The 72,089-nt window shown below is 34.0% G+C and overlaps 1 protein-coding gene, 2 long non-coding RNA genes, 1 other non-coding gene and 1 pseudogene across 4 annotated transcripts in view; 3 read left to right on the top strand and 2 right to left on the bottom strand.

The window, feature by feature from the left end:
• Positions 1 to 2,321, bottom strand: part of LOC146915671 (uncharacterized) — a 7,527-nt gene extending 5,206 nt beyond the window's left edge. Inside the window, exon 1 of the long non-coding RNA XR_015013403.1 lies at positions 1,766 to 2,321. This is a non-coding gene — a long non-coding RNA (uncharacterized LOC146915671). The remainder of the gene's footprint in view (positions 1 to 1,765) is intronic.
• A 34,215-nt stretch (positions 2,322 to 36,536) lies between these two features.
• On the top strand, positions 36,537 to 40,135 carry LOC146915670 (uncharacterized). The gene is made up of 6 exons (XR_015014713.1): positions 36,537 to 37,587; positions 37,968 to 38,042; positions 38,678 to 38,726; positions 39,491 to 39,557; positions 39,651 to 39,728; positions 39,850 to 40,135. It is a non-coding gene; the product is annotated as an uncharacterized LOC146915670 (long non-coding RNA).
• Positions 40,136 to 57,803: 17,668 nt separating this feature from the next.
• Positions 57,804 to 59,758, top strand: LOC146915669 (uncharacterized). The gene is made up of 2 exons (XM_085718033.1): positions 57,804 to 57,891; positions 58,980 to 59,758. Exon 2 carries the CDS (start codon positions 58,980 to 58,982, stop codon positions 59,448 to 59,450), a length of 471 nt encoding a protein of 156 aa, XP_085574159.1. The 5' UTR covers positions 57,804 to 57,891; the 3' UTR covers positions 59,451 to 59,758.
• Positions 59,759 to 61,389: 1,631 nt separating this feature from the next.
• LOC146915667 (uncharacterized) lies at positions 61,390 to 62,420 on the bottom strand (annotated as a pseudogene).
• LOC146915668 (small nucleolar RNA R71) lies at positions 61,955 to 62,061 on the top strand. Its single transcript, XR_015017100.1, has one exon. It is a non-coding gene; the product is annotated as a small nucleolar RNA R71 (small nucleolar RNA).
• Positions 62,421 to 72,089: the final 9,669 nt, after the last annotated feature.

The raw sequence follows: 72,089 nt of genomic DNA, 5'->3' as shown, positions 1-72,089 counted from the left end.
CGAATCTCTGAGAACTGCAACAAATTTGCTTCAATTCGATCTAATTCCTTGTTCTGGAAATTTAGGGTTTGATGAATTGGGGATGAATTTATGGGTTTCTTTTGTTTTTGATCGTAACTGCCAAGAGAGAGAATGTGTGATTCTGTTTCTGTGATTGTAATGAGTTGGCATTCAATTAATAGTGATTGTGATGATTGGATCCTTTTATAGCTTGACATGTGTATTTGATAGCCAATAGGTGCTTGCCACGTTGAATTGGACACTGGACTTGACTTTGGGACCAATCTGCAAATTATGAAAACCTAAAGGACTAATCTGCAAATTAAAAGGACTAACCTGCAATTTAAGTGAAAGGACTTAAAAAAAATGAAAACTTGCGAAATTTGAGGACTGAAATGAAAAGGAACTATTCTGTAATTTTAGAAAAAGGACTAAAAAACAATTTTTAAACAATAAGGACCTGAATGCAATTTTCAAAACTTCGAAGGACTAATATGCAAAAAGGACTAAAAAGTAAAATTAAAATGAATTAAAATTGGTAATTGAAAAAAAGACTTAAAGTGAAACAAAAAATAAAAAAAACACAAAAAGGACTAAAATGAACCAACTACTTAAATGAGGTACTTCAAAGTAACCTCTCTCTGTCAAAATTTCACGTGAAATGACCAAAATGCCCCTAGGGACTGAAACGACTCAAAATGACTCAAATGCAATTGTAAAATGGTTTTTTAACAGGGAATTAAAGCAAGAGTTTATACAAGCAAATTAAAAGACTCAGAGACAATTTTTTAGAGATTAAACAGGGTTTTAACACAGGAAATGACTGAAATGCCCCTAGGGGCTAAACTGACTCAAAATGACTTCAAATGTGATTTTTTGGAACAAGGACTTATACAAACCAATTGAAAAGATTCAAACAATTTTCAAAGGCCAAAATGAGTTTGAATGCAGGAAATGACTAAAATGCCATTTTTCATGAATTTTGCAAATAATATTGAAATAAAATGCAGAGAGATATGCAATTGATCAGAGATAATTCAAATGACTTGAAATGCAAGAAAAATGTTTTGGATGACTTGGAATGCAAGAAAACATAGACAAATACACAGTTGAAAAGATTTTTAAAGCTAAATTGAGAGATAAAGCAGAGTAAAATGTCAGTGTAAACAATAGCAAATTGGCAATTCTTCAAGAATAATAGACATATATTCAAGATGGAAAAATATTTTGAATAAGTATTTTTAGGTCCAAAATTAGGGTATAACACTCATTACCAAACAACAACCAAAAACAGAAAATCATTATACCATAACTCATCATAATCAACTTGTTTCATTCATTAAAAATCATTGACACTACAATTCAACTTAATCTCATCAAAATTCACCAATTCATCAATTTCCACAACTTTCAACAACAACATATTCATCACCAATTCACCATTTCAATGATACCCATTGCATCAATCCAACAACAACATATGTCAAGATAACAACAACAACATTTGAACATAAATTCATGCACAATTCAACACTACAACTTCAATTCTCATCAAACTTGCTCATGAACACAAAGCACCAACAACTATGCATTTAAACATGTTAATTCACATACTAACATACAATTATCATGTAAATCATGTTCTCAAACATAACAACAACAATCATGCACGAATTTTACAACAATTAGATTCGATTCATCAATTTCACAAAAATGGGTAAGAAAGAAAAAATTGTGAATTATGGTTGAATTCTAACCCTCTTACCTCTAGCACCAAGATTCTCTAACCCAAGCTTCAATTTAGCTCCTAGATGATGAATCCCTCTTGCCTCTAACCCTTGCACTTGTTCTTCCCTCTAGCCTCTAACTTTTCTCTTCTCAAATGAAAAATGTTGTGAAGGAAAAACCCTATTTCTCTTCTAACATTTAGTTTATATAGGCTCCCCTAATTGGGCTTATCTCACAACCTTAATGGGCCTAACCCATTTCTATTTAAACCTCAAAAATGTTACTACTCACTTAACGGTAAAATATGACACTAACGGTCACTTAACTGTAAAATAAAATAATTACTACACCTTCTAGTAACTTGGTAAAATAATACTCTTACTAAGCACTAAAAATAACTTCCGGCAAAATTACAAAATTACCCCTGCTCTCAAAATGACCAAAATGCCCCTAAGTCCAAAATGACTAAAATGCCCTTCTAATACCGGATTTTATGATTCCCAACCAAAAATACCCACAGAGGCAATAATCACATAAGAGCACATATAACACACATAAATAAATAATAAAATAAATCTAGCGAAAATCGGGCTGTTACATATAGCACTTTGCCTAATGAATTATAATAAGATATTTTGGAGACTTAATATTTGATATAGCTTACCAAACTTCATCTGTTTCAGGCCACTAATTTCTTACAAGCACTTTGCCTATTTAGTTTTACTCGAGAGGAATTAAACATGTAAAAAATTGATTCTATATCTCTGGAATTGATTTTGGCTCATCCGAAAATGAAACCAAACATATGCTACATGTGATTGTGACTATTGAAAACGTGTCTTTGGATGCTGCTAGCATATTTTCTGTTTGTTTTAAGTTCGAATAAGTCAAAGCAAAATATATATTATTTGGTTTTAATGGACAAATTAGTTTCACTTAGTAGTAGTGGTCTATAAAAGGAGCATTTTATTCATTCAGTTATTTTCTTTTCTTGATCTGTAATATAACATCAGTTTCTCATTTAATAAAAACAGTTTTTGCAGCCATATTCTCTCTATTACGTTCTATTCTTTCATATTCCTTCTGTTATTCAAAACTACAAAACTATAATTGGTATCCAGAGCTCTCTTCTTGAGGGACCTGTGAAATGGATGACGAGTCAAATTTTTCAAAAGTTGCCCCTTCTCTCTTTGGGCAGTAAAAATGGAGGCCTACCTAGAAGCTTTGGATGTTTGGGAAGCCATAGAAGAGGATTATGAAGTTCCTCCACTGCCAGATAATCCAACTATGGCTCAGTTGAAATATCACAAGGAGAAAAAACTAAGAAGGCGAAAGCAAAATCTTGTCTCTTTGCTGGTGTTTCAGAAACAGTTTTCACTAGAATCATGACCCTCAAAACACCGAAAGCAATATGGGACTATTTGAAGGAAGAATATGCAGGTGATGAGAGAATTCGTAGCATGCAAGTGTTGAATCTGATGAGAGAGTTTGAGTTGCAGAAAATGAAAGATCTGAAACAATCAAAGAATATAATACTCAGACAAATTGTTGTCTATTGCAAACAAGGTTAGATTACTTGGCATCAGATTTGGTGATTCCAGAACTGTAGAAAAAAATTTGGTTACAGTGTCGGAAAGATATGAGGCATCTCTAGCCTGTTTAGAGAACACAAAGGATCTTAGTAACATCACTTTGGCAGAAGTCATACATGCCTTGCAAGCCCAAGAACAACGAAGACTTATGAGGCAAGATCGTGTGGTTGAACGTGCTTTAGTAGCCAAGAGCCAACAATCAAACTCTTTAAAGAATCATCCAGCAAGTAGTGAAAATGCTGCAAATAATTACAGCAAAGGAAAGGGTAAGAAGAAAAGTTACCCACCTTGTGAACACTGCGAAAAAATGGGTCACCCACCATTTAATTGTAGGAGAAGGCCAGCTGCAAAGTGCAGCAAGTGCAATGAAATGCGTCATGAAGATGTGATTTATAAAGGAAAAATCCAACAAGTTGCAGTTAAAGCAAAAAATGTCCAGCAAGAGGAGGAAGACTATCTCTTTGTTGCAACATGTTTTTCCAGCAGCAGTTCATGTGCATCTTGGCTGATTGATAGTGGATGCACTAATCACATGACCTATGATAAAGCTTTGTTCAAGAAACTGGAGGACACCGAAATCAAATGGGTCAGAATTGGAAATAGTGAACATATTCCAGTTAAAGGCAAGGGAACAGTAGCTATAACAAGCTACTCAGGTACGAAAAATCTCATTGATGTTCTATATGTGCCTGAAATTAATCAGAACTTGCTTAGTGTTGGACAACTGCTTGAAAAAGGGTACAAAGTTATTTTTGAAGATAAGAATTGTATAATTAAGGATCCAACAGGCCAAAAAATGTTCAAAGTCAAAATGAAGAGCGAGAGTTTTTCATTTGATCAAATGAAGGAGGAGCAATATGCTTTTCCAGTCACAATTAGCTCAACTGATCTTTGGCACAAACGGCTAGGCATTTCCATCAATTGGGAATGGAATACATGCTAAAAAATCAATTAGTTTGTGGAGTTCCATCTTTAACAGAAAAGCTAGCTGAATGTGAAGCTTGTCAATTCGGGAAGCAAACAAGGAAGCCATTTGCTACAAGTACCTAGAAGGCGAGCCAGAAGCTCCAACTTATTCACACTGATCTTTGTGGACCACAAAGAACTCCATCACTAAATGGAAGTCTTTATTATATTGCCTTTATTGACGACTTAACCAGAATGTGTTGGATTTATTTTCTTAGATACAAATCAGAAGTAGCTGTAGTGTTTTGGAGATTCAAAGCTCATGTTGAAAATCAAAGCAATTGTCGTATTCAAATTTTGAAGTTAGATAATGGAAAAAAGTATGTATCAAATCAGTTTCAACAATTTTGGGCTGAAGCAGGGATCGAACGTCAATTGACTGCTCCTTACACTCCTCAACAAAATGGAGTGAGTGAAAGGAAAAATAGATCAATCATGGAGATGGCTAGGTGTATGCTTCATCAAAAGGAATTACCAAAGAAATTTTGGGTTGAAGCTGCAAGTACCGCTGTTTTCATACAAAATAGACTCCTTACACGAGCTTTGCAAAATCAAACTCCATTTGAGGCCTAGTTTGGTTTTAAAACTTCTCTGGATTTTTTTAGTATTTGGTTGCTTATGCTACTCACATGTACCTCAAGTTAAGCGTGACAAGCTTGACAAAAGGGCTGAACCTGGAATATTTATTGGCTACAGCACACTAAAGCATATAAAAAATTTCAACCTCAAAGTGGAAAACTTTTGGTAAGTAGATGTGCACTTCATGGAAGATGAAAAGTGGTGCTAGAGTGGTCCAAATAAGAATCATAATATTGTATTGGATCTTGAAGAAACAGTAGATGATCCACCAATTCGAGGCACTAGACTAGTCTCTGACATCTATCAAAGAAGCAATGTAGCAGTGTGCAACATAGCTGTATTTGAACAAGCTAGTTTTGAAGAAGCTGTTATGGAGGCGAAATGGTTAGCTGCGATGGAAGAGGAGCTCTCCATGATCGAGAAAAACCAAACATCGGAGTTGGTTCCAAGACCTCATGATAGAAAGGTCATTGGAGTGAAATGGGTTTTTAGAACAAAATTCAACCCCGATGGCTCTATAAATAAGCACAAAGCAAGGCTTGTTGTGAAGGGTTATTCTCAAATATTTGGAATTGATTATTTTGATACTTTTGCTCCGGTAGCAAGACATGACACAATCAGGCTACTACTTGTCGTTGTTCCACAAAAAGGGTGGCAAGTGTTTCATATGGACGTTAAGTCGGCTTTCCTTAACGGTTTTCTGCAAGAGGAGATATATGTTGAGCAACTAGATGGTTTTGTGATCAAAGGTCAAGAAGAAAAAGTCTACTTGCTAAAAAAGGCTCTCTACGGCTTAAAACAAGCACCGACAGTGTGGTACAATAGAATTAATGATCATTTGCTGCATTTGGACTTCAAAAGGAGCCTCTCTGAAGCTACACTTTATGTCAAGCATGTTGGTGCTGATATTTTAATCATTTCTTTGTATGTTGATGATCTTTTAGTGAAAGGAAGCAACCTAGCACTAGTTGAAGAATTCAAGCAAGAAATGAAAGATGTCTTTGAGATGACTGATCTTGGCCTTATGACTTATTTTTTGGGCATGAAAATCACTCAAAAGAAGAATGAGACTTTTATTTGTCAGGAAAAATATGCAAAGGAGATTTTAAAAAAATTTCAGCTTGATGAATGCAAAACAATGAACACTCCTATGAATCAAAAGGAGAAGTTCATCAAGGATGATGGGGCTGATAAAGTTGATGAATCTCATTTTAGAAGCTTGATTGGGTGTCTAATGTATCTTAGTTCTACAAGGCATGACATTTTATTCTCAGTTAGCTTGTTGTCAAGATTTATGCATTGTCCTAGTGAATTGCACTTGAAGGTAGCAAAAAGAGTTGTAAGGTACATCAAAGGAACTGTGCATTATGGAGTAAAGTACTGCAAGGTCAAAGAATTCAAATTATGTGGCTACTCTGATAGTGATTGGGCAGGCAGCTTGGATGATATGAAGAGTACTTTAGGGTACTGTTTCAACATAGGTTCAAGTGTTTTCTCTTGGTGTTCAAAGAAACAAGAGGTTGTAGCTCAGTCAACAGCAGAAGCTGAGTTAAATCAAGCTATTTGGTTGAGGAATATCTTAGCAGATTTGGGCCTGAAGCAAGAGCAAAGTACACCGATTTTTGTTGATAATCAAGCAGCTATTTCCATATCATATAATCCAATATTTCATGGGAAGACCAAGCACTTTAATGTCAAGCTATTTTACTTAAGAGAAGTGCAAGAAAATGGTGATGTGAATTTGGTTTATTGTAAAACAGAAGATCAAGCTGCTGATATGTTTTTTCCACTCAGCAGGTTTGAATTTTTAAAGAAGAAGCTAGGAGTTTGCAGTCTCCACGGCAAGGAGGAGTATTGAAAACATGTCTTTAGATGCTACTAGCATATTTTCTGTTTGTTTTAGGTTTGAATAAGTCAAAGCAAAATATCTATTATTTTGTTTTGGTGGACAAGTTAGTTTCACTTAGTAAGTAGTGGTGCTATAATTAAGGAGCATTTTATTCATTCAGTTATTTTCTTTTCTTGATCTGTAATATAACATCAGTTTCTCATTTAATAAAAATAGTTTTTGCAGCCATATTCTCTCTATTACGTTATATTCTTTCATATTCCTTCTGTTATTCAAAAATACAAAACTACAGTGACACCTACACATGTCATACTTAGTTACATTTGAGACACACTAGACATTTCTTAGATTTGAAGTGTGGCTGGTACATAGCTACTAAGTCTAAACAATGACATTTTTTTATACAGATGATTTTTGTTATTAGTTTGTAGTTGATATGAACTTCGGAGGAAAAGGAAAACTTGTTTTTGCAGTGTTTTGCTATTTTGTTTATTTTTCATTGAATATTTTTGTGTGACCTGTATCACTTTTTATGTGGTTTGGTTGATGAGCATGCTCTACATGGAATTAATGATTTGTTATTAAAAGAGTGCATCCTAAGCCAAGAAATCAAGTCATGCATAGTAGAATATCTTCAAAGCACTGCAGTTTTATCGGTATAGCCAAAGTAGTAATTGACTCACTATCCATTGTGCTTCAATCGTGTCGTGGGAAAAAGGAAGAGTTAGGGTTTTCAGATTCACGATTTGGAGAAAAAGGAGGGATTTATGTATTTAGTCAAAGTCAAAAGGGGTTAAAATATTATTTTATTTTTTATAACTTATTCTCTTTTTTAACTTTTGATCATTTGATTGATCTAAGAGTCAGTATGTGAAGAATGAGAGAGAAGGAGAGAATTGGTGAAGGAGATGATCCAAGTCCCAAATAAACATGGCATTTTAAATACAACTATAATAGAGCTGCTATCATCACCAATTTAGGAGAAAAAAAGTTCCTACATTTGTCCAAAAAATTAATACTGGACATTATATAGTCAATTTAGGAGCAAAGAAAGTTCCTACATTTGTCAAAAAAGTAATAAGACTTGTATATATATATTTTTTAACAAGCCATAAGACTTGTATATTATATATTCATCTGCAACCAAATAATAATCTAAAGAAGAAAAAAAAGTCCTTAGTTTTGATAATCTTAGTTTTCTTTTATCAATCTGAATAGTTCTCTGCTTCAAAATATAATTAGTGTCATTGATTTTTCTCTACATCACCATCTTAAAACTTGTATATTATATAGTCATTTGCAAACCATTCAATCAGCCTTAGCATAGGTTCCATTCAACTGCACTTAATTGAATTGCATTGAATTTGATTTTTTTTTTTTTTTTGGATAAATAACAATCCAAACCAACCCAATTGAATGACATTTAATTTTTAAATCCGTAGTTGGTTTCTCTCAAAACAGTTAAAAACTGGTCACATACAACGTCGGTTAAAAACTGATAATTAATGTAATTTTATTAACGTATGGCATTTAAATATTCATCTTAAGAGTTTTTTTTTTTCGAAGAAATCTTAAGTGTTTCTTTTATAAATTTAGTTATAATCTTAAGTGTTTCTTTTATAAATTTAGTTATTTTAGATCATATTGTATACATGTGAGATTAATCTTTCAAAAAAAAAAAAATGTGAGATTAGAATCGCCATATTGGTATTTGGTACCAATGAGAGAAAGAACTGTTAACCATGTTATTGCTAATATTTCAACAAATAATGCAATATTGCAAATTGTTTTAATATTAATATTATTTGGTCAAGTCACGTATGCTTCGAGTTGGTGGACTTGTTTCGGAGCAAATTTATATACAATTACCATTGAAAAACTTTTTCCTGACCGAATAGAATTTGATTGTTACAGTACTGTTTCTACCCAGGCTTCGACCTATGCAAGAAATAGTACGTTTTTGCATATCGAATTTTGTGGTTCGTATGATTGGTTTGGTGAGACGGCGCCATGGTATTGCAAAGTCGTTACGAAATATCCAGCTTGTGAAGGCGGCTACGTGCAAAAAGACTTCGGGGTATTCAATGAAGACTTTGATTGTGCTAAAGATAAAGAAAAACATTGTCATTGGCAAATACATAAAGAAGGATATCTTACACTTTATAACCCAAAGAAAAATATATCAGAAAAACATTATTATTATAACAGTTATTGTCAATGGCGGAGCGAGAAATTTTATAGAGTCTGGGCAAAAAATTTATCGCAAATTCATATGTGACATAATATATATAAATAGTTATAAATCGAAATAAAAGACGTTCGTCATTTTTTCAACAAAAGTAACATTGGTCAATTTGTTAACAAAAGTACAATTTGAAATAAGAGAGATGAAATATAACCTGAGAAAATGGCAGAAAGGTATGTTTTCTATTTTCAGCTTGTCGTTGTGGCGACAAATGGCGTGCTAGGCAGGCCATGACAGAACAGAACTTGTAAAACAGCCATTTTCTTCAAAAACCTCCAATTTCAATGACCCAAAGCATATTTCAACTCTAAAAATCATATAGACACTTAAAATATCATTAAGGAGGCAACGATTAACAAGATTAATGATCATGGCATGAGAAAGGGGAGAAATCATAAACTAGAATCTCATGTTTCCTTTCATGGATAAACACATAGTCCCAAGGGTGGGAAAACTATCTAAGGAACTCACCTAAACAGGATTCACATAGCAGCTCCAAGTCCTAAGCTCAAGCAACCAAAACCCTAGCTCTTGATCACTTACTTTCTTAGCTCATACCATTTCCTTCTTGATGTTTTTCTTGTAATCTAAGGCATCTTGATCCTTGCTAGCTCATCAATCTATAGATTTCTTTTCCAACTCATCACTTTCATCATCAAACCCTAACTTCTTGATTCAACCACAAATCAAAACCTTAAACCAAAACCAAGCTTCCATATATATGTTTATGATGTCTTGAAAGAACATAAGTTAAAGCCTTGCCATGAAAGGAAGAAGATTTGGAAAGGATTGGGGAAGAGAAAGAGAGAAGAGTGGCGTGAGAGAAGAGAGAAGGAAGAGCAATTTGCCAAACTCAAACCCTAGAGAGAGAAAGGATAGGGGAGAATGAGATATTTTCCACCAAAATCACATAAATATCCTTTTTCGTGCAATTACAATTATGCCCTTTGTCTTAAGCGTGTTAAATACGACTCTGATACTTTCTCCGTATTAAGCTGACATCTCATAATAAATATTTCCGTCAAACTTTCTTTCCATAAACTTTAATCCTCTGGCTCGATCGACTGGTAATATTCTGACACTGACAGGGGGGATATTACAGACTTGTGATGATCATTATCCGTAATTTTTTTGTAACATATTAATTAATTTCATATTTATCAGTGGAAATTTGTTACAATTGTGATGATCATTATCCATAATTAATTTCTTTTTTAAAAAACAATTTAATTAAATTTTGCAAAATCATGTAATGAAGGAGATGAGTTTTAAAGAGGACGATTATGAAATTTTGTTGTTCTTCAACTTTTATATATTTTTAGTAGACAAGACTTGTATATCATATATTCATCTGCAACCAAATAATAATCTAAAGAAGAAAAAAAGTCCTTAGTTTTATTTTGATAATCATACTTTTCTTTTATCAGTTTCAATAGCTCTCTGCTTCAAAATATAATTAGTATCTTTGATTTTTCTCTACATCACCCTCTTAAGACTTGTCGCACACGGATCCTCTCCATCCGTGCTCTTTCCTTCAATCTCTCCAGCATTATTAAGGGCGTTAGATTAATTTGATGGCTGAGGTACAAAGCACTGTCTCAACTTTTGCTACAAACATCCTGTTGTTCTCATCTCTTGCTCCCTTTCACTTTCTTTTTTTGTTGGCAATTCTAACTTTCTTATGCAGGATCATAGCTGCTTTTTTCTTCAACTCTATTTTTGTGCTCTCATTTGTAGTTGGAAATGAGTTATCACACAATTCAAGTTTTATCGACAAAGTTTTAAGATTTTAAGAGGATACATATCAATGATATAAAGACTATAGTTGGTAACATGTACAAACTCAGTTGAAGGGGGGCTCGCTTTGTGACACCCCAATCTGGATTTGCAGAAACATACTAGAAGAAGCCATAATAACTTTTAAAAAATCAATAAACAGTAAATAGAGAAGATACACGCTTAAGGAGAAGAAGAAAAAGAAATCCCAATTTGGCCGAGAACGGCTCTCTACCCAATTAGGGTTATATTATATTTTGTGCAATGTGTATTTGTTTTAATTATTTGTTCTTTTAATCTTCCATCCGTTGGATTAATCTATTGTTTGGATTTTATTGTTGAGAGGATTGAGAGGATCCAGATCCTTTATCATATAGTCATTTGCAAACCATTCAATAAGCCTTAGCATAGGTTCCACATAATAGTATGTAGATGTGTAGACAAGAACCAAACCATTCAACTGCACTTAATTGAATTGCATTGAATTTGATTTTTATTTTTATTTTTTTATAAAAAACAATCCAAACCAACCAAATTGAATATCATTTAATTTTTAAATCAGTAGTTAGTTTCTCTCAAAACCGATAAAAACTGGTCACATACAATATCAGTTAAAAACTGATAATTAATGTAATTTTATTAACGAATGGAATTTAAATATTCATATTAAGAGTTTTTTTTTTTTTTTTTTTTGAAAAAATCTTAAGATTTTCTTTTATAAATTTAGTTATTTAAGATCATATTGTATACCTGTGAGATTAGAATCGCCATATTGGTTTTTCCTTTGTAACCAAAAAAATAATCGCCATATTGGTATTTGGTAACAATGAGAGAAAGAACTGTTAACCAAGTTATTGCTAATATTTCAACAAACAATGCAATATTGCAAATTGTTTTAATATTAATATTATTTGGTCAAGTCACGTATGCTTGGAGTTGGTGGACTTGTTTGGGAGCAAACTTTTATACAATTACCATTGAAATACTTTTTCCTGAACAAATAGAAATTGATTGTTACAGTACTGGTTTTCCCCACCCTTCGACCTATGCAAGAAATAATACGTTTTTGCAGATCGAATTTTGTGGTTCGTTTGATTGGTTTGGTGAGACGGCGCCATGGTATTGCAAAGTCCTTACGAAATATCCAGCTTGTGAAGGTGGCTTCGTGCGAAAAGACTTCGAGGTATTTAATGAAGACTTTGATTGTGCTAAAGGTAAAGAAGCATATTGTCATTGGCAAATACATAAAGAAGGAAATCTTACACTTTATAACCCAAAGAAAAATATATCAGAAAAACATTATTATTATGACACCAGCTGTATTTCTTATTACAGTTTATTATATCTTACTCTATGATTGAATGTGAATGATGGGGACAGTTAAAATTATGTTTGAATTGGTGTCCTGTATACTTATGTGTGTCCCCCTCGCGGGAAGGACGTCTTTACTAGATAACTGACCCAATGATGAATTGGATCTGGAGTGAGATGGTTCGAGTGGTCTTCAAGTAAGATAGTTTATGCGAGGATAAACCTTATGCTCGAAGGTTATGGAGTAGTGTTTTAACTAGGTGTTTGTATAACAGTTGTAATTTTTTTAGAGGAATTGTGAATATCTCGTAAGGTGTAACACCCTACATCTCAATAAGTATTTTCTAAATTAAAATACAAATAATAATTTAACATACAAGGGTGTTGTAACACCCTGAATTTAGATCCAAGGAATTACTTAAATTAAAATTATTATTTGGAAAAAAGGAGATAATTTTAATAAAAGTATATATTTACTACATTTCTTTTTATTAAAAATATTTCAATTTTGCACTATCCAAAAACAACTTAACCGAAATTCTTGAAAATAAAATAAAATCGAAAGGTGGAGACAATTAATTTATTTTTTATGGAATACTTATCAACTCCATATTACATTTAAAAATATATATTTTGAATTACAAATTTAATTATAAAACTCATTCTTGTTCCCGCGCATGGTTTCATCACACATAAACTTTATATTTCTTTTTTTTTTCAATGGCGGAGCCAAGAATTTTATAGAGTCTGGGCAAAAAATTGATCGGAAATTCATATGTGACATAGTATATATATAATTAGTCATAAATCTAAATAAAAGACTTTCCTCATTTTTTCAACAAAAGTACAATTTGAAATAAGAGAGATGAAATATAACCTGCCAATAGTGTGCTAAATAAAATTAGGAGGTAAATGCCCTTTCCGAGACCTCTTTCGAGTGAATGTTTGAATAATATCAACATCATCAAGTGACTTGAATATCTCACGCTCGTTGTAACATATCATCAAGTCATTCAACCACATATTGTTTATCATGTTGCGCAATTAAGTTTTGATAATCTTCATTGCTGAAAAAGCTCATTCAACGAAAGTTGTCGTCACCAGCAATTTCCAAGCCAACTTAATGAGTTTGTAGACCAATAGAAATACCAAATGTTTCTCAGTTTGAACCATCTTCATAGCCAAACTTTGAACATATTCACAAGAAGAAAAGGAAGCATGCCTTTTCACTTGAAGTACATAAGTGTCAAGTTGCTCCCTTATTGTTCCACATTAATCATCAGAAAAGTCTGCATGATAAATATCATACTGGAAGACTGAGAGTTGAGAGAGGGAGAAGCACAAGTTGAGAGAGGGAGTCAGCGAGAGGCAAATGAAAGTGAAATAGAGACTGAGAGAGGGAGAGTCGGGGGTTAGAGAAGGAGAATACTGAAAAATAGAAACAATTTGTACGCGCCTGAAAATTTGTCTCAATTCTGTAAAAAAAAAAATTAAGTAGAAAATAGACTATTGGGTTGGGCTTCCTGCAAAGAAAGTAGAAGCTGAGCCCAAGCTAGTGCCTAGGCTAGCTGAGCCCAAGCTAGTGCCTCGGATAGCTGGGGGGTGTCTCCGCCCCTGGCAGTTGTCCTTATGCAGGTTTATAAAAACTTGATCATACACGTCGACTATGATTGAATGAGAATGATGGGTACGATTATAATTTGGTTTGAATTGGTGTCCTGTATTTTTAAGTGTGTCCCCCTCGCGGGAAGGACTTCTTTACTAGATAATTGATCCAATGGTGAATTGGGTTTGGAGTGAGATGATTCGAGTGGTCTAAAATAGTAGCCTTATAAGTCGTTGCTCTTTGATAAATGAGATGACTTCGAGTGAGATAGTTTCTACGAGGATAAACCTTATGCTCGAAGGTGATGGAGTAGTGTTTGAACTAGGTGTTTGTATAACAGTTGTAATTTTTTAGAGGAATTGTGAATATCTCGGATTATGTTCGCAAGGAACGGTTAAGCCTCTGTATGCTCGTAGGGTGTAACGTCCTACATCTCAATAAGTATTTTCTAAATTAAAATACAAATAATAATTCAACATACAAGGGTGTTGTAACACCCTAAATTTAGATCCAAGGAATTACTTGAATTAAAAAATTTATTTGGAAAAAAGGAGATTATTTTAATAAAAGTATATATATACTACATTTCTTTTATTAAAAATATCCATTTTTGCACTATCCAAAAACAACTTAACGAAATTCTTGAAAATAAAATAATTAAAATCGAAAGGTATAGACAATTCATTTATTTTTTATGGAATACATATCAATTCCATATTACATTTAAAAAATACATATTTTGAATTACAAATTTAATTCTAAAAACCATTCTTGTTCCCGCGCATGCTTTCATCACACATAAACTTCATATTTCATTTTTTTGATACCTACAACATTATATTAATGTAAGGGTCAATTTCCAATTCCACGTGAGATCATCTAAACTTTGAAAAATGTCATAAAATAATAATAAAAAAAGCACTCATCAACTAGAAAGGTGTTTACCGTGATTTTTAGTAAACAACTGCTGGTTTTAAAATTAGTTAATAATAAAAAAAGCACTCATCAACTAGAAAGGTGTTTACCGTGATTTTTAGTAAACAACTGCTGGTTTTAAAATTAGTTACTTACAAGATCAATATGTAAATCGTAGGACATATTGTGTTTGTTATTTTCTAAAAATTTATGAATGTTTATTGCCGAGGCACTAACAAACCAAGTAAAATGCAGACTACAAGGACAAATCCCAGCTGATGTATGATGAGTCAATAATGAGTCGATAATTAGTGTTTTTTATATAATATTTGAGTTTATTTTAATTAGATTTAATATGTTTTTATTTCCTTTTTAGAGCTATTTTACTTCAATTGCAAGTTATTTTATTTTAGGAACAAATAATTCAAAGATTGCATCTTGGAGCGAATGAAAGGTGATTTGGAGCTGATTCGTGCCTAAAATATGAAGATTCTGGACAATTTAATCAGGCATGGCCGTGCCCAGCAATGCCATGGCCGTGCCTGCGATTAGTGTTTTTTATATAATATTTGAGTTTATTTTAATTAGATTTAATATGTTTTTATTTCCTTTTTAGAGCTATTTTACTTCAATTGCAAGTTATTTTATTTTAGGAACAAATAATTCAAAGATTGCATCTTGGAGCGAAAGAAAGGTGATTTGGAGCTGATTCATGCCTAAAATATGAAGATTCTGGACAATTTTATCAGGCATGGCCGTGCCCAGCAATGGCATGGCCGTGCCTGCGAGTTTCCAAGCCTGAAAACAAGTCAGAAACACAGGCATGGCCCGTGCCTCCAGTGGCATGGCCGTGCCAACCCTCCAGACAGCTTTTTGCTGCTTTTGCTTCTTGTACAAGCTGCCTATTTTAGTTTATTCCTAACCAAAAGCTCATGGTTTCTTGTGGAACATTCTATTGATGTATTTCTTGGGGCTTAAGTAGTTGTAGACTATAAATAGAGTAGCTAGCAATCACAACAAATCATCTTTTGTTCTTGGGATTCAATAGTGACAATTGTCTTTCTTCATAAAAGTTTTTTCTTTTATTTTCTTATGTTCTTTTTCTTCTCTTCTATGTCTACGATGAACATGAGTGAATAGACTCTTCTTGTCTTGGGATTGTTGGATAAGTCTAATGACATAATCCTAATCAAACCAAGTCTCGAACCTTAATTTTATATAAATCTACTTTCTAATCTAATTTCACTGTTTTTATAATGAATTAACAAATATCAAACTCATAAAGCGCCAACGGAGGGTTAGTATTTGTTAATTCATAATCACAAATATCAAAGCGAAGCATCGAAAGAAGAAGTTTTGATGTTGGAACAAGTGAAATTAGACAAGGATTGCGAAACATGAGAATAGTCTAGCAAACCTTGAGACAAATAAAGTTTCGTTCTTCAAGGATTCTAATAGCAATCAACCATGAGATTTGGCGTGGTTGCTAGAGGAACACACTCACTGAAACCGAAAGGAGATGTGATAGTCTTACCGAAAGGAGATGTGATAGTCTTAAGAGAAGCTTGACTTTAGAAAGTGGGTCCAATATAAAATTCTGGTTTAAGGTTTGTTTGTGAAGGACTTGTTATTTAGATGAACCAATAATCCCAAGACGCTTTTTATTATTGTTATTTTTAATCTTTAAAAATCCAAACTTTGCAACTGAACTCTTTTTCTAATCATCAATAAAAGTCAATTGAATTGAACAACTCCATGTTGGAACGATGCTCTCTTTTTACTACTTCGATAAACTGTGCACTTGCGGATTGACTACAACACTGTACCAGCAGACACCAACGCCAAAACGGACGCCAAAACAGTCCAAAAAAAGAGTCCAAAACCACTAACTCCTAAGACACTCTCTCAGATTCCAACAATATCATCACTACTATTGTAGCCTGAACAATTTATATTATTTTACTCATGGACAAAATAATTTGAGAACAAAGCCACTTCATTCAATTATTCAATATGAAACTTTACATTATAGTATCCATAAATCCATTTTACAACCATTGACCCCAAAGTTACATCTAATTCATTCAATATGAGACAAGGCATTATGTACAACTACAATATTCATAACTCAACCACTTCTAATTAATCTATATCCCTCTCAAAGTTACATCCAATTCATAAAAGAGTGCATCCTAAGCCAAGAAATCAAGTCATGCAGAGTGGAATATCTTCAAAGCACTGCAGTTTTATCGGTATAACCTAAGTAGTAATTGACTCATAATCCATTGTGCTTTAATATCACTATTTTCCTGTTAATATATACAACAAAAATAATCAGCAGGGGAAAGATTCAATAACAAAAGAAAAATCCAAAAAATTCAAAACGAATCATAGTATGAAAGTAACTTTTTGGTGGTGGCATATGTTTGAACTCCAGACCTTGCATATTTTATGCATTGTCCATACCAACTGAGCTAAGCTCATGAAGACGGTATGAAAGTAACTTGGTTATACTGAAAACTATAGTGCTTTGGTTATATTGATTAAATGCATGTGAGCACTATCTAATCTCTGACCGCCGTACCTCCAGTCGGTCAGTTCATCGCCCACCACCATGTCGTCATCCAGTGTTATTCAATCAAAGTGCTGGTGTCGTGGGAAGGGAAGAAGAGTTGGGGTTTTCAGATTCACGATTTGGGGAAAAAGGAGGGATTTATGGATTTAGTCAAACTCAAAAGGGGTTAAAATATTATTTTATTTTTTATAACTTATTCTCTTTTTAAACTCAAAAGGGATTTAGTCATCTATCAGTATTTGGAGAAGGAGATAGAAGGAGAGAATTTATGAAGGATAGGATCCAAATCCCAAATAAACATGTCACTTTAAATACAACTATAATAGAGCTGCTATCACCAATTTAGGAGAAAAAAAGTTCCTACATAAATTAATACGGAACATTATATAGTCAATTTAGGAGCAAAGAAAGTTGCTACATTTGTCAAAAAAGTAGGCTTAATAGCAGTTTTGGCCCCCTATGTATCATGAAGTTGCGATTTTGGCCCCTAATAAAATAAAATAGGCTAAAGTGCACTTTTCCCCCCTTAACTTTCAAAAACTTACAATTTTGGCCCCATAAGTAGAAAAACTACAATTTTGGCCCCCTAAGAATTAGCCCCTTTGCATCTTTGGTCCTTTTGGCCAATTTTGACTTAGTCAAAGCTGAGTGGCATGCCACGCGTGTAATTAATTAATTAAAAAAAATCAATTTTTAAATTAAATAAATGAAAGAAGATTAAAAAGAAGATTTTTTTAAAAAAAAAAATTAAAAACCTCACCATTTTCTTCATATCTTCATCTTCTTCTTCATTATATCTTCATACATTCATCATAAAAAAAAAAACCCAGATTTACAAAAAAAAAAATGAAATCATCATTATAGAATCTAGAAAAAGAAGAAAATTAACATCAATTAGAGAGAATATAAAAAATTAGCAACAACTAAAATAAAAATTGATAATGATATTATAAAAGCAAGAATCAAATTGTAGTGCAAAAGACAAGAAATTACACAAGCCAACCTTTGCCAAACTAAAACACCAAATCAGCCCTCTAAGTATTGCCCCTTTTGCAGTTTTGGCCCCCCAGGCCAATTTTGACCAAGTCAATGCTGACGTGGACGCCACGTGTGTAATTTTTAAATTTTTTATTTATTTTTTAATTTTTATTTTAATTGAAAAAATAAAAAATAATTTTTATTATTTTTATAATAATTAAAAAATTTAAAAAGTTACACATGTGTCCACGTCCGCATTGACTTGTCAAAATTGGTCACGAGGGGCAAAACTACAAAAGGGGCAATACTTAGGGGGCTAAATTGTATTTTATTTTGTTAGGGGGCCAAAATCGCAATTTCTTTACTTAGGGGGCCAAAGTTAGTATTAAGCCAAAAAAGTAATAAGACTTGTATACATTTTTTTAAACAAGCCATAAGACTTGTATATTATCTATTCATCTGTGACCTGTTGTGTTCAAGTGTGAGTTATATGTCCCACATCGGATACAAAATGTAAAGGTTGAACACCTTATAAGTAAGAGGACCCATAAACTCATTGCCTTAGGCTTTGTTTGCGAGTTTTGAGGGGAAGGAAAGGAAAGACTTAGGAGGGGAAGGGAAGGAAAGGGAGGGAAGGGAAGGGAGAAAGGAGGGAAAACCTTCCCCTTGTTTGGGAGTTAAAAAACCAACAAGGAAAGGAAATGGAGGGCTTATGTTATAATTTTACTATTTTACCCTTTTTTTCTCTTAAAAACAATACATTGTGTTGTACTCTGTAATTTATCTTGAAATTTATTCAAAACAACTTATCTCCTACAAAGTAAATTATTACGATCTATTTTTAAAAAACAACTTATTTATAAAAAAAAAAAGCTTATTACGATCTCTTTTTTAAAAAACAGCTTATTCAAAACAACTTATTTATACAAAACAACTTATTACGCTGTTTTGTATAAATAAGTTGTTTTGAATAAGTTGTTTTTGAAAAAGAGATCGTATTAAGCTGTTTTGTATAAATAAGCTGTTTTGAATAAGTTGTTTTTGAAAAAGAGATTGTAATAAGCTGTTTTGGATGAATAAGCTATTTTCAATAAGCTGTTTTTCAAAAAAAGGTTGTAATAAGCTGTTTCGGATGAATAAGCTGTTTTGAATAAGCTGATTTTTAAAAAGAGGTCGTTAAAAGCTGATTTGTATAAATAAGTTGGTTTTCGTAAAGAGGTTGTAATAAGTTGTTTTGGATAAATAAGTTGTTTTGAATAAGTTGTTTTTTGAAAAGAGGTCGTAATAAGCTGTTTTGGATAAATAAGTTGTTTTGAATAAGCTGTTTTTTGAAAAGAGGTCGTAATAAGCTATTTTGGATAAATAAGCTGTTTTGAATAAGCTGATTTTGAAAAAACGTGGTAATAAGTTGTTTTGTATAAATAAGCTGTTTTGAATAAGTTATTTTTGAAAAAGAGATCGTAATAAGTTGTTTTGTATAAATGAGCTGTTTTGAATAAGCTGTTTTTTGAAAAGAGGTCTTAATAAGCTGTTTTGGATAAATAAGCTGTTTTGAATAAGTTGTTTTTGAAAAAGAGATTGTAATAAGCTTTTTTGGATGAATAAGCTATTTTCAATAAGCTGTTTTTGAAAAAGAGGTCGTAATAAGCTGTTTTGGATGAATAAGCTGTTTTGAATAAGTTGATTTTGAAAAAGAGGTCGTTAAAAGCTAATTTGCATAAATAAGCTGTTTTTTGAAAAGAGGTTGTAATAAGCTGTTTTTGATAAATAAACTGTTTAGAAAAAGTTGTTTTGAAAAGAGATCGTAATAATTAGGTTATATCTAAAATTGTCAATTTGAATTATTATGAGGGCAGAATTGTCAATTTGTATGCTTAATCCCCCAAAACCCCCCAATTTTTGGGGGAACTTTAAAATTGAACAAATGAAGCCCTTCTAAACCCCCCAAAACTTTTCCTTTGTTTTTTAAAACTCTCAAACAAGGGTTTACCTTTCCACAAGCCTTTCCTTCCTCTCCCTTCCCCTCCAAAACCCGACTCGCAAACAAAGCCTTAAGGTTTTGGGCAAGAGTGTGGTTTCTCTCTTGTTTATGTGGTTGTTCTACCCTCGATGTGGACGGTGCCCCGAGCTTCCCAGTGACCCAACATAACCAAGTAATAATCTAAAGAAGAAAAAAAGTCCTTAGTTTTATTTTGATAATCATACTGTTATATTACCAATCTCAATCAAGGTTGTCAAAATTGGGACTTTACTTTAGGTCGAAAGGGGATTGCAAAATCGGGATTCGTAAAACCGCAATCAAAATTGAAGGATTTTACTCAAGGATTTTTGTAGAATCGATATAGGAAACTGTAAAATCACAATCAAAATCGATGAATTTTACCAAAAATTAACAATACTAAATATATGTTATAAATGGTATATAGTCATAAATTACTTAGTTTATAAGAAATCGTAAAATAACAATCAAAATCTATGGATTTTGCTTATTTTATGATTCTACTATGAATTTGAGTCGTTGAAGGTTAAGAAAGACACAAAATTCTGAATTTTAGGATTTAAATCTGGATTTTGACAACAATGCTCAATAGCTCTCTCCTTCAAAATATATATAACAAGTGTCATTGATTTTTCTCTACATCACCATCCTAAGACTTGTATATTATATAGTCATTTGCAAACCATTCAATTAGCCTTAGCACAGGTGTCCATAATTTTATGTAGTTGTGTAGACAAGAACCAAACTATTCAACTACACTTAATTTTATTTTATTTCTTTTTGAGAGGAACCGCACTTAATTGAATTTGAATATTTTTTTTTTTGGAACAATAACAATCGAAACCAACCAAATTAAATGACATTTAATTTTTAAAACAGTAGTTGCTTCCTCTGAAAACCGATAAAAACTGGTAAAACTGATAATTAATGGAATTATATTAACGTATAGCATTTAAATATTCATCTTAAGAGTTTCGTTTATAAATATAGTTATTTAAGATCATATTGTATACATGTAAGATTAGAATCGCCATATTGGTACCAATGAGAGAAAGAACTGTTGACCAAGTTATTGCTAATATTTCAACAAATAATGCAATATTGCAAATTGTTTTAATATTAATATTATTTGGTCAAGTGACGTATGCTTGGAGTTGGTGGACTTGTTTTGGAGCAACTTTATATACATTTACCATTGAAATTTTTTTTCCTGAACGAATGCAAATTAAATGTTACAGTACTGGTTATACCCACCCTTCATTCTATGAAGAAAATAATACGTTTTTGCATATCAAATTTTGTGGTTCGTATGATTGGTTTGGTGAGACGGCGCCATGGTATTGCAAAGTCCTTACGAAATATCCAACTTGTGAAGGTGGGTACGTGCAAAAAGACTTCGAGGTATTCAATGAACACTTTGATTGTGCTAAAGATAAAGAAAAACATTGTCGTTGGCAAATACATAAAGAAGGAGAACTCACACTTTATAACCCAAAGAAAAATATATCAGAAAAACATCATTATTATAACAGCAGTTGTCCTTATGCAGATTATGATGATTGAATGTGAATGATGGGGACAGTTATAATTCTGTTTGAGTTGGTGTCCTGGATTTTTAAGTGTCTCCCTTGCGGGAAGGACGTGTATACAAGATAAATGACCCAATGATGAATTGGGTTTGGAGTGAGATGGTTCGAGTGGTCTAGAATAGTAGCCTTTTATGTCGTTGTTCTTCGACATGTGAGATGACATCGAGCGAGATAGTTTATACGAGAAGAAACCTTATGCTCGAAGGTGATGTAGTGTTTGAAGTAGGTGTTTGTATAACACTTGTAATTTTTTAGAGGAATTGTGAATCTCTTGGTCTATGTTCACAAGGAATGGTTAAGCCTTTATATGCTCGTAAGATGTAACACCCTAAATCTCAATAAGTATTTTCTAAATTAAAATACAAATAATAATTCAACACACAAGGATTTTATAATTGTATTTGTAATTCAAAATATAATTGTAATGCCTTGGATTTAAATTCGGGGCGTTACAACTCCATAGTACATTTAAAAAAAAATATATTTTTTGAATTACAAATACAATTATGAAACTCATTCTTGTTCCTGCGCACGCTTTCATCACACATAAGCTTCATAGTTCATTCATTGAATTACAAATACAATTATATTAATGAAGGGTCCATATTTTTTGTTCCAAATGGTGTTTACCATGAATTTTGGTAAACAACCGTTGGTTTAAAATTAATTACCTGCAACATCAACCGTTAAATCTTTGTGACATATTGTGTTCGTTATTTTCCAGAAATTGATGAATGTTTTTGATGTTCTTATTAAAACAATGAAGATAATGAACAAATTTAACAAGGTTAAATCTGTCGAAGTTATTTCCAATGAAAAGAATGTAAAAATGCTTAAAAGAAACAAGTAATTGCAAGGAAATTTAAGGAAACAAACTTAAATTGCATTGATTGAATGTAAATTGGTACACAGATTCATACATTTTGACTTGTAACTCGTTTCTCTCTAAATATGGATAATTTGACTGTAAGTTTTCCGTATGGTTGAATTGGGATATGTTTTTCCTATGTGAAACTGCTATTTATACTAGAAAACTACTTATTGATTACCTTGATTTTTGATAAACAAACGCTGGTTTAAAATTAATTGCTTGCAAGATCAACTAGTAAATCTTTGGGACATATTGTGTTTGTTATTTTTCAGAAATTAATGAATGTTCTTGATATTGTTGCGAAAATGATAAAGATAACCGTCGAACTTAAACAAAGTGAAATTCGTCGAAGTTATTCCTAAAGAACGAATGTAAAAATGCTCGACAAGAACAAGTAATCTGCAAAGGAATTTAAAGAAACAAACTCGTTTCTCTCTAGATGCGGATAGTTTGAGTGTAAGTTTTCTATATGGTTGAATTGTGACCCGTTTTCCCTATGAGAAACTGATATTTATACTAGAAAACTAACTACACATAGAAATTTGAAACTAACTGCTACTAACAGCTATGAACACCTTTGGCTTTGAAATTCAAATGGCATTCGTTGAAAGCAACTATCTTGAACCAATTTTCTTTTGACGTCTTCTTACCTGTCAAACTCTAATCTTCAAAACAACAATCTTGTTAAGTCCATATCATCGACTAAATGAAGGTGTCGAACATATTAACTTTCTTCACAATCAAAAGTCAAACTCCATTGACTGCATTTAATATAGCCTGTCGAAAATGTAGGCTAACAAATTCCCCCCAAAAATGTTTTTTTTTTTTACTATATCTTCAGATAAAGAAAGAAAATGATGTTTTTGAACTCTGTCGAGCATATTTTCTTTTGTCGAAAATGTATGACATCATCATCATTAAAATCTGAAGAAATTTTGAAAAAACTTTATGTTGTCATCAAATCACACTTAGTGGGTGTTTGCCTGTGATTTTGGAAAACGGGGGTTAGTTATGGTTATTACAAGCGAGATCGAACTATAAATCTCAAGACCATTGTGCAAAAGTTTTTATCAAAAAAGAGTTTGAAAAAAGGCCACGAAATGCACTCAGGTTGCTTAGAGAGCAGGATGAGTTTGATATAAAAAAGGTACTATCTCTCGACAGGTTTGAGAATGCGATAAAAAGGCTTAAAATAAAGCAAGATAAAAGATAAACGTAAGTTTCCGCACAAAACTCAAGGAAAAGGTAAAATGCAAATGCATTAAAATAAAAGGGGTGGTCTACAAATCAGTTTACATACATTATGTAAATCGTTTCCCTAGGCGTCGGTAGTTTGAGTGTTGTAAAATTCTGTATATGATTTGCGACCCACTTTTCGGCTTGGAAACTACTATTTATACTAAAAAAATTAGATGGCGAACCACTAACTCCATGATCAACACTTCTTCCATCTTGGACAACCACTTGCCCCACACGTTTTCCACTAAAAGTAAACCGCTTCCTTGCTTGAAATCGTGCCTCCCGTCCTTTTGCTTGTCTTCGACGCGCAACTGTCTTGTTTTGTCGAAACTCCAATGCGCCTTAGGCTTGATGCTTTATCGAAGCTTCTGAAAGCTCTTCGAGTACTGCAATGTGATAGGTCAAACAAATGTCGACCGTATTAAATGAGCTGTCAAATTTGCAGGCTAACAGTGGGCCACATTTCAGTCATTTTAAACTACAACTTTCTCCATATTGTAATAATTGTCAACTTACGATGTTGACATATGTCAATATCTGAGAATATAGAAAAAGGTCCATACCTTTTCAAATTCAGTCTCAACATTACACTTTCCCTTCTTCTTTCTCAACGTAAAAGAGCCATTTGTCTATCTTCAAACCATCAAAATTCTACCTAGAAAAATTTCTTTTTTTAAATCATTCATCTCAATCGCAAAGAAGAGAATCAAGACATTCTACCCAGAATAATTTCTTTTTTTAAATCATTCATCTTAAGAGAATCAAGACTTTTCCTTATGCTGTGACGAATGATATGAAAGATTCCTCACAATCTCAGCCAGAAACAAGATCAGTCAATTCCTCAAAACAAATCCAACCTGGAAATAGTTGGTTCGCTGAAGAACCGGATTTGAAGGAAGAAAAAGCTCAAATCTGGAAATATCATTAGTCCCTTGCCCTAACTCATCGCATGCATATCTAGGACCCTTTCCTAAAACAGCTAACAGCGACGAACTCAAGGAAAATTTTCTGTTTTATAAGAAACGTTCGCCTCTAGTGTTTATCAAAAGTCCTTACAACCTTAGCTATGTAGACACTAGGTTTTTAGGGCAGCTCTGAGGGTCACCAAAGTTGAAACCTATATAAAATGGCTTGACAAAATTGAGAAAAAAACAGAAGGTTTCTGGAAAGATCTAGGAATCTTCGACCTAATTCAATTGTCGAGACAAGGCCTAAGGTACCAAAAACACATGTTACTGGCTGCACTTCACTTTTGGAATACTTTGACCAGTAGCCTTCACTTGAAATGTGGAATGCTCACACCTACATTGCTAGATGTTGCAGCCATAACAGGTTTAAAACCCATTCGTGAAACTTTCAACCCCGATAATTGTGAGTCAGATTTTAACTTCGATTTCAAAAGAGCCATGTTTGGTAACTATATTGAAGAGCCACGTTTGTGAGTCAGATTTTAGATGAAGAGCACATAGCCTTTTTAACTTTTTTGCTATCGATATATGTTTTATGTACAAGATCAATTCAAGTAGCAAAACATTATAGAATTCTGCCTTTTGAACTTCATAAAGGAAAGCAAGTTTGTCTAAGAAAACTTCTTCTAGGCTATTTGTATGAAAGCCTCAACCAAGGAGCAACTGAAATGAGAAACCAAGCAAAAAGTTTGATTATTCCTGGTCCACTTTGGCTGTTTCAATTGTGGATTCTCGCCACTCTCAGACCAAACCTTGATGTCTTTCTCCCTCAAGATTTTGAAGAAGCATATAAGGAAAGATCTAGTGGAGGGGCCAGACTTGCATTGCTTCAACATCGAGAAATGAACAAAACTAGAAAAGTCATCTTTTCAGAAGCTTTCAATGTTTCACACCCTCCTTAGCCCCATTTTCGACAAGTAAGTGCGGGCCATAATGGTTTATCAGGGAATTCCCTACAAAGGATGTTGAACATAAAGAAGAAACAACTACTATATAGAAAGCTTATTTGACTCCCACTCTTCTCTCTAGTAGGATATTTCTCACTAACTCGACAGATTCTTATGGGTTGTATGGTTATCAACCAAACTTAGTGGTTAGACAATTTGGTTTGATACAAACTCATCTCAGCTCCCTTTATAAATCCAAAGAAGACTGAAAGAATCCAAAGAGTGAAAACATATGGCGATCTCTTCTTCAGAAAGTTGATGAAAATGTTCCAACCTTTAAACCCATCCCCTTTGAACTTTCATATGAATGTACCATAACCATCTTAGATGGTGGCGAGGATACTGTGTCGAGCAGAGTAAAGATGTAAATCCAGACACTTTGCTTCCTGAACTGATTTGTGCTTTTAATTCTGTGCAAAGAAAATCGAAGAAACCAAAAGGTAAGCATATTCGAGAAATTCAAGCTTTTCAAAAGTACTTCGAAATTGTATATAATCCTCTAAATCTTAGTCAAAATGTTTATAATGCTACTAAAACATTAACGGAAAAACTTTTAGAAAAAATTCCAACATCGAAGTTCCCCCTTTTTTTCACTGAAAAATATCTTTTTGCTTTGTATTTCAAAGTTAAGTTTCCACCATTTCCATCCAGTGAACTAGCACTAGCATTCAGACCACCATATCCAAAATGATTTGTATGTGGTTCTTGGATGGCAATAAAACATAGTCTTATCAACTAAGAATGACATATACACGTTTAGATGTCAATTACACTATGGCCTACATCAGGTTTAAATCACATCTCCTATAGGAATAGGTGAGAGCTTTCAGAAACAATTTTAGGATAAAAATTATCACTTTTATTTAATGCAAATCAAGGAGAAGATAGAAACTCTCTTGAAGCTCCAAAGTTGCCTTCCTCTTGAACTGCCACAGTTCTGAACGAGAAATTCTGAATAAGGAAGGCTGGTATTTAGAGTGGAGATTTCTAACTGAGTTTGGGCTAAAAAAGCGGGTTAAACCTACAAAAATGAATAAAATTACGCCTGCGCCCCTTGCATTTGAGATGCTCGGGGCGCATATATCATGCCCTAGGCGCTTATAGTACAATTTTATATTTGCCCTAAGCGTATGTGATGGGATAAAACCGCAAGTGCACGGTTCTACCGGTGTAGTAATAAAAGAGTATCGTTCCAATAGGGAGTTGTTAAATTTAACTAACTTTTAAAGAATGATTAGAAGAAGGTTTGGTTGCAAAAGGGTTTGATTTTTAACGGAAGAAAATAATAATAAAAAGAGCCTTGGGATTATTGGTTCATCATAACAACGAATCATTCACAAACAAACCCTAAACTTCTAACTTTAAATTTGATCTACTTTCTAAAGACAAGTTTCTCTTTAGCCTATCACATTTCCTTTCGGTCTCAGTAAGTGTTTTCCTCTAGCAACCACGCCTATTCTCATGGTTGATTGCTATTAGAATCCTTGAAGAACGAAACTTTATATGTCTTAAGGTTTACTACATTATTCTCATGTTTCGCAACCCTTGTCTAATTTCACTCGTTCCAATATTAAAACTTCATCTTTCTATCCTTCGCTTAATATTTGTGATGATGAATTAACAATTACTAAACCCTCCGCGTTCGCTTCTTAGCTTAGTAATTGCTAATTCATTATAAAAACGGTGAAATTTGATTAGAAAGTAGATTTATATCAAACTAAGGTTTATGGTTTTGTTTGATTAGGATTACGTCATTAGACTTATCCAACAATCCCAAGACAAGAAGAGTCTACTCACTCATGTTCATCGTAGACATGGAGAAGAAGAAGAAAAGCATAAAAGTAAAATAATAAGAAAGTAAAAGAAAAGAAAAGAACTTTTATTAAGAAAGGCAATTGTCACTTATTGAATTCAAAGAATAATAGATGAATTATTATGATAGCTAGATACTCTATTTATAGTCTTGTGTCGACTTAAAACCTAAGCAACTATTCAGTAGAATGTTTCACAAGAAACCACGGGCTTTTAGGTCAAAATAGGCAGCTTGTCCATGAAGCAAAAGCAGCAAAAGTAGGTCTGGGAGGTGGCACGACCGTGCGTGCTGGTGGCACTTCCCGTGCCAAGCTTCTGACTTGGGGAGATTATATTTTTTGTATTCAATCTTTCGTATTTTCAACCCGAATCAGCTCCTAATCCTCTTTCTTTTGCTCCCAGACTCAATCTATCAAATATTCGTTCCTGAAATATAATAATATGCAATTGAAGTAAAATAGTTCTAAAAAGGAAATAATATTTAAATAAAATAAACTTAAATCTAAATAAAACGAAACCAAATATTATATAAAAACTACTAATTAATGACTCATCAAACTCCCCCACACTTGAATCTTTGCTTGTCCTCAAGCAAAAGGCATCAACATAGCAGCATAAACAAGATTAACATATGACAATTCAATTAAAAACTTATGTCTCCTCTAAGGATTTATTTCAAGTGTACACTAATCACAACTCCAAGTATTCCTTGTGAACCTATTCAACCCAACAACAAGTCTTAAGTGAGTGTGTGTGTGTGTGTGTGTGTGTGTAGTCCAACCCTATTCTTACTCCTGTATAAGACAGATATTATGAGGAACAAGTTCTAACCCTAACACTAAAGTAACCGAGAAAAGTCCTTTATTCATTTCATATAAGAGAGATGAGAATATTCATTTCTATGGCATATTTATGTTTAATATTCGGAGAATGGGGCAGACGCTAGTAAAGAGGTTACCCTCGATACACCATTGCATCTGAACACGTTTTGGCTGTAAGGGTATCCTTTATTTGCTATGGGTAGTATTTTAGATGCCATTTTCAAGGAGGATTACGGAAGCTATTTTTGTTTGTTAAGGGCGACACCACCTTCACGTGGGAAGTATCCTTTCCCCCCATAGTCGGTGATGTCCATTTTATAATTATATTTGCTTCCGCCCCCTTTTAAAATTGATTTATTATTTCCCACACAAATTTATACTACTTTTACTCTGAAGACTTTTAAGGGTTCAAGTTACCATTAAAGTTAGAGCGTGTTCCTTAAAATACCTACTCATACACTTTCTCAAAGATTGCAACTATGTGCTTTTCTCATTGGAGTTTTTTCCCAATAAAACATGATGTGGGTATAGCAAGAACACTTAAAACACAAGAAATCACTTTCATGTACAACAAACAACCATTTTGGAAGAGACAACAAAAAATTTATGTCATAATTTTCAATAAAAACAAGCCGCTTAACATGCCTTTCGCAATAAAACATAACAAAAAAATTAAAGTTTAAGGGAGTTTAGAAACACTACTACTCAAGACACTTTATTTGGCTCCCCTCACACTTACGAGAAGCATTGTCCTCAATGATTCAAAATAGAAATAAAAGAGAAGAAAAAGAAGAAGAAGTAGGAGAATGTGTAAAAGTAAGAGGAGAAAGAGAAAATATATAAGGGAAGAGAGGAAGAGGAAAGCTCACATTTTCATTGAGCTCCATAAGGAGGACTTGGAGGTGGAAGTGCTCCATCATGTTCCGAAGCATTTGATTGTTTTCTTCGGTCATGCGGTTGCCCCTTAGGACATCATTTCTTAGCCCGGAGAGTTCAACACCTTGCCTTTTTTGCTCGGTGCTTATCCTTTGGACCTCAGTTTGCATCCATGCCCATCTTTCATTTTCAAAATGCCCACCGGCTTCTTGGTCATGGTGCTCCTCATGATGGTGCAAGTGTGCACCTTTCTCTTCACCTTGATTGTGCTCTTCATGTATCTGTGGATCATCACCAACATACATCAAATTTTCTTCCACCTCGGTGTTAGTCCAAGATGGGTTAGGAAGTAGAAATAAAAGAGGCACATTGAGCTTGAGTGCATATTGCATAGGTGGATGATGCTTAATGAAGTTCATAGAGAAGAGGGTCTCTATGTTAAGCCTATTGTTGCCCACAATTGGATTTATCCCTTCGTCCTCACCTACTGTAAACTTCTTAGCAATGAAGGTAATGATTCCACCTACCACTATCTCAGCTCTATTGTTAGACTTAGCACCTACAGAGGCCAGGTAATCAAGCAAGTAAAAATAAGTATTCACGGGGTTGTTACTAAGCATTTGCCCAAAGCATGAAGAGTTTATCCATCCTAGTTGTTCCTACCTCTTTCCTACCCCATATGGTACAAGTCATAACCCTTTAAAGGTACCTAAGCACGGGGTTGTGAATGTTACTAGCCTTATTGGAACGAGTATTGTATTGTCTTAAGCCGGTAACGTTTCCAAAAGCTAGCAGGGTCTTAGTCTTTCGGCTTTATATCATGATTCCAAGAGTCATGGATGAACCCCGCATTTGCGAAGCCCATCTCTAAGCAAAAAATTTCAAGAGTCATCTCGTAATCAATATTCAAAAGCCAGAAGGAGACTCTATGATCGGGTTTATCGAAATTCATCCTATCTTTCTTGAATTTAATAGAACTCAAGAACTCATAAGTGATGTTTTCAAACCCCTTCATAGGTCTAAGCATTTCAACCCATCCTAATCTATTCAACAGCCCAACCACATTGTCCCTAATCTTTAAGACATTCAGATTATGAGAATCAGGGTACCTCCAAGGATGTAAAGGTTTAGAGATAAGAGCTTTATACATATCCTTCTGCTTGTTATCTTTGAAGATTATGCCATGATTGTTTGCTGGTGCTTTCTTCTTTGAAGGAGGTCCTTCTGAAGAGCTTACTGCTTCTTTTCCACTTCTCTTTGAAGCCATTACCTTGACCTTGTTTTGCCTTTGTGTGGTTTTTGTAACAACCCAATTTCTCGCTATATTTGTTTTATTATTTATTTATGTGTGTTATATGTACTCTTATGTGATTAATTGCCTATTGGGAATTGTAGAATTCAGTGTTAGAAGGGTATTTTAGTCATTTTGGACTCAAGGGTATTTTGGTCATTTTGTGAGTAGGGGTAATTTAGTAATTTTGATAAGGATTATTTTTAGTGTTTAGTGAGAGCTAGTATTATTTTACTAAGTGCTAGGGAGTTGTAGTGAATTGTTTTATTACCGGTAGGTGACCGTTATTATTACATTTTACCATTAAGTGAGTAGTAACATTCTGAATTAGAATAGTAATGGGTTAGGCCCATTAAGGCATTGTGAGTTGAGCCCAATTAAGTAGAACCTATATAAACTCTAGTATTTGAGGAAAATAGGGTTTGCCATCACTTTTCATTTTGAGAGAAGAGGTAGACAGAGAAAGAGCAAGAGAAGATAAGGGTTTGAAGAGGAAGATCTAGAGAGAGCTAGAGGAGGCTAGAGATTCAAGTCTGTGGGAGCTAAAGTGAAGGCTTAGTTTTTGACTATGAAGAATTAAGGTAAGGGGGTTAGACTTTAATTATAATTAATAGCTGTAGTTTCCCTAATTCTTTGCTTAAGTGGTTAATTGGAATTTTATAGTAGAAATTCATGCTTAATTTTGATGACATGATTAGGTACTGTGTTGTTGTTGAATTTGTATGTTAAAATGGGTATATATGAATATAATGTGTTTTTGTGAGAAATTGATGATGAATGATGTTGTGGTTGTTAGATTGAGGATGAATTCATGATTAGATGTTGTTGTTGTTGTTAAATGTGTTGTTGATGAATTGATGCATTGGGTATCATGAATTGGTGGATCGGTGATGAGAATTGTTGTTGTTGTTGTTGTTGTTGAAAGTTGTGGAAGTTTGGTGAATTGATGAATTTTTGTTGTGTTGATGTTTTAATCTCAAAATTTATGCATGTTTAAGTGTTTTGAAGTGTATATGACCTATAAACATCTTTGGGATTGAGTTTTGGGGTTTGGAATGATCAAAATTGGGATTTTGGGGTGAAAAGGGTTGAACCCGAAACATTTTTAAACTGTTCTGGTGCAGGATGCTTAAGCGTGCAGACCAAGCTTAAGCGAACAGCAAGCGTGCTGCCATCGAGCTCCAAGCGAGCAAGCCCAAAAGTTTCTGGAACTTGCACGCTTAAGCGAGCACGCCACGCTTAAACGTGCTACCCTCAGTACAACCACTTTTGATTTTTCGTTTCGTGCATTTGGGGGCCAATCCGAGCTTTCTAAAATGTTTCTCTTGACTTGTTTAACCTTTATTTACACACTTAAACCTACTGGAACATCGTTTGAATATAATTGGACTTGATTTTAGTAAATTTCACTTAACTTTTGAAAAACGGTCCAAAACGTCAATTTTTTGGAAACTCGTTTTTCTCATGGAATTGTAGTAGGATTAAGGTTGTGTAGTGATTATATGATTTCTAAAAATGGTTGTGATTGGTTTCATCAAGTCTTAACTTGTTTTGCTTTGAAAATGAGATTTTTCATGAAAAATGATAAAGAGAGACGAACTTTGTGATTTTCATGATTTCGTCGCCTCTAGCCAGTGAAACGTAATGGTATGCTCTACTTCACATATATGTAGCCTAGAGGCATACTTAGTTGAGGCATTGAATCTTGTTTACTTGGTTTTGGTCCAATTACTTCAATATTTGGAAATTGTGGAGTGAGAGACGAATTTTGATGAAAATGGTTTTAAGAACCGATTGTCTTATAAATCCTTTATGGATAGTTTGATATGATTGTAAGAAGATGTATGAATGGTTGTTATGTGATGAGTATGATGTTTGTCATCATGTGATGTTTTGTATGGAGTTATTGAACTTATGATATAGTTGAATGTTGTTTATAGTCGTTGATTATAGCCGTTGAATATAGCCGTTGCATTGTTGTGAACATGTGAATGGTGGATTGAGTCATATGTTCATGCATAATATGTCATGTCAGATGTTATATCCATATTGTCGTTGACTATAGCTGTTGATAATGATGTTTTTGTTGCATCATGGGTGACGACCTTGAGGAGACTTGGTACCACATGCATATATGTGTCGAGAATAGGTGTATATCATATTAGCATAAGTCTTAGTTGTTGTAGTGAATGATGATTGTTGGTGATAATTGTCTTTGTTGAATGCCTACTTGTGATGATTGGAATTGTTGTGTGGACTTGTATTGGAGGCTAATTGTCCATGTTATTTAATGAAGATTGAATTGATTTATTTATGTCAAGTTGCTTATTATTGATTATGATTAATGTAAAGCTAACCTCCAGTGGTTTTGACCTCCTACCTGTCTGTATGGATGGGTAGACGCTGTGCAGGAGTAGTTGCTTTTTGTGAGTGCTTGGATAGCGGGAGCTATCTCCGTTATCGTTTGGAGTTGTAGGTTTCGGCTCTGATTTGGTGGTCGTGTCTTTATGTTGTTGTTGGATTCTGTTTTTATTTTATTGTTGAGATTTGCCCATTGTCGGGACTTGGATGCTTTTATTTGTTGATGTATTTTGACCATGGCATGTATATGTTGGAGGTATATGATTTGTATCTGCTGCGACTGTTGAGATATTTTATATATGCATGAGGATTTTGTGGATTTAGTTGATGACGTAGCGTCTATTTCTTGAATATTTGTTATATTCGCGTATTTTATCGCTTTAATAGAAATAGGGTGTTACAAGTTGGTATCAGAGTCGTGGTCAGTTTTGTCCGGACAAGCATCCGTTGAATTTTCCTGTTAGTATACGAATGGTAATGAGTTACCTTCGATACTTGTCTTGTTGTACTGTTGTTCGTATCTGTTGGTTGTTTTTCCCGTTGTATGTGACATGTACGGAAGTACTGTCGGTGCTTGTTCTAGTGTTCCGTTCTTTTAGGCGGGTCTGAGCTAAGTGGGGAGAAGCAGCATACTCCAGGTATCTTTTGGATAGAGAAGCTCAGTTGTTTGTGGTTATGGATTCTGCAAAGTTTGAAGAGCTTTCGAGGTTTTGTTCGTACATCAATGTTGAGGATGCGATGGTTTCCAAGTGTGTGAAGTTTGAGAGCGGCTTGAGGCCCGATATCTACCAGTATATGTGTATTCAGGAGATCTGAGATTTTGACACTTTGGTGCATAAGTGTCGTATGTTTGATGATGCTGGAAGGGTCAAGGTGAATCATTATAAGGCGATGAATGAGAAGAAGGGAAAAGGTCATGGATTTGGGAAGCCGTACAACAAGGACAAGGGAAAGAAGAAAGAATCTGGTGGAGGCTCTAAGCCGAATGTTGCTGAGGTGAGATGCTACAAATGTGGACTCTTGGGTCATACCTCTAGTGTTTGCAAGAAGGGAGAGAGCTGATACAAGTGTGGGAAAGCAGGTCACAAGGCGTTTGAGTGCAAGAGGGATATTACTTGTTTCAATTATGGTGAAGAGGGTCATCTCAGTACTAAGTGTACCAAGCCGAAGAACGCGAAAGGGTAGGTGTTTGCACTGAATGCGGAAGAGGTGAAGCATCCGGTTAATCTCATCTGAGGTATGTGTTTTATCAATAGTACTCCTTTGATTGCAATTATTGATACTGGTGCTACTCATTCTTTTATCACGGCTAGTTGTGTTGAGTGTTTGGGTTTGGTTGTGACTCTGTTGTCTCGAGGGATGATTATCGACATCCCGGCTAGTGGTTCGGTAACTACTTCCTTAGTGTGTGCTAACTGTCCTGTTAGTTTTGGTAACATTGATTTTGAGCTGGATCTTGTGTGTCTTCCGTTGAAGCATACAGACGTGATTTTTGGTATGTACTTGATGTTATCTTTTGGTGTTAACATTAATTGTTTGACCAAGAGTATAACGTTTTCTAAGCCAGTAGCTGAGATGGGCGAGAAGTTCTTGACCGCGGAGCAAGTGAAGAAGTCTTTGGACGGTGAAGCTAGATTATTCATGATGTTTGCTTCGTTGAAGGAGAGTAGTGAGAAATGAGTAGGTGATTTGCCGGTAGTGCAAGAGTTTCCAGAAGTTTTTCCGGATGTCATTACCGAGTTACCGCAGAGAGGGAAGTTGAGTTTGCAACTGATTTGGTACCGGGAACGAGTCCTATTTCGATTGCACCTTATCGGATGTATGTATCAGAGTTGGGTGAGCTGAAGAAGCAGTTGGAAGAGTTACTCGAGAAGCAGTTTATCAGGCCGAGTGTTTCTCTGTGGGGTGCTCCAGTGTTGTTGGTTAAGAAGAAAGATGGAAGCATGAGGTTGTGTGTGGATTATTGGCAGTTAAACAAGGTGAGGATTAAGATTCGGTATCCGCTTCAGAGGATAGATGATTTGATGGATCAGTTGGTTGGTGCGGAAGTGTTCAGCAAGATTGATTTGAGGTCAGGATATCATCATATTAGAGTAAAGGAGGAAGATATATCCAAAACTGTGTTCTGAATAAGGTATGGACACTATGAGTATTCTGTGATGCCATTTGGAGTATATAATGCGCCAAGTGTCTTCATGGAATATATGAATAGGATATTTCATCCTTTTCTAGACCGTTTTGTGGTGGTGTTTATAGATGATATTTTGGTGTATTCGAAGTCTGAAGAAGAGCATGCAAAGCATTAGAGGATTTTGTTGGGTGTCTTGAAGGAGAAGAAGTTGTTTGCTAAGTTGTCGAAGTGTGAGTTTTGGTTGCGGGAAGTGAGTTTCCTTGGTCATGTGATTTCTAAAGGTGGTATTGTCGTGGATCCGTCGAAGGTTGATGCAGTGTTGCAGTGGGAATCACTTAAGTCTGTTTTTGAAGTTAGAAGCTTTCTTGGATTGGCAGGTTATTATCGGAGGTTCATTGAGGGATTCTCTAAGTTGGTGTTGCCGTTGACGCAGTTGACTCGGAAAGGACAAGCTTATGTTTGGGATGCTATGTGTGAGAAGAGTTTCTAAGAGTTGAAGAAGAGGTTGACTTCAGCTCCAGTGTTGATTTTGTCGAATCCGAAGAAATCGTTTGTTGTGTATTGTGATGCTTCTAAGATGGGTCTTGGTAGTGTGCTTATGCAGAAACGTCAGGTTGTGGCTTATGCTTCGAGGCATTTGAAAGTGCATGAGAAGAATTATCCGACTCACGATTTGGTATGTGTTGAAGATTTGGAGGCATTATTTGTATGGTTCTAAGTTTGAGGTGTTTCGTGATCACTAGAGTTTGAAGTACTTGTTTGATTAGAAGGAGTTGAATATAAGGCAGAGAAGATGGTTGGAGTATCATCCTGGAAATGTGAATATTGTTGCTGATGCTTTGAGTAGGAAGTTGTTGCATATGTCTGCTTTGATGGTTAAAGAGTTGGAGTTGATTGAGCAATTTTGGGATTTGAGCTTGCTGAGTGAGCTGACGCCGGATGGTGTAAGGTTGGAAATGTTAAAGCTGACGAGTAATATTTTGGAAGAGATCAAGAATGGTCAGAAGGAAGATTTGGAACTTGTAGATCGTATGGTGTTGGTTAACCAAGGTATGGGTGGAGACTTCAGGTTGGATGAAAATGATGTTTTGATTTTTCGTGATCGTGTTTGTGTACCAGATGTTCTTGAGCTTAAGAGACGGATTTTGGAAGGTCACAGAAGTAGTATGAGTATTCATCCAGGAGCAACTAAGATGTATCAAGATTTGAAGAGGTTATTTTGGTGGCCTAGAATGAAGAAACAGATAGCGGAATTTGTGTATGATTGTTTGGTTTGTTAGAAGTCTAAGATTGAACATCAGAGACTGTCAGGCTTGATGCAACCGTTGTTTGTGCCAGAGTGGAAGTGGGATAGTATCTCTATGGATTTTGTCGGAGCGTTGCCGAAGACTGTTAAAGGTTTTGATTCGATTTGGGTGATTGTTGATCGGTTGACGAAGTCGGCACATTTTGTTTCTATCAAGACTGGTATATCTGTGGCGAAGTTGGCATAGATCTACATTCACTACAAGAAAAACATCAAACTGAGACGGAATTTCGGGACGGAAATATATTCCGTCCCAAAATAATTAAATTGGGACGGAATTTGCGACGCAATTATGGCACAAATATTTTATTAAATATATCTTTATTGTTTTGGGACGGAATTGCAATTCTGTCTCAAAATTGGGACGGAATTTTTATTTCCGTCCCAAACTACAAGAAATTTGTCATTTTACGACATTACCTTGCGACCCTTAGCTTAGAACAGTTGCAGATTGCACTTTTGCAACAGTTGCTACGACGGTTAGACATAAGGGTCGCAGGTTTTATAGTGATTTTTTTTTTTAAGTACTCTTCACATTAATGCTTTTGGGCAAATATTGTCAATTAAACTTTTCCAATTTCAGTCTCGTTCCCACAACTCCAAAACCATGAAACCCCATTTTATTCCTCAATCTCACTTTCCCTCAAATTGAAACCTAAATCTCTACCACCCTTGTTCAATCGAAGGATTATGTTCCTTTATCCAGTTTCATTTAAGCTCTCACCCATAATTTTAACCCATTCCGTTTCTCCACAGTTCTTCACTCTTTGTTGTTCTTCAAATCCTTTTCGACCCATTTCTTTTCTACAGTTGCTCAGTTCCTTTTCTTCCAAAACATATATATAGGACAAGATCTACAAGATCCCGCCACGAACAACCTCCGGCGGTTACAAATGCGGCTAATGGTTCCAATCAGACAAGATCTGGTCCGGCCGTCTCCGCGTTGTGTCCCGCCGTGACCGGTGTGAGATACGGTTAGAAGATCCCAACTTCGGCGATCTCTTCGCTGCGTGTTTTGTTTTTCCCTGTCAGTGTGAGGGTTCAGTTGAACTGGTTGTCGATTCATCGAGATACTTTCTGCTTAAGATTGAAGATGGACAAGGGAAGCATGTGTTTATTGGATTAGGGTTAACGGAGAGGAGTGAAGCTTTTGATTTCAATGTTGCGCTTTCTGATCATGAGAAGTATGTGAGAAGAGAACATGATAAGGAGTCTGGTGATGCCAATGCCATCCTGCTGTTAATTATAGGCTTAAGGTAGTTTCTATTTGCAATTTTGTGTAATTAATCTAGTTCTTTTGATTATGATGATGATTTGTTTCCAATTTTTAGTTGAAAAATAGTTTATAATCAAAATTTAGCGAGTTAAGTTTATGTTTAGTATGCATAAAATTTGTTTCCAGGGTACTGTTAGGCAAACTTAAACTTTGTAAAAATAGGTGTTTTTCCCATGTGTCTAACCAATGTCTATACTGTCTCATGTTTGTGAACTTTTAGGAGTATTAATAGTTGCTTCAAATATTTGTAGAATATAATAGTTAGCTTAAGTTCTTAGTAATTTGTTTTGTTGTGATATGAATTTAATAACTAATTGTTGTGATATGAATTTAATAACTACTTGTTGTGATATTTCTTAGTTGGTACATTTGGGATTTGCCGTCGAGTGTTGTCGTTGTCCACACTTCTTCAACTGTCTTACATCACATCTCAAGGTAAACCCTTCTCTTTACATGTGTTACTATAGTTGAATACAAGGTCGTGGCATTGGTGACCTGTGAGCTCATTTGGTTGAAACAATTACTTAGAGTTTAAGTCTTAAAAAGACAACACAAATGGCACTAATATGTGAATAATCAAGCGGCATTGCATATTACCTCTGGTCTGTTTTTTCATGAGAGAAACAAGCATATTGAGATAGACAGTCACTTTAAAATAATATTTTATTGGTAGAATATATTTACAAATTTTGAAAAATCATAGTTTATTTGCATGTGAATACTGAATATCATTTTCCTTATTCAATTTTCTAATTGTATCTTCTAATATGATTTGTGAAATGAAGGGATGTACATGTTATAAAAAAATGAGACATAAGGGCTAAAAGAAAGGACGTATATTTTATATAAAATACTACCTCGTTCTTAACATGCATATCAAGTTCTTTCTTCAATTTTCTGATATTCCTTCTAATGCAACCTGAGGAAAGATATATGTGTTGAAAGAAAGTTGCAAGCTATAAACTATAAGGACGAAAAAGAAGAATGTCACTGATAAAATGAAAAATATATCATTTCCTTTTGCACATGCATGTCCGTCTGTTCATTCAATTTTCTGACTGTCTCTTCAGATTTAGCCTGTCGAGTGATGGAACATTACTGCCAAAACGCAAGTCATAGGTATTTCAAAGATAAAATATTACCTCTTTCTGAATGTGCATATGATTTTCTTCGTTCAGCTCTCTGATTATCTTTAGCGACAGGACCTTTGTACCGACACAGAGTATGTATTATAAAAACATTGAGACATGATAAAACAAAAGACAGATATTTGTTAGATAAAATATTACCTCTTTACGAATGTGTGTCAATTTCTTCTGTCAATATCTGGATGGTCTTTTCTGATATGTTCTGCGGAGCAATATGCAGTATAAGTTGCAAAACCATTGAAGCGTAGGTTCTAAAACAAAGCACCTGAATTTCTTCAGTAAAATGTTACCTCTATCTGAATGAGCATAGCATTTTCTTCTTTTAATTTTCTAACTGTTTCGTCTGATATGTCCTGTCAAAACAAAGCATATATATACGTATTGGTAATTTTGAAAGTATTAGACATGCCAAAATATAATATTGTTAAAAAATAAACTTTTAAGACATCTTTGACAAATTCTGTTTTTGAATATCACTTTCATTTCTCAATTTGTTTAAAAAAGCTCTCTTGAAATAGTGTTAGGAACCCAAGAGGTAACTTCATTAGTTTGGTGGTTATTGTTAATAAATTAGTAAGTAAGATCCATCTTATTTTTTAGTTTTACTTTATTTCGAATTTGTTAATGGACTATACTTAAGTTTTCTATGAATGCTGAAATTAGAGTTCAAAAAGGGCTATGATATCATCAGGGTGAGTTTGGTTTTCAATTTTCTAGTTGTTCTTTTGTCGACAGGAGTTGAAGTAGAGAAAGGAAATAGCTCATTCAAATCGAGAGAAAGAAGCTAATGACCAACTTAAGGGTAATGACTTTAGTTTTTTATGAAATTAATTTTATGTCATTAACTAAACAATTTTTATGCCATTAACGGTGAAAGCATCATCTGCTTTGATAGAGAAAAAAGGCATGTGTTACGTCAATGGATCTCGAATAATGAAGAGTATTTGTCATCTTCTAAAGATTGTGTATAATGGTACATACATTATAATCATTTGAGTTTTGATAGCTTGACATTGCCTTTGGTGTACACATGTTTAAGACTAATTTTTTCCTTGTGTTTTTTTGTACAAAATCAAACCTTGGATATTTCTTAGGCAAATCAACAACTGCTGGTGTACGTGGTTTTTGTGTTTCAGCACTGCTAAGACTCGAGGAAGTTATTAAAACTTAAGAATTAATTGGGTTTTATATTTTGTAGACCTTCAAGTTATAGGTTATCCTATTGGATGATTGATAATACTTTGAAATTTCGTTAGATTTTATGTTTTTGATGGAACTATTGGTGTTTTCAATTTGAATTGTACTCTGGAATGATTCTTTTGAAATTTTTATGACACAATTTAATGTGCATAATATAAAGATATTAAAACCGTAGAAGAATATTGTAAATAACATTTATCGCACATATTTATTTGTGACTGAAAATTATATATATATATATATATATATATATATATATATCCCAGCAAATAATTTTTAAAAAAAAATATTTTAACCCAATCTGGGACGGAATGCAAGTAATTTGTCACAAACATCGGGACGGAATTTGAGATTTCTGTCGCAATGTTGGGACGGAATTGAATAGTTGGGGTAAAATAATTAATTACAATCCGTCCCAGATTCCGTCCCCAACGTGCGACGGAAGATGAAATTCCGTCCCGAAATATTGCGACAGCAAGTATTGCGACAGACGTATTTTTTCCAAAATTCCGTCCCAGATTTCAATTGGGACGGAAATTTGTACTACTGTGCGACGGAAATTTCCGTCCCAAATCAATGTTTTTCTTGTAGTGATTGAGCAGATTGTTAGATTGCATGGTATTCCTTCTAGTATTGTGTCGGATCAGGATCTGAGGTTTACTTCTAAGTTTTGGGAGAGTTTGAAAGCAGCTTTGGGAACTAAGTTGAGGTTGAGTTCTCTTATCATCCCGAGACTGATGGTCAGACGGAGAGGAATATTCAGAGTTTGGAAGATTTTTTGAGGGCTTGTGTGTTGGAGCAAGGTATCGGTTGGGTTGAATGTCTATCGTTGATTGAGTTCACTTATGTAACACCCCGAAAATTACATGTATTGATTTAATGAAGTTAATTAGAAGAATTCTTGATTTTGTTTATTATAATGGTGTTATGATGCTAGAATATTATGTTAGATATGAAGAAATAGATTTATGATGATTAATAACGTGCTAGGAGGATTATTATGATGAAAGCGAAAAATAAATAAAGTAATATAGAGGCGGCGGAAGGTGTAGAATAGAAGTTTTAATTAAGTGGGGGAGGGAGAAGTAAAAATAATGGAAAATAAAATAGAAAGAATAATAGTATGAGGCTAGCCCAAGTATAAATAGAGAATTAACAATCAGAGGTCTTTCTTTTGCTGAAACATAGAAGCAAGAGAAGAAGAGAGAAGAGGAGGAGAAAACCCTAGTTTCGGAGAAGAGAGCCGGAAAGCTGTGACTTCGAATATTCGAGGTAAGGGGGAGATTCTTTGCACTTTAGGGTATCTTAATCTATGATGGGATTGTTGTATTAAATTTTAATATGTTGTTGCTGTTATTGTGTAAATTTGAATGAGATAACGAAGATGAATGAATTAAAATACGATGTTGAAAGATGAGAATTGAGGGAGAACTAGTTTAGGTTTTGAATGGAGTTTTTAGCCTTAAAAAGAGTGGATAATCCGGTAGGTTAATGAAGAATTAATGTTCTAATGATAGAGTAATAATAGGGTGAAGATTAGGGATGTTTTTGGTGAATTTAGGATAGAAAAACGGAGCCGAGGAGGCTCCCTTGGTAGAAAGTCGCAGAAAAATCTGTGATTATAGCATGTCTGATGCTGTCGAAAACATGAATCGATTCCCATGATCATGAAGCAATTTTGACAGAAATCTGTAATTTCAGTATGTCTGATATTGTCAAAATCATGAAGCGATTTCACATATCATGAGGCGATTTTGACAGCAAGTGTCAAAAAGTTTTGCTATCAAAACATAAGTTAAAATAAAAGAAGTGATCCTTAGATGAGAGGGGTTTAATTAAGGGTCATGAGAGTAGTTTCATAAGCCATAATATATTCAAAATAAGACCAGTATCAAGAGTATTAGAGGATAATAAAGGTGAAGATAAGAATAATTAGAAAATCAAGAACTATAGCAAACCAAGAATACTAAGATAGAAGTCTAAGGTAGTAGACGACAGTAAAGATGAACTAATACATGACGATGAGATCTTGAAAACTGAATAAGTTAGTCGCATAGATGAAAACCATTATGTGGGGAATGGAATAGTGAAAGTCGTAAAGAATGAGAATGAAGGATATAATGTATCTGTAGAAGTAAAAGATGAAGAGAACGAGGGTAAATTAAGAATGGAGGTGGGATCTAAATATGATGTTGGTTTGACAAAAATGTAAACTAATATGTACATATGATGTTAACCGATGGATGCGATATTCGCGTTATAAGATGATGAGGTATGATGAAAGTATAAATGTCGAATGATGATGATGAACGACGTAAATAAAGATGCTTATGAAAGACTTAAGGGGAAAGTAGAAGGAGATGTAAGAGGGTTATTCATGAACTAATAAATATGAAAATGATAGTAAATTATAGTAAGGGATGAATATAGCGACAAGGCTTTATGAAGAGTGTGAACTTAGGAAAGTTGTCAGGTTGATGCGGAAAGGAGTCAAGGTAAAAGGGTAAAGATAAAGACACGATGAGGCGTAGGTGAATGAGGATTAGAGAGGAGTAGGTTAAATAAAGAGATGTGGTGAAAGATGTGATAAATATCGAGTTACTTATGATTTATGATACAAGATCATAACAGTAGGAATAGCGAGGATGAATTTAGAGAATTGATTACAATGTTGGGGTTATTAGGATGAAATGTAAACTGAGATAGGAAGTTGTGAACGAATTAAATGAACAGCGTGAGGGGTAGTAAGAGCGGTGAGTCAGGATATGAACCTAATAGAGGAGAGTAAGATGAATGAGAAGGAAGGTAAGGGATAAGATAAGAAAAGATGATTGTTTTAGGAATAGTTCATAAACAAGAGACAAAGATAATAGAAGAAACTTAGAATAAAGATTGAGTCTAATGATTTAAACTATACTTTTAAAGGTACAAACCAAGTAAAATTAGTGTATAATGTTAGAGGACTAAGGTAATAGACGATAATAATGATGAATTTAATAACTGATGATAGGGTCTTATGACTTAATAAGTCTAGTCGTATGGACATAAGTTATTAGGAGGAAAGACGAGGGAGTAGTAAAAATCATAAAGACCTAGGATGAAGGATAAGGTAGGTTACTAGGAGTAAATGGTGCAAAGAATGTAGAAGAAACCAAGGATGAGTGTAGGTTCTAAACATGACATGAGTTCTAATAAGAGAATCTGTTAGATATAATCAGATGAACATATGATATTAATGAACGATAATGTGTTAATGATGATGTATAACGACGTTATGATTGTTAAAATGACGAAAGACGAAGAATGACGAAATATGAATAATGACGAATGATGAAAAATGACGAATGACTATGACGTAAAGATGATGTGTTGTTTATGTGTCTTTCTAAATAATGTTTGGTGAGTCTTCATGCATCATATCATACTGCATAATGACGAATGACGAATGACGAATGACGAAATGTATGTTTCAGTAACGCATCTCTGAACTACATTATTATGACGATAGGATCCGGTACCGGCATGCAGATAGGTCTAGGAATGAAGTACGTTGCATATAGGTCATGATAGGTGAACTGTGATATGTGCTAATGATGTGAATATGATATGTGTTAAAGGTGTGCATAGGATGTATGTGTTAATGATGTTTATGAAACAAATTGTATGAGTATCATGAGGAATGATTGATGATGATATGATGAATAATTGATGACGATGTGAATGAAGGACCAATGACGATAAGATTATCTTCTTTATTATTCATGTACCCCAATTATATGTTATGTTGTGAATTCTCACCCCTTTGTTGTTGTTTGTGTATTTTGGTGTCTGTATCCTTGGGGTACAGACACTCAGGACGAGGAGTTTTAGCTTTGCGGGACGCTTAGAAGGTGGTAACGGGGATATACTCCTGTAGTTATTATTTGTGATATAAAGTTGTCGAATAAATACGTGCTCTGATCTGTAACACTGGGTTGGGTTAAACGTTGAATGTCCCTGAATTATGAAGTTTAAGCATTTTGATGTTTTATGCTATTTTTCTTAAATAATTTTGAAGACAAGATATTTTATAATATTGAAATTTTTATGAAGGGTCTTCCGCTATTGTATCTGATTCTTTATCATTTTATTACGTAGTAAGATCAATGAATGTGTGTGACACCCTTTTTCGTTAAAACCATGATTATTATTATGTAAAATTATCGTCGGGAATTAGGGTGTTACAACTTACAACAATAATTTTCATTCTAGCATCAGAATGGCACCGTTTCAGGCTTTGTATGGTCGGAGGTGTAGGACTCCGTTATGTTGGCATGAGTCAGGTGAAAGTGATTTCTTAGGACCGGAAGTTGTGCAAGAGACTACGGAAAAGGTTAAGATGATTCAAGAGAAGATGAGAGCGTCTCAGAGTCTCAGAGTAGGCAGAAGAGTTATCATGATAAGAGAAGGAAGGAAATTGAGTTTCAGGTTGGTGATCATGTGTTTTTGAGAGCGAATCCTGTAACCGATGTTGGTCGTGCTTTGAAGTGTCAGAAGTTGACTCCTCGTTTTGTTGGGCCGTTTGAGATTATTTATAAGGTTGGGGTTGTAGCGTATCAGATTGCGTTACCACCATCTCTGTCGAATCTTCATGATGTGTTTCATGTGTCTCAGCTGCTGAAGTATGTGTATGATGTGTCTCATGTGATTCAAGTGGATGATTTGGAAGTAAGAGATAATTTGACCGTTGAGACTTGGCCAGTTAGGATTGAGGATCGAGAGGTGAAGCGTTTGCGTGGCAAGGAGATAGTTTTGGTTAAAGTGATTTGGGTTGGACCAACTGGTGAGAGTGCCACTTGGGAATCGGAGAGTAGGATGAGGGTTTCGTATCCAGAGTTGTTTCCTTCAGGTAATTTTCGACGGCGAAAATTCTTTTTAGTGGGGGAGAGTTGTAACAACCCTATTTCTCGTTAGATTTGTTTTATTATTTATTTATTTATGTGTGTTATATGTACTCTTATGTGATTAATTGCCTCTGTGTGTATTTTTGGTTGGGAATTGTAGAATTCGGTGTTAGAAGGGTATTTTAGTCATTTTGAATTCAGGGGTATTTTGGTCATTTTGTTAGTAGGGGTAATTTAGTAGTTTTGATGAGGATTATTTTTAGTGCTTAGTGAGAGCTAATATTATTTTACTAAGTGCTAGGGAGTTGTAGTGAATTGTTTTATTACCGGTAGGTGACCGTTATTATTACATTTTACCATTAAGTGAGTAGTAACATTTTGAATTAGAATAGTAATGGGTTAGGCCCATTAAGGCATTGTGAGTTGAGCCAAATTAGGTAGAACCTATATAAACTCTAGTGTTTGAGGAAAATAGGGTTTACCATCATTTTTCATTTTGAGAGAAGAGGTAGAGAGAGAAAGAGCAAGAGAAGATAAGGGTTTGAAGAGGAAGATCTAGACAGAGCTAGAGGAGGCTAGAGATTCAAGTCTTTGGGAGCTAAAGTGAAGCCTTAGTTGGTGATTGTGAAGAATTAAGATAAGGAGGCTAGACTTTAATCATAATTAATAGTTGTAGTTTCCCTAATTCTTTGCTTAAGTGGTTAATTGGAATTTTATAGTAGAAATTCGTGCTTAATTTTGATGACATGATTAGGTACATGAATTGAATGATAATTGTGTTGTTGTTGTTGAATTTGTATGTTAAAATAGGTATATATGAATATAATGTGTTTTTGTGAGAAATTGATGATGAATTCATGATTAGTTGTTGTTGTTGTTGTTAGATTGAGGATAAATTCATGATTAGTTGTTGTTGTTGTTGTTGTTAAATGTGTTGTTGATGAATTGATGCATTGGGTATCATGAATTGGTGGATCGGTGATGAGAATTGTTGTTGTTGTTGAAAGTTGTGGAAGTTTGGTGAATTGATGAATTTTTGTTGTGTTGATGTTTTAATCTCAAAATTTATGCATGTTTAAGTGTTTTGAAGTGTATATGACCTATAAACATCTTTGGGATTAAGTTTTGGGGTTTGGAATGATCAAAATTGGGATTTTGGGGTGAAAAGGGGTTGGAACCCGAAACATTTTATTTCATTTCATTTATAGCCATGCAGAAAATAACTACTCTTCTATATATATTAACATGCACTGTATGTTTTCATTTTAATAGAAATTAGTATGTCAAACATGATCACTAATCTTTTGGAGTTCCAAAACATCATTTTATAGATAGCCCTCTTTTTACATGGGTTTTTCACGCTAAAAAATAAAACTGGTTTATGTAGAGATTACTCATGTAAGGTACAGATTGGTATTCAACAGTGTATATGTGCCTATGAAATCATTTTTCAGGAACAAATAAAGGACTTAAGTTGGTGAAAGTTCTTGTTTTAGATCTAATAAAAGCAAACCAAACTAAAATAAGTTATTGAATGTGATATTGAATAGGACTTGTAGTCTTCTAAGTAGTCAAAGGTTTGACAAGGAATAAACTAGTAAAAACAAAAACAAAGAATAGAAAGAGAAGGAAAGAGAGTATAAACCTTGAGTTTTCACTTCTCTGATAATGATAGATAATGATAGTTGTGTGTTTGCTGGCTTGTGATTAACAAAGAGTGCAAGGTGCCTATTTATAGCAAAACAAGTGAAGTCTTTTGTGGTGCAAAGAGTGCCACGTTTTCTGGTTAAATGAATGTAAGAGATATACTCATGTTTCAAATTCAGTAAAATTCATGCATATAGTGCCACGCCATTTCACCACGTTACTAATTCTTATCAATATTACTGTACATTCTTATCCAATATTGTTATTTTAAAAAAATTATAAATAATATACTAATCATACAATTCTATCATATATCTTTTTCTGGTTTCAAAAATATATTTATTTATTTATTTCGGTAATAAAATTTATACAGTCGAGCAAATCGCTGTCCAAAATTCGGTAGAATTTTAAGCTGCAATTTTTATCATAGCTTGTTATGATATTATAGTACTAATATATAACATTATTTTTCCTAAATTCACTCTCTAGAAAAGAATTTAATTATCAGTCAATTCAGAGTAAAATACCGCAAAAACACACTAAATAATGCATAAAAAAATAGGGTGTTGTAGTGAATGATGATTCTTGGTGATAATTGTCTTTGATGAATGCCTACTTGTGATGATTGGAATTGTTGTGTGGACTTGTATTGGAGGTTAATTGTCCATGTTATTTAATGAAGATTGAATTGATTTATTTATGTCAAGTTGCTTATTATTGATTATGATTAATGTAAAGCTAACCTCCAATGGTTTTGACCGCCTACCTCTCTGTATGGATGGGTAGACATTGTGCAGGAGTAGTTGATTTTGGTGAGTGCTTGGATAGCAGGAGCTATCTCCGTTATCGTTTGGAGTCGTAGGATTAGGCTCTGATTAGGTGGTCGTGTCTTTATGTTGTTGTTGGATTCTGTTTTTATTTTATTGTTGAGATTTGCCCATTGTCGGGACTTGGATGATTTTATTTGATGATGTATTTTGACCATGGCATGTATATGTTGGAGGTATATGATTTGTATCCGCTGCGACCGTTGAGATATTTTTTATATGCATGATGATTTTGTGGATTTAGTTGATGACGTAGCGTCTATTTCTTGAATATTTGTTATATTCGCATGTTTTATCGCTTTAATAGAAATAGGGCGTTACAGTTTTGGGGAAGGTTAAGGTTTGGGAAGATTTTTGGTGGAAAAGGTTGGTTTAGTTATGGGGTTAAGGTTAAAGTAAGGTTTATGAGTTTAGCTGTGGAGATTGGTGATGAATTTGTGGTTTTTGGGTTAGGTTAATGAGGGTTACGAATTTGGTGATTTTGGTTTGGGTGGATGGAAGTTGTTTTTGATTGGTGGGTTTTGTTTAGAATGACGTTTGGAATTGATTGGGTGAAGAAATTGTGTGATTTGGTGAAGATTTGAGGAACATATAAAGGTTTGAAGGTTGTTTGTGACACCCTATTTTTTTATGCATTATTTAGTGTGTTTTTGCGGTATTTTACTCTGAATTGACTGATAATTAAATTCTTTTCTAGAGAGTGAATTTAGGAAAAATAATGTTATATATTAGTACTATAATATCATAACAAGCTATGATAAAAATTGCAGCTTAAAATTCTACCGAATTTTGGACAGCGATTTGCTCGACTGTATAAATTTTATTACCGAAATAAATAAATAAATATATTTTTGAAACCAGAAAAAGATATATGATAGAATTGTATGATTAGTATATTATTTATAATTTTTTTAAAATAACAATATTGGATAAGAATGTACAGTAATATTGATAAGAATTAGTAACGTGGTGAAATGGCGTGGCACTATATGCATGAATTTTACTGAATTTGAAACATGAGTATATCTCTTACATTCATTTAACCAGAAAACGTGGCACTCTTTGCACCACAAAAGACTTCACTTGTTTTGCTATAAATAGGCACCTTGCACTCTTTGTTAATCACAAGCCAGCAAACACACAACTATCATTATCTATCATTATCAGAGAAGTGAAAACTCAAGGTTTATACTCTCTTTCCTTCTCTTTCTATTCTTTGTTTTTGTTTTTACTAGTTTATTCCTTGTCAAACCTTTGACTACTTAGAAGACTACAAGTCCTATTCAATATCACATTCAATAACTTATTTTAGTTTGGTTTGCTTTTATTAGATCTAAAACAAGAACTTTCACCAACTTAAGTCCTTTATTTGTTCCTGAAAAATGATTTCATAGGCACATATACACTGTTGAATACCAATCTGTACCTTACATGAGTAATCTCTACATAAACCAGTTTTATTTTTTAGCGTGAAAAACCCATGTAAAAAGAGGGCTATCTATAAAATGATGTTTTGGAACTCCAAAAGATTAGTGATCATGTTTGACATACTAATTTCTATTAAAATGAAAACATACAGTGCATGTTAATATATATAGAAGAGTAGTTATTTTCTGCATGGCTATAAATGAAATGAAATAAAATAAGATATTTCCTTATAGCTACAACAACACAGTAGAGTATTATCACTTGATTCACTAATTTAGTCAAGTTAAGATGCCTATATTTCTAGTAATAAATTGGAGCTACAGATCTGACTTATATATATTTAATTTTTCTTTTAACTAGGAGGTACTCATGTGTTTGTAAAACAAGATTAATAAATCTAAGTTAGAAATAAGTTTAAACTATTTAGAATATTTGTTAACATAGTAGTAGCTATTAGAAGTTATTTTTAAAAGTTTTATTAACTCATAATTATTTATGGAAGTTTTGGTTAAAACTAGTAGAAATTCATCATGTTAAAATTTCTAAAGTTATTCTTTTAGAATAAGAAAGAAAGAATAAACTGATATCACCACTTGTATTAACTAGTTCATTGTAGCTATTGGAAAAATTGTCTTTAGAATTTTTTTCAATGTTCATGCTGTTACGTTCCAAATATATAGTTAACTCTATAATTCTTAAATATTTAGCATTTAATAATTTTAGTGTTTATTTCAATGATAGTTAGTTAAGAGAAAATTATTTTGATGAGTAATTAGGTGTTGAAGAAGGTGATTACTCAAGTTTTGAAAAGCTGAAAGGTAAGGGGATATACTTTAGAGAACGCCCAAGATATATATGTATATTATCACATGAGATTAAGAAAATTTGTGTATTTAATTGTAGTATTAATATATTTTAAATATATATTATTAATGAGCAAATTTGATTATCTATATTATTTATTGAAATGGACAGTAAGTAGAAAGAAGAAATTCTAGAAAACATTCTAAATATTATGCATACATATATATATATATGATAAGTAATCAGTTAAACGTGGTATTGTAAGTATATATAATATATTTTTCTTAATTTATTTATCTTATAACTAACTCACAGTTATTATTATTAATTTTATTTGAAGAAATTTCTCTTAAGGTACATTTATGACTTTTGACAATTAAATTGTTAAGTTGATTGTTGATGAAAACAGTTGTGTTGAAGATTTACAAAAATAATAATTTTTGTAAAGAGTAATACAGGTTGTTTCTTATAATACGATAACGCATATAAGACTGAGGATAGGTTCGGTTGGGTCGACTACAGACCTTCTGGGGATCACAGGCGTTTTGAACTCCTACCAATAGTTAGTGATGGCTTCTCTAACTGGAGGAAATCATAATACCCGACGCAGTGATACCTGACTGTGCAGGACTATCTATAATAAGGTGCAGCGATCGGGCCAGAATGGTTGGAGTAGAGAATATATATCTACTCGTTGCAAACAATCATGTTATGGCAGTTGAGACGGCCTTACACTCATAATAGAGGTCTCCATGGAGTAGGTTTAACCAAGATGCTACTAACAAGTCAAAAATATAACCTTTGTATTGATTATGATAAAGTGTTAAGTGATCTTTGTTTTGACTAACTTTGATGTGTGTGGTTGCCATAAATTTTTGTGTCCTCAATTGATTTATATTTTCTTGTGATTATTTAATTTCTATGTGGTTATTTAAATTTTTGTAGGATTTAATAGTGAAAGAAATTACATGTATAATTTTGTTATATATTTCTTTATTTGAAAAACATTATATGTAACTATAAAATATTATATATCATCATGTAATATTATTAAGCATTTAGTTAACCTTGTGTGCGAGTATTTCACCCTTACAATTTGCAGATGATGCCGGGAGAGTTACTGAATCACTCGGGAACCCGCAAGATTGAGTGTTTAGAGGAGATAGGTGATGGGGTTTGGGAGTTGGATAGGGCATCCCAAACTCTGACTTTCACAGGGTTGGTTAGGACAACCGAAGGAATAAGAGGTTTAGTGGTGTCATCTGTCATTCATCATGTTACCTTGGAGGTAGTGTTACCATTAGAGAGGATGATTAGTACATTAGGTCTTGATAGAGCTAGGGAGAATTCGACCTCTGAAAGGGCTAGAGGACCAAGGCCTCGTTTTCGTCGTACCGCTCGCATTAGTGTGCGTCCCCCCGTTGTTTATCATTTTGAGAATGATCCTGAGGAGGATGGAGCAGACATGACCGTGACTGATGTGGAGGTGAGTGGACGTGCTGGAGATGAAGTGGATCCCTCTGAAGACCTTGGTGTTGGTGGTGCTAATGAAGATCTCCCGAATGGTTGTTAGAAGATTTTGTTCTAATTATGTACATATTAACTTTTAGTGGGTTAAAGTTGTGGAGCTAATTCTAGTACTTAGTAGACTAAATAACTCTACGCTCACGTGACCTCCTCTTATGTGGTAGTGGCTTCTAGGTGTCAAAGAGCATGACAGATGATTATGTTTAATTAGGTTGACTTAAGTGAGAAGTATTAACTTGCAGGTGTTGTAAAATATCTAATTACCCCTGACAAGCATGAATATGTAAGCCTAAGGGCAAAATAATTAACGTCGTGTAGATTATATTGATGCATATTTTATATCCTTGTGTTTTACGATCAAGAGCTAAAAGACTTTTATTTAAAAAAAAATGCAAGAAAGATTTTATTTAAATTAAATTTTTAGTAACCAAATTAATTTACTAGTAAAAGTAAGATTTATGAACTTAATTCGCTTTAGACACTCAAGTATTAAGACGTAACACCATTTTCTATCGTTACGGAAAATGGGGCGTTACATTAGTGGTATCAGAGCACGGTTGATTCTTTCGGGAACGTTAGAGGATGTCTGTACTAATTGCGTTTGTTTGTACTAACTTTGTATAGATTATTATATTATTTAATAATTAGGTTCTAACCAATTATGACTTTTAGGAACCCAATGACTCGTAGAAATAATCATATAGAAGCCGAAAATGGAGAAGCAAGCAATACCGAAGGAGGTATGGGAATAGCTATTCAAGCTATGGTAGAAATGGCAGCAACCATTGCAGAACAAACTGCTGCAAAGGCTGAAAGGGATATTCGAAAGCAACAAAGGGAAGAAAGAAATGCTGAAAATAAAGGATTGGTAGATTTCAGACGTCACGATCCTCCACAATTTCTTGGAGAAACCGAACCAGAGAAAGCTGACTTATGGATCCAAGAGATAGAAAAGATATTCGCTGTGTTGAGGTGTCCTGACGAAGTAAAGGTAACATATGCATCTTACTTACTATTGGGAGATGCCGAATACTGGTGGAAAGGAACTCGCAAGATGATTGAAGCTAACAATCAAGATATTACTTGGGAAATATTTCGTATAAAATTTCTCGACAAGTATTTTCCTAGAAGTGCTAGGACTGCAAAGGAACAAGAATTTCTGACCCTGAAACAAGGAGAAATGACGATTGGAGAATATGCAGCAAAGTTTGAGTCGTTGGCAAAATATTTTCGTTTCTTTCAGGACCAGGTGGATGAAGATTGGCTATGTGAACGATTTGAAGGTGGACTGAAGCATAGCATCAAAGAATCTGTCTTGCCACTAGAAATTCGTCAATTCCAACCACTTGTAGAAAAATGCAGGAAGATAGAAGCAATGAAGGAAGGTGGAATCAATCGAGGAAGTGTGGGTGGACCATCTAGGTCTAAATATCCAACTCAAGGGTGGAATCATAAAGGAAAGCAGCCGTATAAAAAGCCTTACTCTCGAACTGCGAGTAATAATCAGAATCAGCGACCCTATCGTCCAGTTACATCAGCCATTGGAAATGGATCAAACCAAAACCAGAATCAAGAACTCACTCGAAGGTGCTACAAATGTGGAAAACAAGATCATTTGGCTAACACTTGTCCCGAAACAGGAATAAAGTGTTTCAAATGTGGAGATATAGGACACATGGCCAGGGAATGCAGGAACCAAAAAGTTGCACCTGTGGTGAACAATGTGAGAGCTACAAGGCCAAAGGAGAAAGGAAGGGTTTATACTCTAAGTGGTGTTGAGGCTTCTAAATCTGAAAATCTTATACAAGGTAGTTGCGATATGACAGGTAATCTCTTAACTGTACTATTCGATTCAGGAGCAACTCATTCTTTTATCTCAATAGATCGTGTGAAACAATTGAGTTTGTTTATAACACCACTGCCTTTTGATTTAATCATTTCTACTGCAACTGCTAAACCCATAGTTGCAAATGCTATTTGTTTAAAATGTCCTCTTGTCATCCACAATAGGAAATTTCTTGTTGACTTGATATGTTTGCCTTTAACACAATTAGATGTGATTTTAGGCATGGATTGGTTATCTTTCAACCATATCTTTTTAGACTGTGCACGTAAAACTGTAGTGTTTCCTGATTCCGAGAATTCTGAGCTTATATCTGCTAATCATGATATAACTTCTTCAAAAGAAGGAGCTCAAGGGTACATGTTATTATCTTCTGTAGAAGTTGCGAGAGAAAATGTTTTGAACCAAGTCCCAATAGTGAATGATTTTCCGGAAGTATTTCCAGAAGACGTTCCTGGTTTACCACCGGTAAGGGATATCGAGTTTTCGATCGATCTAATCCCTGGATCAAGTCCGATCTCCATCGCACCATATAGAATGTCACCTACTGAATTGGCGGAATTAAAAACCCAACTTGAGGATCTGTTGTCAAAACAGTTCATTAGACCAAGCGTATCACCTTGGGGAGCTCCAGTACTGTTAGTGAAGAAAAAGGATGGAGGCTCAAGACTTTGTGTGGACTATCGCCAACTGAACAAGGTGACAATCAAGAACAAGTATCCATTACCACGAATTGATGATTTGATGGACCAACTTCATGGAGCTGTTGTCTTCTCAAAGATAGATTTGAGGACGGGATATCACCAAATCAGAGTAAAGACTGAGGATGTACCCAAAACTGCATTTCGAACTCGCTATGGACATTATGAATATCTTGTGATGCCTTTTGGGGTGATGAATGCACCTGCTATCTTCATGGACTACATGAACCGGATTTTTAATCCATTCCTCAATAAGTTTGTCGTAGTTTTTATCGATGACATTCTCATATATTCTAAGAGCTACGAGGAGCATAAAGAGCATTTGCGTCAAGTTTTGCAAATCTTACACGATAAGAAGTTGTATGCGAAAATGTCAAAATGCGAATTTTGGCTTGAGGAGGTTAAGTTCTTGGGGCACGTGATTACAAAGGATGGTATAGCTGTGGACCCTGCAAAAGTGGAGACGGTACTTTTATGGGAACAACCACGAACGGTGACCGAGATTCGTAGTTTTGTTGGTTTAGCTGGATATTATCGAAGGTTTATTGAAGGGTTCTCAAAGATAGTAGCACCATTAACTCAACTCACAAGAAAGAATCAACCATTTGTATGGACCAAAGAATGCGAAGAAAGTTTTCAAACAATGAAGAGACTTTTGACAACATCACCTGTGTTAGTTTTACCACAACCAGATGAACCATATGAAGTGTACTGTGATGCTTCACATCAAGGGTTAGGTTGTGTACTTATGCAACAAAAGAGAGTCGTAGCCTACGCCTCAAGACAATTGAAGACTCACGAGAGGAACTACCCTACACATGATTTGGAGCTAGCTGCAGTAGTATTTGCCTTGAAAATTTGGAGACATCATTTGTATGGATCTAAATTTGAAGTCTTTAGTGACCATAAAAGTTTGAAGTATCTTTTCGATCAAAAGAAGCTTAACATGAGGCAGAGACGCTGGATTGAATTTCTCAAAGATTATGATTTTACCTTGCTTTATCATCCCGGAAAAGCAAACGTTGTAGCTGACGCATTGAGTCGGAAGGCAATTCACATTTCTGCAATGATGGCGAAAGAGCTAGAGTTGATAGAAAATTTTCGAGATTTGAATCTTGATGTGAAATTGTCAGATGGAAATATTTTCTTAGGAATGATCAAAGTGTCAAGTGGACTCATGGAAGATATTCGCCAACAACAAGAAAGTGATGAGCATTTGCAAGAGAAAAGAAAATTGATAGGAGAAGAAAGAGCAGCAGAATTCAGTTTGGGAACTGATGGGATCTTGAGATGCAATGGGAGAGTTTGTGTCCCAAATAATTTAGAAATGAGGAAACTAATTTTAGACGAAGCACATAAGAGTACATTGAGTATTCATCCAGGAGCAACCAAAATGTACCAAGATTTGAAGCTAAAGTTTTGGTGGCCCGGAATGAAAAAGCAAGTGGCGGAGTATGTTGCTTCATGTCTAACATGCCAAAAAGCAAAAGTGGAACATCAAAGACCAGCCGGTATGCTTCAATCGTTGGACATTCCAGAATGGAAGTGGGAGAGTATTTCGATGGATTTTGTTGTGGGATTACCGAGAACCAGACATAATTTTGATTCAATTTGGGTTATCGTAGACAGACTAACCAAATCAGCACATTTCTTACCAGTGAATATTAACTACAATGTGGACAAATTACCTGAGATTTATATCAAGGAAATCATCAGATTACATGGGGTACCTTCAAGTATTGTTTCAGACCGAGATCCAAAATTTACATCTCACTTTTGGCAGAGTTTACAAAAAGCATTGGGGACAAAATTAAGATTAAGTTCAGCGTATCACCCTCAGACGGATGGACAAACTGAAAGAACAATTCAATCTCTAGAAGACTTGTTGAGAGCATGTGTTCTAGACAATAGAGGAAGTTGGGACGATCTACTACCATTGATCGAGTTTACATACAATAATAGTTTCCACTCAAGCATAGGAATGGCACCTTATGAAGCTTTGTATGGGAGAAGATGTCAGACACCGTTGTGTTGATATCAAGATGGAGAGAGCATCATGTTTGGACCAGAAATTGTTCAACAGACAACTGAGAAAGTTAAACAAATTCGCGAGAAGATGAAGGTTGCACAAAGCAGACAGAAAAGTTATTCTGATCGGAGAAGAAGACCTCTTGAATTTCAGGAAGGAGAACATGTATTTTTGAGAGTCACATCAAGGACTGGGGTAGGTAGAGCTATTAAGGCCAGAAAACACACTCCAAAATTCATTGGGCCATACCAAATTATTCGTCGCATTGGTCCAGTAGCCTATCAAATTGCTTTACCTCATTTTCTTTCAAATATTCACAATGTGTTGCATGTTTCACAATTAAGGAAGTATGTCCCTGATCCATCTCACATAATTGAACCCAATGAAGTCCCGTTAAAAGAGAACTTGTCATACGAGACATCTCCTGTAAGGATCGAAGATAGAAGAGTCAAACAACTAAGAGGGAAGCAGATTTTCTTGGTCAAAGTTCTATGGGATCAAGTAACCGGAGATTCAACGTGGGAGTTAGAGGATAATATGAGATTGCAATATCCATATTTATTTCAAGGTATACAATTTCGAGGACGAAATTTTTTTTAAGTGGGGTAGTAATGTGACACCCTATTTTTTTATGCATTATTTAGTGTGTTTTTGCGGTATTTTACTCTGAATTGACTGATAATTAAATTCTTTTCTAGAGAGTGAATTTAGGAAAAATAATGTTATATATTAGTACTATAATATCATAACAAGCTATGATAAAAATTGCAGCTTAAAATTCTACCGAATTTTGGACAGCGATTTGCTCGACTGTATAAATTTTATTACCGAAATAAATAAATAAATATATTTTTGAAACCAGAAAAAGATATATGATAGAATTGTATGATTAGTATATTATTTATAATTTTTTTAAAATAACAATATTGGATAAGAATGTACAGTAATATTGATAAGAATTAGTAACGTGGTGAAATGGCGTGGCACTATATGCATGAATTTTACTGAATTTGAAACATGAGTATATCTCTTACATTCATTTAACCAGAAAACGTGGCACTCTTTGCACCACAAAAGACTTCACTTGTTTTGCTATAAATAGGCACCTTGCACTCTTTGTTAATCACAAGCCTGCAAACACACAACTATCATTATCTATCATTATCAGAGAAGTGAAAACTCAAGGTTTATACTCTCTTTCCTTCTCTTTCTATTCTTTGTTTTTATTTTTACTAGTTTATTCCTTGTCAAACCTTTGACTACTTAGAAGACTACAAGTCCTATTCAATATCACATTCAATAACTTATTTTAGTTTGGTTTGCTTTTATTAGATCTAAAACAAGAACTTTCACCAACTTAAGTCCTTTATTTGTTCCTGAAAAATGATTTCATAGGCACATATACACTGTTGAATACCAATCTGTACCTTACATGAGTAATCTCTACATAAACCAGTTTTATTTTTTAGCGTGAAAAACCCATGTAAAAAGAGGGCTATCTATAAAATGATGTTTTGGAACTCCAAAAGATTAGTGATCATGTTTGACATACTAATTTCTATTAAAATGAAAACATACAGTGCATGTTAATATATATAGAAGAGTAGTTATTTTCTGCATGGCTATAAATGAAATGAAATAAAATAAGATATTTCCTTATAGCTACAACAACACAGTAGAGTATTATCACTTGATTCACTAATTTAGTCAAGTTAAGATGCCTATATTTCTAGTAATAAATTGGAGCTACAGATCTGACTTATATATATTTAATTTTTCTTTTAACTAGGAGGTACTCATGTGTTTGTAAAACAAGATTAATAAATCTAAGTTAGAAATAAGTTTAAACTATTTAGAATATTTGTTAACATAGTAGTAGCTATTAGAAGTTATTTTTAAAAGTTTTATTAACTCATAATTATTTATGGAAGTTTTGGTTAAAACTAGTAGAAATTCATCATGTTAAAATTTCTAAAGTTATTCTTTTAGAATAAGAAAGAAAGAATAAACTGATATCACCACTTGTATTAACTAGTTCATTGTAGCTATTGGAAAAATTGTCTTTAGAATTTTTTTCAATGTTCATGCTGTTACGTTCCAAATATATAGTTAACTCTATAATTCTTAAATATTTAGCATTTAATAATTTTAGTGTTTATTTCAATGATAGTTAGTTAAGAGAAAATTATTTTGATGAGTAATTAGGTGTTGAAGAAGGTGATTACTCAAGTTTTGAAAAGCTGAAAGGTAAGGGGATATACTTTAGAGAACGCCCAAGATATATATGTATATTATCACATGAGATTAAGAAAATTTGTGTATTTAATTGTAGTATTAATATATTTTAAATATATATTATTAATGAGCAAATTTGATTATCTATATTATTTATTGAAATGGACAGTAAGTAGAAAGAAGAAATTCTAGAAAACATTCTAAATATTATGCATACATATATATATATATGATAAGTAATCAGTTAAACGTGGTATTGTAAGTATATATAATATATTTTTCTTAATTTATTTATCTTATAACTAACTCACAGTTATTATTATTAATTTTATTTGAAGAAATTTCTCTTAAGGTACATTTATGACTTTTGACAATTAAATTGTTAAGTTGATTGTTGATGAAAACAGTTGTGTTGAAGATTTACAAAAATAATAATTTTTGTAAAGAGTAATACAGGTTGTTTCTTATAATACGATAACGCATATAAGACTGAGGATAGGTTCGGTTGGGTCGACTACAGACCTTCTGGGGATCACAGGCGTTTTGAACTCCTACCAATAGTTAGTGATGGCTTCTCTAACTGGAGGAAATCATAATACCCGACGCAGTGATACCTGACTGTGCAGGACTATCTATAATAAGGTGCATCGATCGGGCCAGAATGGTTGGAGTAGAGAATATATATCTACTCGTTGCAAACAATCATGTTATGGCAGTTGAGACGGCCTTACACTCATAATAGAGGTCTCCATGGAGTAGGTTTAACCAAGATGCTACTAACAAGTCAAAACTATAACCTTTGTATTGATTATGATAAAGTGTTAAGTGATCTTTGTTTTGACTAACTTTGATGTGTGTGGTTGCCATAAATTTTTGTGTCCTCAATTGATTTATATTTTCTTGTGATTATTTAATTTCTATGTGGTTATTTAAATTTTTGTAGGATTTAATAGTGAAAGAAATTACATGTATAATTTTGTTATATATATCTTTATTTGAAAAACATTATATGTAACTATAAAATATTATATATCATCATGTAATATTATTAAGCATTTAGTTAACCTTGTGTGCGAGTATTTCACCCTTACAATTTGCAGATGATGCCGGGAGAGTTACTGAATCACTCGGGAACCCGCAAGATTGAGTGTTTAGAGGAGATAGGTGATGGGGTTTGGGAGTTGGATAGGGCATCCCAAACTCTGACTTTCACAGGGTTGGTTAGGACAACCGAAGGAATAAGAGGTTTAGTGGTGTCATCTGTCATTCATCATGTTACCTTGGAGGTAGTGTTACCATTAGAGAGGATGATTAGTACATTAGGTCTTGATAGAGCTAGGGAGAATTCGACCTCTGAAAGGGCTAGAGGACCAAGGCCTCGTTTTCGTCGTACCGCTCGCATTAGTGTGCGTCCCCCCGTTGTTTATCATTTTGAGAATGATCCCGAGGAGGATGGAGCAGACATGACCGTGACTGATGTGGAGGTGAGTGGACGTGCTGGAGATGAAGTGGATCCCTCTGAAGACCTTGGTGTTGGTGGTGCTAATGAAGATCTCCCGAATGGTTGTTAGAAGATTTTGTTCTAATTATGTACATATTAACTTTTAGTGGGTTAAAGTTGTGGAGCTAATTCTAGTACTTAGTAGACTAAATAACTCTACGCTCACGTGACCTCCTCTTATGTGGTAGTGGCTTCTAGGTGTCAAAGAGCATGACAGATGATTATGTTTAATTAGGTTGACTTAAGTAATAAGTATTAACTTGCAGGTGTTGTAAAATATCTAATTACCCCTGACAAGCACGAATATGTAAGCCTAAGGGCAAAATAATTAACGTCGTGTAGATTATATTGATGCATATTTTATATCCTTGTGTTTTACGATCAAGAGCTAAAAGACTTTTATTTAAAAAAAAATGCAAGAAAGATTTTATTTAAATTAAATTTTTAATAACCAAATTAATTTACTAGTAAAAGTAAGATTTATGAACTTAATTCGCTTTAGACACTCAAGTATTAAGACGTAACACCATTTTCTATCGTTACGGAAAATGGGGCGTTACATTGTTGGTAATGGAGGTTTTAGAGAAAGGTTTGAATGTAATGTGATGTTTGTGTTGGAGAATGAAGGAAGAAGAAGAAAATTTTTGTGGATATAGGGTGCTTGAAGTCGTGCACGACCGTGCCATCTGGGGGCATGGGCCATGCCAACCTTCTGGAGTTTCGAGGTGGGTTGCTTGGTTAGTCAGGCACGGCTGTGCTAGTGGCAGCACAGGCCGTGCCATCTCTCTGGACTGGGGACTTCAAAAAATTTCATTTTCTTGAATCATACTCGTACAATTACCGGTAAAACAACTTAAAACAATGAAAAACGAACAAAATAAAAGCGGTTAAATGTGTTGGTTGTCTCCCACGAAGCGCTCTTTTAGAGTCATTAGCTTGACCGTTAGAAAGTGTCCTTAAAAAGGATCAAATAGATTATATTGTGTAGATGACGCTATGAAGCGTTCTTTCACATCATGATCTTTAATCATGCAACAAGAATAAAGAGCAGGACCTTTCATAACATTTTCCAATTCAAATCCTACAATTTTATCACTCACTTGAAAAATAATCCTACCATTTTTAACATCAACAATAGCTCCCGCAGTAGCGAGGAAAGGTCTTCCTAGAATTATAGGGACGTCATCGTCCTCTTCAATGTCAACTACTACAAAATCAGTCGGGATGTATATCCCTTCTATCTTAAAGGTATGTCCTCAACAAATCCAACTAGCTTTATAGTAGAACGATCAGCTAACTTCAAGACCAACTTTGTAGGTTTCAATTCTTCTATACCTATCCTCTTAAAGAGAGACAAAGGCAACAAGTTAACACTAGCTCCTAAGTCGCACTTGTCAATGGTCTCACTCCCAATCATACAAGGTATGGCAAAACTACCTGGATCTCTAAGCTTGGGAGGTGGCTTCTTAATGATTGCACTACTTTCCCTAGTCAGAGCTATTGTCTCATTATGCTCTATAGTCTTTTTCTTTGAAAAAATTTCCTTTAAAAACTTATCATATAGAGGCATCCGAGACAAAGCTTCTGCAAAGGGAATTTTAATGCAAATTTTCATAAGGATGTTGATAAATTTATTAAATTGAGCCTCCAAGTTCAGCTTAGCAAGCCTTAATGGGGAAGGTGCTTGGGTAGTATGAAGCGGTTTCTTACTTTTTATCACAATTTTCTCACCTAAAAGCTTGACACTCTCTCCCTCAATGTCTTTAGCCTTAGCAATAGTCTCTCCTAACTTACTAACCCCAATAGAAATAGCATTAACATGGGCTTTGGGGTTGGCTTCTGTTTAACCAAGAAAGACTCCCGGTGTTTGAGAAGAGGTGGCCACTTGTTGGGCCTTGGGAGATTTGAGTCTCAAGCATTTTAGTGTGGGTAGCAATAGAATCAACTTTGGTAGTGAGTTTGGAAAGAGAATCATTCAGAAATACGATTTGGTTTTTGAGCTCTTGAAACTATTTAGATTGGTTCATGACATAGTTTTCCATTAAAATTTCCAAATTTGATTTCTGCGCGACTCTCTGGTTGTTTGCATAGCCAGGTGGTGCTACTTGTCCATAGGAATTTTGAGGGTTTTTATAAAAGTTTTGGTTTTGTCTCATTCCTTGGTTGTATTGAGCATAGTTCATTTGCTCAACACCATTAGCAGCGCTACCTAGTTAGCACTCAACACCGATGTGACCAAATATACCACAAATTTCACAAGGAGGAGATACAGGAGCAGGTGTGATAGCACTAACATTTAGTTTTTCAAATTTTTGGGTTAGTGCATCAACCTTAGCAGCAAGATGATCATAGTTAGAGACTTCGTACATACCTTCCTCTTTTTTAGATGGTGAAGAATTGGTGACGGGTCTCTCATCGGTCCATTTATAGTGATTCTGATCCATGTCTTCAATCAAAGCGTATGCTACTGTATAATTCTTGTTCATTAAAGCTTCACCTGCAGCTGCATCAACAGACATCTTAGTGGTATATGATAAGCCATTATAAAAAGTGTGGACTATGAGCCACTTCTCTAAACCATGGTGGGGACAAAGTCTAACCATTTCCTTGAAACGCTCCCACGCATCATAAAAAGACTTCCCATCTTTTAGATTGAACCGTGTGATTTGGTCTCTTTGTTTAGCAGTTTTAGAGGGGGTAAAGAATCGGGCAAGGAAAGCTTGCCTCATTTGATCCCATGAAGTAATGGAACCAACTTCCAATGAATGGAACCAAGCACTAGCTTTATCCCTTAATGAGAAAGGAAAGAGGTGCAGCCTTACGGCTTCTTGATTCTCTTTCAAGGTTCCGCTGATTCTTAGAAAATTTGATATATGTAGATTTGGATCCTCAGCGGGCGATCCAGAAAACTGATTTTGTCCAAGTTAAGTAATACATGCTCGATTTCAAAGTTGTTACCCTCAACCGTCGGGTACACAATAATAGCTTGTGGCTCATCCATAGATGGTGTTGCATACTCTTTGAGAGTGTGTTCAGCCATAGCGATATTATTTCGTGCTTCTCTCTTTCTTTTATGCAAATACCTTTCGATCTCGGGAACGAAATCACAAAGACTTTTAGTTCTTCGCATAAAAAATAAGAACCCAAGAAGTTAACGGTAAAAGAAAGAAAGAAGGAAGTAGAAGAAAAAGAGAAAAAGAAAAATTCTAATCACTAAGAAAAATTTAATCAAATTAGTTAACTCCCCGGCAACGGCGCCAAAAACTTGATGGGATAAAACCGCAAGTGCACGGTTCTACCCGTGTAGTAATAAAAGAGTATCGTTCTAACAGGGAGTTGTTCAATTTAACTAACTTTTAGAGAATGATTAGAAGAAGCTTCAGTTGCAAAAGGCTTTGATTTTTAACGGAAGAAAATAATAATAAAAAGAGTCTTAGGATTATTGGTTCATCATAACAACGAATCCTTCACAAACAAACCCTAAACTTCTAGCTTTATATTTGATCTACTTTCTAAAGACAAGTTTCTCTTTAGCCTATCACATTTCCTTTCGGTCTCAGTGAGTGTGTTCCTCTAGCAACCACGCCTATTCTCATGGTTGATTGCTATTAGAATCCTTGAAGAACGAAACTTTATATGTCTCAAGGTTTACTACACTATTCTCATGTTTCGCAACCCTTCGCTTAATTTCACTTGTTCCAATATTAAAACTTCATCTTTCGATCCTTCGCTTAATATTTGTGATGATGAATTAACAATTACTAAACCCTCCGTGTTCGCTTCTTAGCTTAGTAATTGCTAAATCATTATAAAAATGGCAAAATTAGATTAGAAAGTAGATTTATATAAAACTAGGGTTTATGGTTTGGTTTGATTAAGATTACGTCATTAGACTTATCTAACAATCCCAAGACAAGAAGAGTTTACTCACTCATGTTCATCGTAGACATGGAGAAGAAAAAGAAAAACATAAAAGTAAAATAACAAGAAAGTAAAGGAAAAGAAAAGAATTTTTATTAAGAAAGACAATTGTCACTTATTGAATTCCAAGAATAATAGATGAATTGTTGTGATAGCTAGCTACTTTATTTATAGTCTTATGTCGACTTAAAATCTAAGCAACTTTTCAGTTGAATGTTCCACAAGAAACCACGGACTTTTAGGTCAAAATAGGCAGCTTGTCCATAAAGCAAAAGCAGCAAAAGTAGGCCTGTGAGGTGGCACGGCCGTGCCAGCTGGTGGCACTGGCCGTGCCAGCTGGTGGCACTGGCCGTGCCAAGCTTCTGACTTGGGGAGATTATATTTGTTGTCTTCAATCTTTCGTATTTTCAACCCGAATCAGCTCCTAATCCTCTTTCTTTTGCTCCAAGACTCAATCTATCAAATATTCGTTCCTGAAATATAATAATATGCAATTGAAGTAAAATAGTTCTAAAAGGAAATAATATTTAAATAAAATAAACTTAAATCCAAATAAAACGAAACCAAATATTATATAAAAACTACTAAATAATGACTCATCAGTATGCTATATGACCTAGGCACATATAGCCTTTTTGCCATGCCTTATGCGCATGGCATATGCCCTAGGCGCATCGAATTGCCTTCTTGGGCCCAATTTCTTCGATTTTCGTTGGTTTTAGGTCTTCGTCTTCAATTAACTTACCTCAGAACTTGGGAACAAAATTCCTCCCTATGTAAAGTCTCCTGAGGACTCTAGAATCATCATTCTTGGTCTTCCCAAAGTCTTGACAATTCTTTAGATGTTCATGATTTTCCGATTTGCATGATTTCTTCGTCAATTACTTCAAAACCCCCTAAAATTGCTATGTTTCGGAAAAACTAGAATTACAGACTCAAATATAGAAAACATTACAAAAGTCCAGAAATCATAGGAAATCATTCTAATAGTCCTCCTTTTTGCTGCTAAAACCTACTGAAAATGACTGAAAAACATGCTCAGAATAACGTAAGATGACATGTCATCAAAGTGCAAATATATTCGGCTTAGCTTGAAGAACGAGAGACAGTTGTTTGCTTCTTAGTTCTCAAAGAAAAGAGAGATGTTCCAATGAAGAAACACATTCATGTTACATACCTTATAGTGTCAAGGCGTCCTGCCAAGTCAGCATCAGAAAAACCAAAAATTTGCAGTTCAAATACTCTTGAAAACATTAGGCCTCGACTGGGTGACCCTTTGATATATGTAACAACATGACAAGCAGCTTTGTAGTGAATTTTTGTAGGCTTAGATAAGAAATAGATTAACTGTTGAACTACAAAAGTGATATCAAGTCTTGTTGTTAAATACAACAAGCGACCAATTGGCCTTCTATATGCAGAGATGTCAGCAAAATTACCTTTTTTGTCTTGATGCAGTTTTATTGAAGGGTTGAAGGCGTAGTTGCAGGTTTAGCACCTAAAAGATCGTCGTCTTTGATTAAGTCCAAACAGTACTTTCTCTGACATAAGGAAATCACCTCTTTGGACTGAGCCACCTCAAGACCAAGAAAGTATTTGACAACTTCGAGATCCTTAATAATAAAAGAATAATCAAGGATATATTTGATATTTTTGAATTCAGCCAAGGAGTTACCTGCCAGTATTACATCGTCTACAAATACTAGTAGTATTGTGAATGAGTCATTAGTAGACTTGGTGAAAAGGGAGTGATCTGAGTTGGCGTGTGTGTAACCTTGTTTCATCAACATTGTAGTGAGCTTCTCATACCATTTTCTGCTTGCCTGTTTGAGATCATAGAGAGACTTTTGAAGCTTACATACTTGATTTGGTTTATCAACTTCTACACCTTCAGGAATGGTCATGTAAACATTGTCTTGGAGATCTCCATGTAGAAAGGCATTGTTTACATCAAGTTGATGTAAATGCAAGTGATGAATAGAAGCTAAAGCAAGCACCATCCTTGCAATTGTAAGTTTTGCTATTGGTGAGAAGGTATCAAAGTAATCTCAGCCTTCAACTTGATTGTATCCTTTTGCAACCAATCAGACCTTAAATCTCTCAACTAAACCATCTGATTTGTACTTGACTTTGTATACCCATTTTCTGCCTATTGGTTTTACATTGGGTGGTAGCTCAACTATCTTCCATGTCTTATTCTTCTTAAGAGTAATAAGCTCATCATTCATGACTTGTACCCAACTAGGTGATTTAACAGCATCATCATATGAGTAAGGTTCAGAGTAAGTGGAAAGCGACTATGGATTGGGAAGGAGAGAGATCCGATACCATAATGAGAAACAGAAAAGTGAGAACTTTCACTAAGGTAAAAGAGGATGAAATCTCATGTCTATTCATTTTGATCAATATTCTGTTCTGATCTTTACAAGTGTACACCTTTCACTTATATACAATATAATGTGTTGTTCTATGCTAAATACTATGGACTTTACCGCATAGTATTATTTACAGTTTCATAACAAACTTATAACTACCAAACTAATCTCCAACAAATTCAGTTGTTGTGTGTTTCATATCATCTTGAGATTGAATATTCTCTAATAATATATTTTGTACAAATTCACTCGTTTTCATTGATAAAAATAAAGTGGAACTTATATTATTTTGTCATAATAAAATGAGAAATAATATTTGTATAACCACTTTAAGACAACCTTTTAACAACTCTCTTATTATGTTTTTTTTTTCCTCTCTATTTGTGTTATAACAATAAAAAAAAAACGAAGTTGTTACAAAAGTTTTCTTAAATGGTTGTTCAAATATCACTACTCTAATTATTATAGTAGGAAATGAGTCGAACTTGATTCAGCTTGGCTCGACTCGATCATATTTGAATGGGCTCGAAACTCGAGTCGAATTCGTCACAATCTCATCTTATTTATTTCGAACTCGATTCAGGTTCATGTACAACTCGGTTCAGCTCGATAGCTCGAATTAAATGAACCAAAAGACAAAAAAATATATATGTCTCTTAATATTAAAATTCCAATTTGAATTTGAATAGAAAATAAAGGTTTTAATGAGGAGTTAAATTGATGATTAGCGCTACTGATTTACTAATTAACAACGCTGTAACTCAATTCCAACACAACCAGGCTACTCTTTTTATAGATACCTTTTTCATCCCCGTGAGCTTAACTCAGTTGATAAAGACAATACATAATATATATAAGGTATGTGGTTTGAACCCTAAACACCACAAAAAAAAAGATCCCTTTTTCCACATGCTTCACAAAACTTTTCGATGTGGGACTGATAACGTTATTGGTTTTCTTACATTTTTTTTGTGGTGGTGGCCGGGGTTTGAACCCCGGACCTTGCATATTTTATGCATTGTTCATACCAACTGAGCTAGTTGCTAAATATAAATGAGTGTGTTTATTTTAACGCCGGCCATAGGATTTAAATTAAGTAGCCATTTTCAAATGTGAGAATTAGCTTGTCAAAAAAAAAAGTGAGAATTAGTGTTAAACTTGGATGAAAAAAGTATGAATAATATTTCATTTAAAATTATTATTATAATTGATATAGCAATGGGTAACAACAATAAATATATGTATCGAGTTGTCTCATGAGCCAAACGAGTCAAACTACATATCACTCAAGTTCAACTCATTTATTTAACGAGCTTAATTTTCATCTCAAGTTCAACTCATTTGGTTCACGAACTAAGTTCAACGAATTATTTACCGAATCGAATTTCAAACTATTTTCAAGTTAGTTCGGTTCATTATCAACCCTACTCTAATAACATATACATCTCCCATAAAATCAGGACTAAGTAAGGCAAAGGTTTGTGATTACTGCAAACAAAGAAAAGGAAATGAATCCTAGACTTCAAAGCAAACTACCTGATACAACTATAGTTTTGAATAAAAATACGGTCCAACACTTAATTCGATTGAGTCAAGAAGAAATGAAAAACAAATAGAAAATGTGCGGTAATGTTTGTTTCACAATATGTACCCTAATAAAAGGTTACAATTGCACTGCTCCAATTGGTAAAGAAGCCAAAGACTGAAGCATTCTACTATATGTGTTTTTGATGATGTTGTTTAGTTTACTTTTAGATGATTACCTTGCTCTTAGTTTTAAGTATATAGCATTGTTAAAGCACCTAGCATCTATGTCTCATTGTCCTAGAATTCACCTGTGTCATGTGCATTGCTAGTTTATTTGAAAATTAGTCATATCTGAATTGATTCATAAAACTGTGAATCGTATCATCTGAAGTTTCTGACTTCTAAAGAATGGATTCATAAAACCTTGAATGGCATCACACTTAAGTTGATACATCATGATTTCTTTTTGATTTGCACTGAATCGATTCTTAAAAGGTTGAATCGCTTCATTCTTCATTCTGGGCTCACTTGAATCGATTCACATTTGCACTAAATCGTATCAATCTTCATAGGTTTCTGGCTTGCATTTATGTTGTCAGAATCGATTCACACATTAAGTGAAGTGAATAATCTCATTCCACCTCCAAAGGTCTTGGGGGTTCTTTCTAATTGTTCTTGTGTTCAAGGGTATCTATTTGCCGGACGTAGCATCGAGGAACTTGAGTGAAGAGTTCGAAAGGTTTTACGGGTATATTGAGGATTTGAAGACATCATGAAACACCAAATTCAATATCAATGGTTATTTAAAGTTTGGGGGAGTCCTTACATAGGGGTTGAAGAACTAGGATAGTTCCAAGTAACTCTTGTAATCGCATTTGTATTCAACATTGTTACTATTAGTGGATGACCTTGGTGGAGGCGTTTTCACCAAGAAGAGTTGACGTAGCCCGAAGCGAAAACGTAAAGGTGAACATTTATAAAATTATCGATTTCGTTATTTTTTCCTTATCCTCTTTAATTTCCGTTAATTATATATGTTAATTGATTAATTGATAGTGTAGAAAATTAATAATTGATAGTAATTTTTGATAAAAATTGATGTAATTCTTTGAATTAGGTTTTTACTATTGTGCTTGGATCAATTAGTTTAAATTCCTATACAATTTATCAATTGCATATACATTGTGTTTTTGGTTGATAGCTTGTGATATTTCCTTATAGGTTTGGATTTGAAATTGTCTAGTTTTGCAAATTGTCAAGAATTACATCAATTCTATTGTAATAAGATTTACATTGTGAACTTCTCAATTCTATTGTAAATCTCATTGGCACATAGTCTTTAAATTTTTGTAATTGTTGTGATTGGTCAAGCTTGTTTTCAATTAGTCAAAACATTTCAAATTGTTTTTGATAAAACTCCGTAAAAAATTTAAAAACAGCGCTATCCACCCCTCTCTAGCGCGCAACCTGGCCACATAGACCAATAAAGACATGTCACACTCCTCGGATAATAAAACCTCAGCCCAAAATTGTTAAAAATTAATACTGAACATTATATTGTCAATTTAGGAGAAAAAAAGTTCCTACATTTGTCAAAAAAGTAATAAGACTTGTATATATTTTTTTAAACAATCCAATAATCTAAAGAAGAAAAAAAGTCCTTAGTTTTATTTTGATAATCATACTTTTCTTTTATCAATCTCAATAGCTTTCTGCTTCAAAATATAATTAGTGTCATTGATTTTTCTCTACATCACCCTTAGGACAGGTATCCATAATAGTATGTAGATGTGTAGACAAGAACCAAACCATTCAACTGCACTTTAATATGTTTTTTATTTTTTTTAAAGGAACTGCACTTAATTGAATTGCATTGAATTTGATTTTTTTTTTTTTTGGAACAATAACAATCCAAAGTTCCAAACCAATGAAATTGAATTTATTCAAAAAAAAAAAACCAAATTGAAGGACATTTAATTTTTAAATCAGTGGTTGGTTTCTCTTAAAACCGATAAAAACTGGTTACATATAACATCGGTTAAAAACTGATAATTAATGTAATTTTATTAACGTATGGCATTTAAATATTCATCTTAAGATTTTTTTTTTTTAAAGAAATCTTATGAGTTTCTTTGATAAAGTTAGTTATTTAAGATCATATTGTATACATGTGAGATTAGAATCGCCATATTGGTGTTTGGTACCAATGAGAGAAAGAACTGTTAACCAAGTTATTGCTAATATTTCAACAAATAATGCAATATTGCAAATTGTTTTAATATTAATATTATTTGGTCAAGTCACGTATGCTTGGAATTGGAACAATTGGTTGAACTGTTTGGGATCAACTTTCTATACAATTACCATTGAAAGACTTTTTCCTGGAGAAATAAACATTGAATGTTACAGTACTGATTCAACTAGCAGGATTATGACCTATAAAAAGAATGAAACGTTTTTCGATTTCACATTTTGTGGTACGTATGATTGGTTAGGTGAGACGGCGCCTTGGAATTGCCTTGTCTTTACGAAATCTTCAGCTTGTGAAAGCGGCATCGATCAAAAACCCTTCGAGGCATTCAATGAAAACTTTGATTGTGCTAAAGGTAAAGAAGCATATTGTTATTGGCGATTACATCCAATATATCCTATGCTTTATAACCCAAAGAAAAATATATTAGAAAAACATTATTATAAAGTCAACAGTTGTTTTATCGATCCTGATCGTACACATCGACTATGATTCAATGTGAATGATGGGGACAGTTATAATTCTATTTGAATTCCTGTTCTGAAATTTTAAGTGTGCCTCCTCGCGGGAATGACGTCCTTACTAGATAACTGACCCACTGATGAATTGGGTTTGGAGTGAGATGGTTCGAGCGGTCTAGAATAGTAGTCTTTTAAGTCGTTGCTCTTTGATAAGTGAGATGACATCGAGTGAGATAGTTTATTTGAGGATAAACCTTATGCTTGAAGGTGATGGAGTAGTGTTTGAACTAGGTGTTTGTATAACACTTGTAATATTTCAGAGGAATTGTGAATCTCTCTCGTATTATGTTCGCAAGGAACGGTTAAGCCTCTGTATGATCGTAAGGTGTAACACTATAAATCCCAATAAGTATTATCTGAATTAAAATACAAATAATATTTCAACACACAAGGGTGTTGTAATGCCCCGAATTTAGATCCAAGGCATTACTTAAAAAATAAGTAAATGATCCTCATAAATATAACAATATTTGATTTTAGTCCCTCTAAAATATTTTTTAGGTTTTTGATCACTCTAAAAATTTTCATTTATGAAATTAGTCCATGCTCTACATTTAGTATTACACTAGAGCAGGGACTAATTTCATAAATGAAAAATTTTAGAGGGACCAAAAGCCTAAAGAATATTTTAGGGGACTAAAATCAAATGTTGGTATATTTAAGGGGACTTTTTACTTATTTAACCCTAAAATTTATTATTTGGAAAAAAGGTGATTATTTTAATAAAAGTATATATTTACTACATTTCTTTTTATAAAAAAATATTCATTTTTGCATTATCCTAAAACAACTTAAACAAAATTCTTGAAAATAAAATGAAATAGAAAGGTAGAGACAATTCATTTATGTGTTATGGAATACATATCAACTCCATAGTACATTTTAAAAAATATATATTTTGAATTACAAATACAATTATAAAACCCATTTTGGTTTCCGCACACACTTTCATCACACATAAGCTTCATATTTCATTCTTTGATACCTACAAAATTGTATTAATGTCAGGGTCAATTTCTGGTTCCACATGGGGTCATCTAAACTCAGATAAATGCCATAAAATAATAATAAAAACACCCATCAACTAAAAAGGATTAGAAATGACCAAAAGAATAAACTACACAAAAACTATTTTGTAAGACTTTATGCATGAAGTCCATGATATGAATATGTTGAACTTGATTTGAGATGCGGAAGTGATGGTCGAGGTTGGGTTGGTGAGGAAGAGACGGCGACGCAATAAAGAATGTGGAAGGTTGTTAACAATGACTTTGTCTCAGAACCAAGAATAAATTCAATGGGTGTTTGTGTAAATTGACACACTAAGCTCATTAAGGTCTTTTATGTAAACATGCTTCTTGTTAGATCGAACCTGAGAATTTCCCAAAAAAAACTCAAGAGAAATAGTTATTAGAAAAACCAAAAACTCTAACAATTGTCCTCCTCCTCCTCCTTTCTTCAATCAAAAAATGACTTCCTTTGCGGCGCCCAAAAAACTCTTATACGTTGGGCGTCGTAAAGAAAGTCATTGTTTGATTGAGGAAAGGACGAGGAGGACGATGATTGTTGGAGTTTTTAGTTTTCCCATTAACTATTTATGTCGAGTTTTTTTTTTCGAAAATTCTCAGGTCCGACCATCACTGTCGCATCTCATATCAGGTTCAACATATTCATCTCTAATTTATAATTGAGTTTAATTTTGTTTTTGAGACTTTGATTTTTTGGGTTTTGATTATTGGATAAGTTGGCTTTGATTTTGATTTAATGTGATTTTAATCTATCAATAGTTGCATCTTTGATTTTATTATTTAGCCAATTATTTTTAATTTTTTTGCTAATCGAAGAAGACTTTCATATCTATTTTAAGTTTTTCTTAGAAATTGATTGTTTGGGAGAGTTTTATAATGAAGTTTTTAAATGTTTCCTGTAAATAGAATAGAAATGACTATTATTTCTTAATATTATGCTTCTGGTCCTTATGTTACATATTGTGTTTCCATTTTGTAGCAACCATTAAAAGAATTTGTGATTAAATATTACCAATAGAGAACTTTTTGCTGCACGTTTAAGTCTCACATCTCAGATTAAGCATGTGTTTGCTTCAGCGTTTTACC

The sequence above is a fragment of the Medicago sativa genome, chromosome 6 (assembly GCF_051527215.1).
Source record: "Medicago sativa cultivar Bolivia chromosome 6, Bolivia_mono, whole genome shotgun sequence".
Lineage (NCBI taxonomy): Eukaryota > Viridiplantae > Streptophyta > Magnoliopsida > Fabales > Fabaceae > Medicago > Medicago sativa.
This window is presented reverse-complemented; position numbering and strand designations above follow the sequence as displayed.

Coding starts and splice junctions, on each gene's coding strand:
- LOC146915669 (XM_085718033.1), top strand. CDS start 58,980: ATGATGCCGGGAGAGTTACTGAATCACTCGGGAACCCGCAAGATTGAG.